The sequence below is a fragment of the Botryllus schlosseri genome, chromosome 15, assembly GCF_051294905.1.
Source record: "Botryllus schlosseri isolate E-star chromosome 15, Bs_hap1, whole genome shotgun sequence".
Classification (NCBI taxonomy): Eukaryota; Metazoa; Chordata; class Ascidiacea; order Stolidobranchia; family Styelidae; genus Botryllus; species Botryllus schlosseri.
In genome coordinates this window covers 15,637,493-15,709,581 of record NC_137250.1, presented here as the reverse complement: position 1 = coordinate 15,709,581, position 72,089 = coordinate 15,637,493, and the positions used below count along the sequence as shown (strand labels likewise).

At 41.7% G+C, this 72,089-nt stretch overlaps 3 protein-coding genes across 4 annotated transcripts; 1 reads left to right on the top strand and 2 right to left on the bottom strand.

Moving 5' to 3' along the window:
- Nucleotides 1-3,840: 3,840 nt before the first annotated feature.
- LOC145457931 (uncharacterized) lies at nucleotides 3,841-10,975 on the bottom strand. Its single transcript, XM_080336226.1, has 6 exons — nucleotides 10,817-10,975; nucleotides 10,627-10,754; nucleotides 10,159-10,232; nucleotides 10,029-10,094; nucleotides 5,991-6,071; nucleotides 3,841-4,100 (listed from the first exon to the last, which is right to left on the bottom strand). The coding sequence occupies exons 1-6, from the start codon at nucleotides 10,922-10,924 to the stop codon at nucleotides 3,964-3,966; spliced, it is 594 nt and encodes a 197-aa protein (XP_080192352.1). The 5' UTR covers nucleotides 10,925-10,975; the 3' UTR covers nucleotides 3,841-3,963.
- A 21,139-nt stretch (nucleotides 10,976-32,114) lies between these two features.
- LOC145458073 (uncharacterized) lies at nucleotides 32,115-38,028 on the top strand. The gene is made up of 4 exons (XM_080336382.1): nucleotides 32,115-32,182; nucleotides 32,251-32,316; nucleotides 36,722-36,802; nucleotides 36,923-38,028. Exons 1-4 carry the CDS (start codon nucleotides 32,143-32,145, stop codon nucleotides 37,057-37,059), a joined length of 324 nt encoding a protein of 107 aa, XP_080192508.1. The 5' UTR covers nucleotides 32,115-32,142; the 3' UTR covers nucleotides 37,060-38,028.
- Nucleotides 38,029-41,449: 3,421 nt separating this feature from the next.
- On the bottom strand, nucleotides 41,450-69,250 carry LOC145458072 (gonadotropin-releasing hormone receptor-like). Of its 2 annotated transcripts, XM_080336380.1 has the most exons (9): nucleotides 67,411-69,250; nucleotides 63,402-63,594; nucleotides 56,795-56,901; nucleotides 53,743-53,865; nucleotides 51,333-51,540; nucleotides 48,784-48,953; nucleotides 47,584-47,726; nucleotides 46,020-46,199; nucleotides 41,450-43,346 (listed from the first exon to the last, which is right to left on the bottom strand). In XM_080336380.1, exons 1-9 carry the CDS (start codon nucleotides 67,591-67,593, stop codon nucleotides 42,974-42,976), a joined length of 1,680 nt encoding a protein of 559 aa, XP_080192506.1. In that variant the 5' UTR covers nucleotides 67,594-69,250; the 3' UTR covers nucleotides 41,450-42,973. The 2 variants fall into 2 exon arrangements, with proteins under 2 accessions (XP_080192506.1, XP_080192507.1); XM_080336381.1 differs by lacking the exon at nucleotides 46,020-46,199 and having other exon boundaries at nucleotides 67,411-69,245.
- Between the last annotated feature and the right edge of the window lie 2,839 nt (nucleotides 69,251-72,089).

Sequence of the window (72,089 nt, the reverse complement as noted above, 5' to 3'; positions counted from 1 at the left end):
CCCGTCTTCGTTGCTAGGAATATAGGAAAACCTCACAGCTTGGGGGCGTGATGATACCAAAGAGGGATGGTGAAAATCCCTGAAAGGTTCTGGTTCGTGTAAACGCGAATCGTTTTGAAAAGTTCTATGTGAACGCGAACGTGAACACGGAAGTATGACGTCAAGTCACGTCATATTGCTACTTCCAACCCTACATTTCCGTCAAGTAATATCTAATGTACATCGTACACCAGGGGCGGGCAACGTACGGCCCGCGACGGGATTTTGTCCAGCCCGCGGTCAGTTTGCCGTCTCACATGATAATGTGGCCCGCGGCCCCATTCTGCCGAGATTCCCCACTTGCTTAAACGTCAAATTTTTATGACTGAATGTTATTGTATAGCCTACGTGTGTGGGCAGCGTGCGAGAGTACTCAACCCTGATGACTTAATACAGTGGTTCCCAACCGGGGGGGAATTCCCCCCTTGGGTGGAATTTTGAAATTTTTAGGGGGGAATCTGCTTTTGGCATTGTATCGGAAGATACACTGGGTTACAAGGTTTTTCGATTTTTATGGTATGGAACTGTTAAGTAGGAATTAGTTCTTAAGAATTGTATGTTTCTTTGGCGGATTTCAAGCTAGGTGTATGTTTAAATGCCTTCCGTAGATATTACACCCCCTGATAAATGGAGGCTCACGAGACGATTTCGTTGGGCCCGCGACAGCCTCTCGACCAAGTTACTACTAAGCAGGAAAACGTCAATCCGAATTCAGCAAGAAGGCCGCTAGTGAAATTGTTTAACTTTTTAAGCCAAAATATGAGCTAACGTGAAAAACATACCAAATTCATCGATTCAATTCAAGTCCATAGCAAGCCGACTTGTTGATTTATTTTTCGTCAGCGGCTACATGACCGGTCCGCATTCGACATAGTTCGGACATATCTGAATATGTTTGGCCATTAATTGCTCAGTCAACAAATGGTTGCGCGTTAAAAAGCACATATTTTTAGTCACAGGCAACTTTTTCATAGGGGGGAATTTTAGCTCAAATATCGGCCAAAGGGGGCACGAGACGAAAAAGGTTGGGAACCACTGACTTAATATATTGGTAAATTTAGGGTACCGGGCTTATCGAACGCCTTGAAATCTTATTACGGATTGCACCATAGTGTCCCATATGGTGTGGACACAAGCAAATTTCACGGCTCAGTGAAATTGGTGTACGTCACACTTTCCATTTGGCTAAAGGCAATTTGGCGGTAATTTTTGACCGTCTTGTCGAGCATTAAATTTGATAAAACTGGTATCAATTGAAAGTTACCGCGGTACTGATTGCGGAAATATAAATTTTTTTGTGCTCGTGGCCCTGGAACCCCCCGAAATCCGCCTCGAATGTTGCATTGTAACGGAGTTTGGTATTGTGACGCAACCATGCTGTCTGAGTAGCTCAGGAGCAAGTGCGCACGAGAGTGAGAGTGTGAATGCTCAATCGGTTGCGCAACCTAATTTCTTTAATTAATGAGTTAAAGACATCATGCGAGTGGATGCATCATGACATCGTCAAACTGACGGGTTATTATATTGCAGCTAGTAGGTAACTTTGACGTGCCCCAATTTTATGTGGAATATTTTAAAATGTACTGAAGATCGATCAGATATTAGAGCATTTGGGCGGTGTGGCCTAATCCCGGTTTTGATATAGTCGTGATAAGTATAAGCTATTGTTATTGACAAAGTCAAATTAAATCAACGTTAGATTTGGCCTTCGATTATTATTGGAACATATCAATAACAACTTAAATATAATCATTATAAAGCCATAGTAATAGCATTTGTTTCTTAACCTTAGCGATCGTACCCTCGTGCTTCCAATAAGATTTCTCGTAGCCCCTGTCTATTTTAAACAAAATTGTTGTGATTTCAGTGATTTTTATAGCAGTTTCAGGATGAGCTTCAAGTTCTTATTTCTAAAAAGGATGTGTCACTTGAATATATGTTGATTACTTGAAATTCCAAAATGCCGTCGCGGGCCGCACAAAATGCTCTCGCGGGCCGCGTGTTTGAGACCTCTGATTTAGAGCATACAACCTACTTTTGAACATGATGTGTGGACCAGAACCATACGTAGGCGGTATTAAATAAACCAAGCATGCGTTTATTTTGAGACCTGTTTATTTATGTACCGTGATCACGTAGCCTGCGTAAAGCGTGATGCAGATTTAAAATAAAGCCAATTTAGCAAAATCGCAACAAATCAAGTCGCAAGTCACTGCTTCCATATAGCAGAGTCCAAAATTCGCTTGTTGCCGTTGTTACATTATGAATTAGCCTACACGAGCAGTCAGACGAATTGTTACGTCATACGTTTCCAAAATCCTTATTCGTTAAACAAGTCAATCAGTGCACTGCACATGATTAGCGGTCGTCGTCGCCCATAAATGTCAGAATGCCCCAGAATATAGTTTAAACTTTTGGCTCGGTCCGCCAGCATATTCTCTGCTTTACATTCGACCCGCGGAAGAAATAATTGCCTAACCCTGGTCTCATATGTCGTTACCTAAAGATAAAAATTGCAACCTGATGTCCGCATTAAGCAGTCTGTTTTGCGTGCAATTGTGGCATTTGTTCCGTTCCTGAGCATTTTGGCCGAATAAAGAGGGTGTAGGGTTATCTCGTGTCCGAATTGAGTGGAGTCCACTGCGTATTTATTACTTACGCTTGAGCAGATCGGCGTCTCCCGTAGCTGTTCCCTGGCCAAACGTTCTTGAGGTAACTGAACGTCAAAACATCATGTTTCGCGTCTCGCAGCTACTTTCTGCAGACTCGGGTATAGCGGGTAAATCTCTAGCGACGCATGTTGAAATTGTAATAATATACACGAGTGCAACACAAATAGTCGAATAAATAGGATCGCCGCTATTTCGCACCATTCTTCGAAACGCTGACCCCTCGTAACCTTGATCCAGCGTTGGGGTGCCGCGAACTATTTATCCATTGATAGGGTGCCACAAGGTCAAAAAGGCCGAGAAACGCTATGGTAGCCGTTCGGTCGTTGATCTTATGTAACTCTCAGTAGAGGGTGGCTATTAGTCTTCAGCAGGGGTTACCAAACTTTTGAAAGCAAGCATTGATGACCCCTGGATTATGGACCTACTGAATCGTGAGACGTTAGAGATTCAGCGGATATTGCATCTAATTCAGGCGACAAGGCCTTTAGAACCCAACAAAACTATGACTTAAGCAAACATTGTCTGATGTTGTGGTCTGTAATTAAAGTTGAAGGTGTGGAAACATTATCGCCAGGGGCAGCAGCCATATTTCTCAGTAAAGTAACTATCGAACTGCAGCTATTGACCAAAAGATATCTTTGAAGAGGTGTACAACATAATGAAGCATTTTTGCGGTCGGCGGTCATCATCGTCAGACCATCCATTCCGTACCAATGATCTATTAACAGTTTATCCGGCGACGATTTCGAGTGATTACGACCATTCCACATCGTATACGTCGACTATATTGGATTCAAACAGACCGTAGGCTTATACTACATAATTTTACGAAAGTACGTACATAATTATGACATAATTGTACAACTTTTTACCGTTTAAACATGTATTTTGAAACATCATTTGTTTTGAATGCATCCCTATCGGGAGCAGCCATATTTCTCAGAAAGCAACTATATTCGAACTGCAGCTAAAAGAGCGGTCCGTTTGTAGGCTATTCCTCTCTATTTCCATTATCGAATATTCATTGTTCTGAAGGTAAAAGCAATATGCTGACTGAAAACAAATGCGTCCGTAAGCGGCAAGAATATTACCCATTAACGATAAAATTAAAGAATTAGGAATGTATCAGTCGCATTATAATTTTAGTTTATGTAGGTTTACGTAAATAATGATTCATACTGAGTAACTTTTACATGCAAATCAAAGATTTTCATCGCTACGTTATTTAGGATGATTATAGCGCCTTCAGCTGTTAAATTCCATTCATTTCATCACATCGAGACTGTCGAAGGGGTACAGATATTCCATGCTTCAAGAGATCATTATGAACATATACAAGGTCTGCTGCCGTTAACGTCTTTTCTTTTCTGAAGATCCAGACGACCCATTCTGGAAAATGATTACGATACTTGGATAGCGAAAAATTGCAGTACCTGCACATAAGCAGCAGGCACAATAAGTTTATTGTTATAATATCGTAATTTTCGTCAGTCCTAACAGTTTCTGGCCCTATTTTCCAGGTGTCAAGACTGATAGACGAAAAGCCAATAATGTGGTGACTTCACTATTCTTCGAAGTCACAATGAAGTGTCGGCCTCGGCCATCCTATTCTCTAGTCTAGACTTGGTTCGGGTCAATACGCGATTTGACTCGAGTCGGGTCGAGTCATTTTACACATTTGAAATAATGACTCGAGTCTAGTCGAGTCACCAAAAATCGTGACTAGAGTCTTTACAACCCTGCGCTCATGCTCTCATGGTATGGATATGCGATCGTGTATATCTATAGGGTTGCATTTAAAAGAAATGGTTGTTTAAAACGTCAATATGCACATCAGCATTGTGACATTATGTGGCCCGAGTCGTCGCTAGGTATCGTGGACAATGTACATTAATATAGGCCAGAGGTCTCAAACACGCGGCCCGCGGGCCGCATGCGGCCCGCCAGAGCATTTTGTGCGGCCCGCGACGACATTTTAGATTTTTATTAATTTGGAAATATTTTAATGTCACATATCTTTTCAGGTTATAAAGTCAAAATCCCCTCTTAAATTGCCCCGAAAGCCTGAAACTATTCATCAAACTTCACTATCACATCAATTGCAAATGCTACCATACAGTGGAAGATTCACTATTTCGCCACATTTTCAATTCATGATGACAAAAGCTGACTCTTAGACGATTCCTGACTGAAATTTGTGAGTTGGACTGGGCCGCGACGTTTCTTAGAATTACTCAAACTCGGGCTAACTCGATGGCAAAATGAAAATGACTCGAGTGGACTCGTAGTGACTCGGAATGCCGTGAATTTGTTAGAACCATGGACGCAACAAACTAATCGCTTATCAGGGGAATAGTAATAGATCAGAAGGTCGCAGCTTGGTATTTCGCTAACCAAGCAAGTAGTTATGGCAACCATTGGCAATCTGTCAGTTACATCTTTGATCGCTAAACCCGGTTATTAGGGCCACTTACAGATACCGAGTACCGTAGTGGTACGCTCCAACGATGTAACAACAATGGGCCGTTGGGCGTTCCGACATTTCAATCACTAGGACACATTCATTAATATATTTATATTATATTTATATATTTTTTCTGCTCCTATATTTGAAGATATTTGGCCATGAGATCAATAGCCTACTTATCAGAAGTATACACGAATCCTGGATTGGAATTACAATGCTCAACTTAAGAATGTTTTGATATCAGATCAGTCTCTACTATCAGTCTGTTGGATTCAAAATATTCATAGTAGCTGAAAATTATAACCTGATAGCTTTTATGATGGCATCATACATTTGTCCGCCCATATGGTGTCTATATATATAGTTAATACATATCAAGTACAACAACAATTCTATTCAAATAGTTATAAATGTGATGATTCTTTTCGTGCCAGGCCTAAATTGATGCAAACGTAAATCACATTTTGACGATGTGTGTTTACTGTCAGTCTGCTGGATCGGCTCACTTTCAATAGGAAAATTCATTCCCGCCAAATAAGGCCTAATTGGAGAGACATAGAATACCCCTATAAATGCTGCGGCCCGCGGCGTCATCAAAACTGGAAAAATGGCCCGCAAGCACATTTGAGTTTGAGACCTCTGATAGGCTATCACTTCACTGAAATGTAGGGCTGGAATAAGCAATATGGCGTCACGTGACGCCATGAGGTTCACGTTCGCGTTTACATGAACCCGAACCTTTCAGAGGTTCACGCCATCTCTAGGTAGAGCCACACCTATGTATTCATAAACAATATATATGTAATACATACCCGAGCCGTCACATTGAACGTACGCTAGATAGTGATCCGGATCACCAATCAATGTTAATTCCTGATTAGCAATGACGTCACCTGAGAAGGTTATAGGCAGTGGGCACACGGTTGTACACTGTGTCCATAGTATTCATAATAAGTAATATATAGACGTACCCTTGAACTATAATGCCTGTAAGATTCGAATTAGATTACGAATATGATTATTATTATTTATTGTGATGATGAGACAATGTGGCGCTTACGCCCGTATCGGTCTGATGCGCCACTGCAAAAGTTTCGTACTGCAAGTCCCAAGTCATTTACCTAGAAATGGCTTGAATTATCGCATTGCTGGCCAGAATCGACCTCAACAAGAGGTCATAGAAGAGCGGTTCATAAAGCATGGGTCTCCCCCCAAACATGGGTCGCGACGGCACCAGAGCGATCTTTCAATATGTATATAATAATTGTTGAATTTCTTGAAAGAAAAAACAAATCCTCGCGCGACAGTTTGTACCTCTCCGAGGTCACTGTGTTGGTTACTATAGCCCAGGGGGGCGTGAAAGCATTTGAAGGGGGCGCGAAGCTGCGGTTAACCGAAAAAAAAATTCGCGCTAGGCGCGATTTACCTCCAATTCATAGTTATTGCTCTGTGTATACATATTCCAAAATTCTTTCGTCAACAGTCATAACCTTCCATGCCATTCAACTATCCTTTGGGATTGAGAGCATTCTAATTTCATTATGTGATATGACGATAAGGGGAGCGCGAAATTTTTCACTGTCATAAAGGGGGGCGTGCCTTAAAAAGTTTGAGAACCACTGCTGTAGCCGATAAGCGAGACGTGCAGACAAGTTGTTACTACAACATGACTTGATAATGAGACACAGGTATTTTGAGGCCAACCCCGTCCATGACGGGACACATGAAGACATTACGTTCTGACCAGCATACGGCTGCCAAAGTGCGGTACCAAAAAGATCGGCGCTGATAAAGCCTTGGCTAATGGCTATAATTGACCGTCGCTGGTTAGAAAACAAACTTCGATATCGATATTGCGGTCGTCGAATTGGTCGTCAACGAATAATCCAGTCCTTACAATCTGAGTAGAAACAGTGATACAAATGCTGGGCACAAAGGAAATTAATGCAATTTGAAATCGCGTCCATCAGACACGCTTCATAGGGCTGCGTTTCGTGCAAGTGTTGTCTACGCGTTCTCTATGTCATACATGCCACTAAAATTGTAGCATGCTAATATTAAAAATGCATTTGTTTTTGGTGTGTGTGGCCTAGGTCGCGAGATACCACTAAAACTCAGATTTGGGTCGCGCTTAAAATAGTTTAAGAGTCACTGAGATAGAAGTTGTGGATGCGCGAGAAGGTTAGGCTATATATGTGGTGAATTCTACGTGCGCGATGGAAGTTCGCGCACAAATCAATTAAATGCGCTCGATGAAAATCATATTTGGGTATGCGAGGAGGAAGTCATCCACATTCTCCGGCATAGATCGTACAATGACGCATCGAAGCAGACGATTCTAAATAAATGTCCTTTCAGGATGCAATGGCCGGAGCGGAGATGAAATATTATCGTTTGATACAAGCGAGATAGATGCATTGAGGGTTACTTCGTTTATAGCGTTTATTGGAAACGTTTGTAGTGGCTCCCCGTTTGTTTATCTCGGTACTTGGTATGCAATACAGTCTGGAGGTAATTGCGTACTTCGTTCTGAGCATCAGTATAGCTAATGCCAGGTCCTTCCTGGCTATCAAAGCGGCGGCGGAACGTGCGAGGTCATCTGTAACCTCATTGCCTGGAATGCCTCTGGAAGCCAGGCGAAGGCGACGCTTGGAGGGTCTGCGATGTTCTTGACAGTTCTCCGTCAACGTGGCGTTTTTTATCATATGTTTTGTTTTAATTTTCTTAACTTTTTGCGTTTTTGTTTCGCTTTTTTGTTTCATGCACTCGCTGAGCCCGATGTTAACATGTTTTCAAGATCAAGTCCCAGGCACCCAGTTCCTAATTTTAACATGAATGTATTCCAAACAAAGCAACTCATATTATATAACGTTCATATGAGGTTGTGGATCACAACACTAGATAGTATCAATCGTTATGATACGATGAAGATATATTCTGACCATTTAATTTTGTAGCTCTCAAATACAAGTATATTCAGTTATTCATTTCGTGAACAAGCTTCAAAACACATTTTATTCATTTTACTCTCAAAAGTGATATACAGTGCCTCCTTCTTCGATTTCCACACGCTGTGCGCTGCAGGATAGAATACCTAGTTCGAAACATTTTGTTGAAAATAACCCTAGCAAGCGTGACGGCAGTGTTCTAACGGGAAATTGGTGATCTAAAAGTACGCGCAATTCATTTTACATGAATTGTAATAACTCACTACATTTATGAAAACATATGTGCATGTCGCGACCAACAATTTCGGGATTTGACATATTTTGTGGAATGTTAATTTGCTCTGAATACTGCTTAAGGATATGTCCTACTACTACATCATATACTGCGAAGCCATTTTTCTGCAGCGACCCCCATATCCCCCTCATCCCAGCGCCCCCTTCAAAATCGCTAGCGCCCCTTGGGGAGCGCTGGAGGCAAGGTTAAGAACCACTGGTTTAAATGATGAGGAGAAACATTTGCTCATGAAATCACAGAAGGAATGTAACTTATACATATTCTACATGTTTTCTGAAGCATAAACTTGCGTGTCATTCGCGATAGCTAAGTGTCGGTCCATTTTAATGCGGATCTCGTACACCCTGTACACCCTATCCGAGTGGTACACCCTTTTAAAATTTTGGTGCACTCTAGGGTGTACCATACACCCGGTTGAAGAGCCCTGTAATCTATAGTATTTTTAAAATCTTTTTTTGCCGTTCGGAAGTCGACGACAATGTGTTTTGATGTTTCTGTATTGTTTCCACATTGTCTACAATTTGTTAGAGCTTTTTGTTCTGACTTTAGGTCGAGTATACCATTTTATTTTATTTTCGTGCCAACGAGATAGCCTTTGTTTGCTATTCTATAACTCGTTGTTTTCTCTTTGTTTGTGATCGCCCCCACCCCCGTGCATGTACATTTTATCGCGGTGTAGTATGTTCATCCAGTTCCCTTGAACTTTGGTTTCTTTGTATGTTTCATCTTAACCTTTATATCTTGGTATATTTGCTTTAGTGTGATTTCGGCCCATTTTCAAGCTTTTTTGTTGATGTTTATTCATATTTTCTAATCTGCCTTGAGTGTCGTTCTGTGTGGCATGCTGTTGGTAAACAAAGCTTGGTTCCATCTTTTAATTGTTAGTCCCAAGTTGTATTATAGGTCGTGGTGATGACACAGCTCTATACGGGCCCTTCCAGCAGGGTGAGTATTTTTATATTTTCGATTTTGCTTCTCCTTCTCAGGAAAGCGTTCTGGTTAAGTTAGTTTAAATATATAAAAAATCTAATGGTGACATATCTATCGGTTCCACTGCCATGATTGAATATCCACGACAAGACATTAACAATAGCTAGCATCTCCACATGAAAAAACAAGTATAAGCTCGGGCATATCTGGCTGAAACGGACAGAGTGTCAAGACATGTAAATCGCAAGAGCCTTCATTGTAGCCGTCTTAGAAACACATGTATAGCTTCGTCGTGACAGTGAAGAAGAGATAATCCTTGAAGCACACGCTCGAATTTTATGAAAGGGGGATTTTGACGTGGATCCAATGTTGATATGTAAATCACATTAAAGTCATTGGTTATCGGATTCGATCATTTCTAGAATCAGACGTACGAGTCCCGCCGGGGAGCCGGAACAGAGAATTGAAGAAACAGGATCTGAGTCGGGCCAGAGAATTTATCGATCCGAACGCCCACTGATGGACACTTATACCATCGAATGCACTTTCGTTATTTACACACCTGCCACAAGACAGAGAAGTCTGGACAACGCTGAACAAACTTGGCTACTGCGTTTGCATTTGGGTTGAAATAGGTGTAGGTAATTTTGACTTTGAATCATTAGTAATATACTCACTTTCTGACTTCGATTTTGCGTCATCCTTTCCGATATCATGGTAAAGATGAGCGAGTTCCATGGAGTCTGTATAGATCGCGACGCATTTCGCGGTATTCGTAAGTGATGGACTTGTATTATTTCCACCTACCTTCGATTTTCACATGCTTAAAATGACCATCGTATGTTTTCGAGAAGTGACTAGAGAACACAACTTCCGCGCCGCTAAAATGAGTGACAATTCAGGAGAAAGTGAAATTCGGCGCAGTATTGGAATACCGTATACTAATTGACATCTTGATTTTACGTACAGGCCCATCGAAATCTCATTGATAAACGATTGAATAGCTCACAATCAAATTCATTATCTAAATTATCCACCGATGGACGCGTCGTGCTTGATGCCTCCTTTCTGCACGCTATTAATATTATTGCCCTGTTATTTATGTTTCAAGGCGGCTACATATACTCAAAATCATTCCGAATACTTATGTTACTACATGCAATTCTTCCGGATGAAGCCATACTATATCTACACTGAATGTCAGCTTATTGCGAAGTTCGGTATGCCGATTATGACGATAAACCGACCGAATCAACATGTCGTAGCAATACCAACTTTTCATAGTAGTACGTTATCCGAAAGTTGAGTAAGTCAGTTGTTGAAGTTGGCTGGGCTGTTACGCAAATATGCTCCATCGAAATTGTGTCAAACGACGTCAACGATTCGTACAAAGTGGAGTTGTCCTGAAAAATGTTTTAACATAACTCTGCTACCGCGATTACGTACATACGCTTTTGGAATATACCTTACTCCAGTCCGTTTGAGATGCTTTTGGTAACGCATTCACATCACATCTTGAACTTGTCGCAGCGGTGACACCGACAGCCAACAGAACGAGGTACAAACGCATCATTTCTCGCCAGCAGTATATACGTTGTGCGTTTTGAGTCGGGACAAACCTATTTATATAGCTTTTCGTAAACTGACGAAATATTTTATCATCTATCATGGCTGTTGCGATCTATATTCTCTGAAGATTCGTGTCGATGATATTTCTCGTAACGGGTTGAGTATATGATATAACCTGCAAAACATGCTCGGATCAGTATGCAATATGCACAGAGAGAAAGAAAATACAGTGGACGTGGTTCATGCGAATGCAATGTACTATACCAGTGGTCGGGAAACTATGGCTCGCGAGCTATATATGGCTCTTTTGGGTATAAAGTATGGCTCTTTGCGAAAATTCTTATTTTGTGCATAATTTATCAATATTGCAGCAACTTGTTATTAAATCTTCAGCACGACCAGTATAATTATTCTTGTGGCAGTATAAAAATGTCTTTGAGAGGTGAATACAGTGGCGTATTCAGGGTTAGGGGCTCGGACCCCGTTTCAAATCCTCAAAACTAAGTTGCTGTCTCGCCTGCGCCACGAAATCTCGGATTGCACGATGCGTTGATTGCTCAATGAGAATAGCAGACAAGGCGACGCCTGTATGACAATGCACTTTTCAAATACACATTGTCTTCCTGATCTGCGACGAGGAAGAATGAACTCCGTGGAAGTGACATTCACAATTACAAATTCAAATTACAAACAACGCCATAGTGATCAACGTTCTTGATTGACAACGTAGCTTTGTAGTTGCTGTTCAAATGTAGGCGTGTGACACAACGTTGTGTTACCGCGGAATACTTTGAGAATTGAAAATTCGAATCGGAATCGGTGCGGCTATTACATTCAATTATTACACTGGTCAACAGAACGAAAAAAAAATTGGGCAGAACATCTAGGAGTCGTTTCTGGGGTTTTCGAGGTTACTGATTACGAATATCACATCAGTGATTAGAGATTGGCTCTTGTACCTCTAAAAAGTCCAAAATTACTGTATTTACCATTGAATATTTCACTTGGCAAGAAGAAAATCGTAGTTTCTTCGAATTTTATACTGCACTTCAATAGATAATAATTGACTATGAAGAACCCTCATGTCGTCCCCATGGATTATCTCCAAAACAAGAGCCAATTTGAAAAAAAAGTTAGGTCATTTTCGGAATCAGCGCCCATCAGAACCACCAAAACCATTCTTACTTTGTATGCCTAAAAATATGTGTTGACTAGTGTTATCAGTTATTGTACATTCTATGATATTTACGATAAGTTGCGCTATGCTAATCCCGGCCGTGCCTCAGCAATACATCACCTCCCCTTTCACGCTATATTTTCGAACAATAAGTAGGTAAGTTGCGTTATTTTGGTAGTAAAAATGTTCAAAATCTAGTCAACAGGTAAGGCACTGCCTCACGTGCCTCCCCTGAAACTGCGTCACTGACGCATCACACATTACAGTGGGTATGCATGCTGCTGTGTAGTGACCATCATGTTTGGCTCCGCCTACTTATGTCCCCATGGGTCCTCGCATTTAAGAATATCATCAAGACGAACGTACGATCTCGTATAACTGACGAAAGTCGACGAATTTGCGCTACGATTACGTCACAATTTTTCAATTGTGACGTATTAGTTGATTAAAACGTATGGCTCTTTGGAAGTTAAGATGGAAAATATGGGGTCGATATGGCTCTTCGGACAAAAAAGGTTCCCGACCACTGTACTATACACTTGGCGTTGCAGCATGATGGAAGGGTACTCAATTGTCAAAATTGTAGCGTTAGGCCAAAACGTTGTCAAAATTGTTTTCAAAGTCAAAATGTTTTTGCAGCCTGCATTTCGTTTGCACTGTCGATGAATCATAACCTATATAAAGGCTATGGATGAACTTAGCATTTGACATTCTACAGCTTGTAGCCAGACATGGGGTAATCGCGATTAGTAATCGTAATCGATTACGACGATTACAGCATTTTCAAGTAATCGTAATCGCAATCGATTACATTTGAAAAAATTCCGAAGTAATCGTAATCGACTACTTCACATATCTAATCGATTTCTTTGCCCTTGAACGATTGCATTTTATTTGCACAGGGACTAAGACATAAACTGAACATTCGTCAACAAGAAGATATTATACCAGATTTATTGATAGCACAAACGCCTGATTTTTGAACGCCACTGCTCATTATTACGTCAGAAGTATTAGCTTTGCTCGTCATTGCGTAAGAAGTATCCACCCTCCAAAGCCACAGATATGAAATAGGCATTCGATGCTCATCGTAGTGCGATTGTAAGAACACCTGTCATGCTGTGCTGTATATCAGGTTATCAGTACACTCCAGACGCCACTACCTTGCAGCAGGATAATAATCACCACTCTGCCTAGTTTCAAATAGTAACTTATAAGCAGTGGCGGCTAGTCCTATAGGGCAACTGGGGCATTGCCCCACCTAAAATTCTGTTCAATACCAATGATTTACCATTTATAGATGCTCAGCAATCAATATATACCGAAATCACGGCGAAAATCGCATTCTTTTTGTGCTTTCGCTCGTAAATGTCCATATATAACGAAATCTCTACGAAAATAGAATTATCTTCTGCGTTTTGGCTTTGTAAATGCCTAGCCGGGGCTTGCCCCGGTAGTGCTCATAACAAGCTTTCACTGTCTGTTCTCTTAAAGCCGCTCACAATAAAGAGACGGTGAATTACTCTCTCTTATTCATCAAACTGCCGAGCAACCGGGGCAACTTGGCGAGTCGCCCTGCCAGTGTGATGTAACAATACTATATATACCTGAGTTCTGTTACCGTCCTATGCGTTGAGTTGACCTTTGCTGGTATAAGTCGATTTTGACGGTGTTTCGCAACATGATAATTCTTAAAACTTGGTATGTTAGGTCGTGATGGTGGTATTTTACACTGCTCCAAGTTTCAGGGTTGCTATACTTAAAGTTTACGGTAGTAATTTCGTTTCCAAAGTTGACTGAGTGCCGATCCACCATGTATCGCAGATAGATTTTACTCAAAAGCGGGTATTGGTCTCCATTGATTTTGACGATGTTCCATACCGAGATCGGTCTTGACATTTGGCATAATAAGTCTTAATGTTGGTATCGAACGCTGTACCAAGTTTTAAGTTTATCACTGAACTCTGTGGCTGGTAATTTCGTTTCCGAAGTCGAGTGAGAGCTGACTCGCCATTTATCGCTAACAGATTTTACGCAAAACCGGTATTGGTCTCTAATGATTTTAACGATGCTCCATACCTAGATCGGTCATGAGCTTTTGGACGGTATGTCTTGATTTTAGTATCGAACGCTGTGCCAAGTCCCGAGGTTGACACTCAATGATTAGGGCAGTAATTTCGTTGTCGAGGTCGGGTATGGTAGAAATGTACGCTTATCTGACATAGGCCTAACTACTAGGGATGGTGTGAACGTGAGGTTCACGTTCGCGTTCTGTGTGTGAACCTCGGAAATTTAGAGGTTCACGTTCACAAACGAACCTTGGTAGGTTCTGCACTGTGAACCTTTTTCATGGATTACCATTTTTTCGCGTCATTATAACATCTTTGGTTGAAATTCTTTGCATTCCTACTTTGCACCACTCTATATGCACGGCGCTGGAAGGATTAAAAAATCCACATCAAACGGGAATGCACCTTGCCAATCTCAAAAATTTGCTCGAAATATCCAGCTTTCCGTTTGTGAATATTTCGTTGTGAGCTTGACCCGCACTCACACAACATCAAGAGCGAAATACACTACATGTAGGTAGTCAGCGAATAATTCTTACTGCACCAATCAAAGAAATTGCCATCGTTGTCTGATGTAAAAAAATCTAGCAGGCGTACGGGGTCAATCTTGATTTCATATGTTATTGTATCATAAAAACCAAATCTGTGCGATGGGGGTGTCGGCTACTTCTGATTAACTTGTTAATGTAATAATATCGGTATCGGTTTAACACTCTGCTCAATATCAACGTAGCAATACTCAGATGCAGAATACATTGTCCGGTCTGGCCTATACCGTAAGCTTATATTCCCTTGCAAGTCCTCGTCGAAATTGTTGGCAAAGTAACGGAAGATATTGATTATACTTCAGGATTGTGGCATTATGTGGCCCAAGTCGTCGCTAGGTATAGTATGGTATAGATAGGCTAATGTAGGGTTGGAATTAGCAATATGACGTCACGTGACGTCATGAAGTTCACGTTCGTGTTCACACAGAACCTTTCGAAAAGGTTCGCGTTCACACGAACCTGAACCTTTCGGAGGTTCACACCATCCCTACTAACTACCGCATTGCGAATTTCACGCAAAAGCCGGTGTTGGTCCGTGCTAATTTTAACTGTGTTTCATACTGAGATAGGTGATGAGATGATGATCTCATGAAACAGTTTACTAAGATTCTCGGTTTGCATTCAAATAATTACCGTATTTTATATTCTATAAAGTCAATTTCACCGTGAAATTGTGGCCTTCAAGCCATTTGCTTACAACCCCCTGTTAAGCGCGATAGCTGGTTCGTTTTCGATGACGGCTAACTGCTAACAGCTATCACTTGATCAGCCTATTCCTCAATATTTTTCACGCAAAATGCGTTTTTTTTCAAGACTCGGCCCTTATCAGCCTGGAAATTGTCCACTGATCTATAGTCGTACGCGGGAGGAAAGCGCAGTCTTACTTTTTCCCAACGTATTTCGATAAAAATGAATGGCTGACGTATAAGCGAGGATAAGGATGCCTTGTTATACACTTTTACACTGCTGGTGCCAGGGGCAGTGTCTCTAGTTCGACAGAAATTGGGTATCGTGATCTGAAGCATGTGGTCTACTTCAAACGGTGTCTCGATATTACCCGATGGTCGACATTACTCGGCTCGAGTTGACTTGCTTATATTTCAATACATCTTTTTCGAAGTATAGTAACCACTAGTGAACTTTTAAAATTCCTATAGTTGAAAAATCGCTTACTATCAACTTTGCTGCGGTAATTAGGCGCGATGCGTTAGATGTGCTTACTATTCTCAACGCTTTCATTATGGGTATTCCAGATTTCAATGAACTCGTCATTGAACATTTTGCAACTATGAAATCACGCCGCGCGCAATAGGCCTACTGATACAAACGTTAAAATATGCAGGTATGAACTACTGCACTTCATATTTTCTTTCGTATAATTTGAAATACGTAAGTCTTGTTAACTATGCCTAATGTCTATACTAGGGTTACCATATTTGACTAAAAAAAAGGTCAACTTTCTCGCCCAGAACCCGAAATAGCGTTTCTTCCTCCACATTGCCGGGTGGTTGACTAAAAAAAAAGGTCAACTTTTCGCCAAGCCAGAGCGTCACCGCTGTGCTAATTTACGGCATATCACTCGCATTTTGCTCTAAATATGACCTAAATTTTCAAAAAAGAGGACAAAATCTCAAAAAAGAGGACAAAAGGGCGTCCTCCGAGGACACTTTCAAAAAAGTCAAAAAAGAGAACAAATCCTCTTAAAAGAGGACGTATGGTAACCCTGGTCTATACCCCATACAAACTGTATGTGACCACCACGAAGTCACATTTTCACGTCTGAATACACTATTGTGACGTCATTTAGACAATTAAAATTGCTTACACCCCTTGCCCCCCCACCCGATATTGTCACGAGCCGCCACTGCTTATAAGTACTGATGTCTGCATGGTTATGCTTAGTTAGACCGTTGTTGCTTGGCGGACAAAGATTTGAAATTTTGTGCTCGTCAAATGAAAGAAACACTGCGATTTCCACAATGAATTTGCTGATATATATCATAACCGAGCCGTCATTCACCGTTTCTCGTAACGGCAACTTGCAGTATCTGTATTAAGTGGAAGACAAAATTTCATGTTCACCTTATCTTTTTCTCCTATGACTCTACTTGAAACGGTCTCCAATCGTAATTACTTGATTCTTTACTCAGCATTTGGAACTGCCGCCATAGCCATCCGCTAATACCACACGTTAGCTTGGGTTATAGGTAGGGCTGGGCAAAATCGAGTACCTGAGTGATTCGATTCTGAATCACGTAATATTCTTCGAGTCGAGTCGAGTAATCGAGTATCCTTCATTATGACGTCACAACAAAATGTAATATGTCAAAGTTCCAATATGTACCTTTTGTGCCACCATAAAGAATATTGTTATGTTCGTGCATTTACGTTCGGTGTCGTACAACTCTTTCTTTCTATAGGATTAGTAATTACCGCCAATCATTATTTCCTCGTGTGTCGTGCTTGTATTTATATCCTGTGTTCTGTTGTCTCGTGGTCTTTTCATTTAACTGTACTCTGGATCGTGTCGCTGCCTTAAAGTCATACTGCTGTAAAATATACTGATTCCTTATTGCAACCTCGTCGCATTGAGTTATTGTTCAAACAAGATCAAGAACATAACAATTGGTGTCAGAAGTCGGATTCATAGTTATTTCTGCGACGAAGATAAAGCATGGAAGAAGGTATACTGAAGCTGCTCGAAAAGCAGCAGGCAATGATGGCGAGTCTACATGAAACGATGGAACAGCAAAAAGCACAGCATAAAGAAGAAATGGCGCAATTAGCGCAGAGGTTGAGTCCCGGTACGTCAACATCTGAAGCTACCGCTCCCAAGTTTGATTCGTTTGTAAAATCGAAGGAGAAATGGGACCAGTATCTGCAACGATTCAACCATCACCTAGCAATTTACGGCATTTCCAACATGGAGAAGAAAAGAGCGTGTCTACTCTCATGGGTTGGACCTGAAACGTACTCGCTCCTACGTGATTTGTTCGGTGCTGCTGATGTCAGTGCGTAATCCTTCGACGCGTTGACTGAGAAGTTGTCCACACACTTCAAGGACTCAATTCATGTGCAAGCTGCCAGGTACGAATTTTACAATTGCAAAATGCAGCCGGGACAATCGTACGCCGATTGGATCGCTACTCTACGCGGAATCTCCAAGGATTGCAACTTCACATGCTCAAGAGAAGGCTGTGATCAGAGCTACGTTGATGAGCTAATGCGCGATCTCATCATTAAGGAAACGCCGCACGCGGATGTGAGACGGCATTGTCTAACACAAACCAATCCATCCCTCGACGACGTTCTCAAAGTAGCCGCAACATACGTGAGAACACTGGAAACTGATAGGGTTATCCAGGGCGAGAGTAGCAGTAAAGACACTTCTATCGTCAACAAGATGACGGGAAGTTATCAGAAGGGGAAAAAACCTTCCAAATCAATCCAAGGCAACTTTCCGGAAAGACTGAAATCCTGCAGCCGCTGTTTCATCGATCACCAGAGAAAAGACTGTCAATATCGACATTCAGTATGTCAGAAATGTGGTCGTAAAGGTCATATCAAACCTGTGTGCATGTCCAAACCTAGTATCACGCAACAGGTCACATCCGTCAATTTCTGCTCAGTGCCACTCCTCTCCTTCGACATCGATCAACTATATCGACGCGTAGGAAACCACCTCTGGATCAACTCCAGCATCAACGGCATTCCGTTGCCGACTCAGTGGGACACTGGTGCACCCTCCGCCATGGTGGGATTGACTGGGTACAGAACTTTGGGCTCTCCGAAACTCTCAGCATACCATTGCTCTTTCGTAGCGTATGGCGACAAGCCATTGAAAGTGAAAGGTATTTGCACTGTAACCGTGCAGGTGGGTTCTGAAGTTCGAGTTGGCTTAAAATTGGTGGTTCTCGACGAACACCGTGGGCAAAACATTTTTGGTCTCGATTGGAGCGACGCTTTCTCCATGACCGCTAAGGGAACGTCTGCTTTGGATGCAATTTCCTCGCAGATGGTCGAATCGCAATCATGTAATACTATTGACATTTGTGATTCAAACGACAAATTGGTATCTTTTCAGTCCAAATTTCCCTCCGTTTTCTCTAATGTATTAGGACGATGCACCAAGACAAAGGTGACAATTCACTTGAAACCTAATGCCAAGCCCGTATTTAACAAGCCACGCCCTTTGCCTTTCGCAAGACAAATCGCTGTTCAAACCGAATTGGATAGATTAGTCAATCAAGGTATCCTCGAACCAATCAATTACAGTGATTGGGCAGCACCAATTGTTGCCGTCACTAAGTCTAATGGATCAGTACGCATTTGTGGTGACTTTAAAGCATTGAATCAACAAATTCAGGTAGATCAACATCCCCTGCCCTCCTTGGATGAAATTCTTCACAAGTTACAGGGTGGTTGTATTTTCTCGAAAATTGATCTTGCCGATGCTTATTTTCAGCTAGAATTAGATGATGATGCGAAGAATTTGTGTGTCATCAACACGCAATTCGGTCTATTCCGTTATCGACGCATGTGTTTCGGAGTCGCATCTAGTCCCGCAAATTTTCAACGCTGTATTGATGCCATGATCGCCGGCTTACCCGGTGTTGCTAGTTTTATCGATGACACGATCGTTACTGGCATTGATGAACGCGATCATTTTCGCAACTTATCGCTACTCTTTGAGCGCCTCACCGAATACGGTTTCACCGTCAACTTCGCTAAATGTGAATTTTTCAAAAGTAGTATCGAGTACCTTGGTCACATAATTGACAAGGACGGCAAACGCCCGTCTCACAAATCCGTTGAAGCAATCAAACAGTTGCCCAAACCTCAGGATGTTCGCCAGCTACAGGCATTCCTGGGCAAAGTCAATTATTATCGCGCGTTTATTCCTAATTTCACGAATAAAGCCGCTGCCTTGTACCGTCTTCTGCAAAAAGACGCGGAATTCATTTGGAATACGGATTGTGACTCAGCTTTTCGCATTCTCAAAAACGACGTAATCGACGCTACGCAGTTAGCTCATTATGATGTAAACAAGCAGCTCATTTTGTCAACTGATGCTTCTCAATTCGGAATCGGCGCTGTCCTCTCAATCGAGCACAATGGCGAAGAGAGACCAATCGCGCACGCATCGAAAACACTTTCCGATTCGCAAAAATCCTACTCTCAAATCGAGAAGGAAGCTCTGTCAATCATTTACGGAGTCACTAAATTTCGTCAATTCTTGTATGGTAGAAAATTTACGCTCGTAACGGACCACAAACCGCTTTTAGCTATTTTCTCGCCCGACAAGAAAATTCCCGTGATTACAGCGCAACGCTTACAGCGATGGGCACTAACGCTCATGGCTTACCAATACGATATTCGCTATAAACCGACTAATCAGCACGGAAACGCCGACGGTTTATCTCGCCTACCAAAGGGTCCAGACCCTGAGTTTGACGAACTGGAAATTCGTGAAAACGCGGAGATCGTTCACGCTATTAATATGGCATCCGATGGCTTACCGTTAACTCGCAATGAAATTCGCGACGCGACGCTGAAGGACAAAACCATGAAACTTGTAAAATTATCTGTCACTCATGGTAATTGGAATCCAAAGACGCACATTGATGATTTTTCTTGGTTTTCGACTCGCAAACATTCGCTTTCTCTGCACGAAGACATAGTCATGCTCAATATTGATGGTTTTCAGCGCGTAGTAATTCCGCAGTCACTTCGTTCGTGAGTCTTATCATTGTTGCACGAAGGGCATTGGGGTATCGCGAAAATGAAGCAGATGGCTCGACGTTACATCGCATGGCCTTCCATTAATCGCGACATTGAAAATCTCGTTAAGAGTTGCGACGCTTGCCGTAAGGTAATGAAAGCGCCTGATCGTCAGTATCGCGAATGGCCCAAAACTTCCGAAAGCTTTGATCGAATTCACTTGGATTTCGCAGGTCCAATAAACAACAAAATGTTTCTTGTCATAGTCGATGCGCATTCGAAATATACTTTCGTTAAAGTAATGAATGTCGGATCTACCACAACCTTGTGTGTAGTCAACGCTTTGCGGGAAGTCTTTTCTATTGAAGGCTTGCCCGTAACAATTGTCACGGATGGCGGACCGCAATTCACATCGAATGAATTCGATACGTTTTGCTCTAATTTGGCAATCAGCCATATCGTTTCACCGTCTTTTCACCCTGCCTCAAACGGGGAAGCAGAGCGTTTCGTCCAGACTTTAAAAGCTGGATTAATAAAAAATTGCGACGGGGGAAAAGATCTCAACTTCGCGCTCCAAACACTTCTCGCTACATACCGATGTGCACCGCACCCGGGCATAGACTGGAAAACGCCTGCCGAGATTTTACATGGTCGACAGCCGCGCAATTTGTTAAGTTTGTGCTCGCCCTTCGACAAATCGAAACCCGTTACGCCTAGACAATCAGTCACTCATTTCGAGATTGGTTCCTCGGTTTACGCTCGCAGTTACCGAAGCGGACCAAAGTGGGTTGCTGGCGTGGTGACGGAAATACTGGGGCGTGTTGTGTACATTGTTAAAACGGATCATGGGTATTGGAGAAGGCACAAAAACCAACTCCAACCACGCTTGATTTCAGCTGGCAATAATACAGCCACACAGGAAGTTGCTCAGCCTCAGCAGTCGCAAGCTGAGCAACCATTGGTTAGGAATAGGGCACAACGTCCTGCAGCTAGTCCTGCTCGATCGTCGGGCAGACGTTATCCTCTTAGAAATAGGAAACCCACCGATTTCTATAGACCGTAAATGTGGGCAACCCTCTAACTTACAGGGGAGGACTGTTATGTTCGTGCATTTACGTTCGGTGTCGTACAACTCTTTCTTTCTATAGGATTAGTAATTACCGCCAATCATTATTTCCTCGTGTGTCGTGCTTGTATTTATATCCTGTGTTCTGTTGTCTCGTGGTCTTTTCATTTAACTGTACTCTGGATCGTGTCGCTGCCTTAAAGTCATACTGCTGTAAAATATACTGATTCCTTATTGCAACCTCGTCGCATTGAGTTATTGTTCAAACAAGATCAAGAACATAACAAATATAATGCCTGTTATCTAGCAATTTAAAAATACTTTTGATATTTCTTCGACCCTACCGATTCCATTGCACTTTGTTACAATGTTATAGGAGGGTCATGACTTCAGAAATGTTTTTCCAGTAACGGTTGGAGCTTTGTATTATATGTTTTGATACGCCCAATCAAGGTTTCAAGGCTCTCACAGTGGAAAATAGCATCCAAACAATATCTATCGCTGATAAAATAACTTTCAGTTGCGAGGGACGTATAATTTCATTACTCGAAAAAATCGTCTTTTGCTACTCGACTCGAATCATTAAAATAATTACTCGATTCAGATTCGAGTACTCGAATCATTGTGCCCAGCCCTAGTTGTAGGTGTAGCTAGAACCATAGGACCAAAACAGCAAGTCGTACCCCAACTCCAAACGTTAGTCTTGGGCCCCATACGGTGTTCAATTTTCAGGTTGATGACTGGATTTCGTCAGAATATTGGTATTTACAATATATTACTATTCAATTTTAATCCTTTCAACCTCCGGTGGTCAGATTTACTGGTGGAGCTGGGGGCACGTAATCCCTAGTAATAACATGTGATATGTTGTTATAATTGCTTTATTGTATATGTTGATAATTCGTGACCTTCCATCTGTTATATAATCAAAATATAGTGTAGTCAGCTAGTCACCCAAACGCAGCAGACTAAACTTCCGTGAGACGCACACACAAATTGTCATGTCTTCATTCCTCTGTGGGTGCCCCCGGTGGCATTTGTATTGTGGGACTGAGATTGAAACGTCAGGACTATCCGTTACGTCCATCCAGCGCGGCCATTGACAATGGACACATACTGAAAGCTTCGGCCTAGGACTTACTTTGGTGGCACACTTCGCGGAGTCGCATGTTGACCGAATTTGCATATATCTTTGGATGAGGCGCCGAAATGCCTACTCCTATAACTTGGACATGCTTTTATTCTTGAGGGAGAGACGAATGCATTTCAAAATCAAGTTATTTAGAGACAATAATTTGCAAAGCTCGAAGAACATTTTCAAGTTATTAAATCTCTCGAAAATACCCTATATAATTTATGTTATGAAATACTTCGGAGTTTCCATCGAGCTCGCTCCCCACCAGGGTTGTAACCAAGTCACAAGTCAATCTCAGTTTATGGTTTTGACTAGAATCAAGTCGAGTCATTTTCAATTCACCAACGAGTCAAATCCTAGTCCAAGTCAGCTAGTACGGGGCCGAGTCGGAGTCATTATATGTTCACTGTTCAGTTTTCAGTACAATTCGGTTCAACCCACTTTTTCAACTCTGCTAGAGTAATATAGATGGCTCGCATTCATAATATAGTAATTTTCCTCAGTCTTAACACTTTCTGGCCCTATTTGTCTAGTATCAGGACTGATAGACGAATTATCAATAATGTGTTAACTTTACTTCTCTTCGAAGTCTTGGCCACCCGAGTCTCGAGTGGTACGACTTGGTTTGAGTCATGCAAAATGACTCGAGTACAAGTCGAGTCAATGCAAAAATTGACTCGAGTCGAGTCATTTTACGCATTTGAAAAAATGACTCGACTCGAGTCACCAAAATCGCGACCCAAGTCATTACAACCCTGCTCCCCAGTCCCCACCCTATTAGGGAGTTTGGGGTGACGGCAGTTACGGACATGGCAAGAAAGCAAATGAGTGGGTGCGATAAATCGTCATCTATAAAGCTGGGCATTCGGTAGGCCTATATTAGGACGTAACACGCAAATGATATATCATCTATAAATAAAGTAGTTATCTCATTACCCCTTTTCATCACAATCATTATATTTTCTACCAATATCTTCTAAGATTAGTTTTAAGAAGCAAAATAAATGTAATCGTGAGTAATCGTGATTACTTTTCCAATGTAATCGTAATCGTAATCGACTACTTCCTTATTTTGCTGTAATCGTAATCGTAATCGTAATCGCGTGATTCAGAAGTAATTGTAATCGTAATCGATTACATTCATGAAGTAATCACCCCATGTCTGCTTGTAGCCCACTTTACAGGCCTGCCGTTTTAAACGGCTCATTGTCTACTCATTGTAAATCATAAACGGTCAAATTAAACAAATAGCTTGACATGGTTTATGCTCGACGTACCGCAATATCCCAACTGAAACAAAACTGCGGGGGCATCGCTTCTTATATCAAGAAGCGCATGATATAAAATTGTGATGTAGAGTGTAGACAACATTGTCAGAATGAAGCGATACGGTGTGTCATCAGCAGTGTACGCGCAACTTCAGTGTTGCCAGCCAGCAACTGCTGCTGTTGAACGTTCTCTCTGCGTTCTTGGCAAGCTATACTTAGTAAGGACAGACACTTTCTACCCGAGAATGTAGAAAAGCATATTTCGTTGTACTATAACATATTTCAATTATTTCTACAATAATGCGTGACTGAATAATATGACGGGATTTCGTTAAAATAAAGTTCTTTCGATGTAAAAATCCGTCACATTTCAAGTCAAAAAGTTTTTTTCAGGCCAAATTACTTCGTAGGGACAGACAGTTCCAACGAGAAACGAAGATAAGTATTACAATTCTAGCATTATGTGGGAAAACACATAATTCATATATACATGACGTCAAAATTAGGTCAACCTTAACTGTTTTAAGGTCACAAAAAATGTCAAAATTTTGAGTTTTAGGTCCAAGTCTTCCGTTTTTTAGTTAAAAAAATCGCCCTATTTTTGACATACCCGATAAGGTCGTAAAATCACTATATCTATGTACGGTTTGTGTCTCTGGTCTCTATACTTTAAACTCAAAGTCTTACAAAAAGCCTGTAGGTGGGCCGTGCTATAAGTCGGCAGTTACGGAAAATAATGAACAATATCGGCCTGGTGTAAATGACTATAGTAGTCGACAAACACCATGAATAACACAAAAAAACAAACATTGCCGAGATTGGACACCACCGAGAATGGATATTACCAATAATGGACACCACTGAGAATGGACATTACCGAGAATGGACGATGCCGAGAATCTACCATACTAAGGCGGACGATGTCGTGAAAACTAAACCTGAGAATATACTAATACCACGGCATTGTCATACACATACACACGAACCGCTTGATAAGGGGAGCTTTATACCAATATGTTTTATCGCCCCTAACTGCTAGAGGTCAGTAGTAAAGACGTATTTCTGCATTTCCGTTGTACTCAAGTATAGGTCTATATCAGGGGTGGGCAATTATTTTCCTCCACGGGCCAAATGATAAGTAGAACATACGTTGGCGGGCCGAGTGAAATTTTTTAGATATATTCTCCAATGTATTTTTATTTTATTTCTAAAATACATTGTTAATGAATGCTGTACAGTAAATGTGTTGATGTTGAGTAATGAGAAAGTGACGGTTAATTAGAAATATATATATTTGCCGTCATGAATCGATGTATAACATCATACATTCTAACTCTCTTTTAGCCCTTATCCACGCTTTTCTGTTAATACTCTAAAACAGTGGTTCTCAAACTTTTTGGCCTACCTCTCTTTATGATAGTGACAAATTTCGCGCCTCGCCTCATATAATTATAACCCAAAATATGAAAGAGTGCAACCAGAATGCTAGCAACCCGAACGGATAGTTTGATGGCATTGAGGGTTATGGCTGTTGATGAGAGAATTCTCAAACATTTTTGTTGGACAATACACAAAGCAAAAATTATAAGCTGGGTGAAATCGTGCGGAGCGCGAGAAAATATTTGGAACTTTGGCTTCGCGCCTTCTTTCTGATGCTTTCACGTCCCCAGTTGGAAAAATGTATGACATGAAATGTTATTATGACATGCTCGGCAATTACTAAAAGGAAGAGTTTACCCCTGACTCCAGCTAAAGTGTTTCTTTGAATTTCAGTTTTCGGCTTTTCGGGTGATAGATATGGATGAGTCATAATAGTAATCGAAAGCATTGATTGACTTGTATTACGAATTAGGGATTTGGAAACGTACCACGTTAATATTTGAAGCACAAACCGTATCATGCGTAATGAGGCAATGGAAACAGAGAAGGTTTGAACTAAACCCTATGGAAAGAGTTATTTCAAGTGACATTAATTGCTACTCATACCTTGCCACATTGCCTTTATTTTGAATCTGGAGTACGCATTCGAGGTACGTAAGCAGCGTAATCGTGGCATATTAATGAACAGACTTCAAAGTAAACGAATTTGCTGTTCAGTTGATACAGCCTAGGCTTTTATTCATTCAAAAGGCAAGTTTTTTGTTTTAAATTCCAAATAACCTTTCGCGGTCCCCATTTGACCCGCTGGCTTTGCCCAGGTCTGGTTTAAATACTAGTTCCCTTACTCACGACATCTTGTTTGTATATATTAATTCTACTTGAACAGTTATTTTGATGCTGAAATACTAATTTCTTAATGTGTGGATTTTGCATGCACTACTTGGACGTATTGCTATACGAAGTTGAAAGAAATCATAAGCATGCTCAATGGAACGCAACCCAATTCAGAATTTGATTAACATCTAGCGACCCAAGTGTCACAGATCGAAAAAAGTCTAATGCTTGTATATGGTGCGTTTTATGGGCATGTATGGTATACGCAAGGTGCGGACAACGAGTTGTTCGCTAGGTACTTCTCCGAGACACGATTCATTACAAAAATGCCGTAGATTCACTGAGGTTGTTGTCACTGAAATTTCTTTTTATTTACAGCAGGACTATTTTTTATTCTGCACGTCAATAGCTTCCATCCGTTTTATAGTCACGAACTCATTGCAGGTAATTACACGTTCACAGGCCTCTGAATCATCGTAATTTGCGATTGATTTTACAAAACAAAGCACTGAACATGGAACATCAATGTGCGCCCTTAGCATGCGAATAGGGCCTACGTATGTTTTTATTGTGCGACCTATAACGTTTACCCGATATGGCAGTGAATGTTGACCAGCTATAGCTACATAGCGGGATTGTGACATCTGTGACTAAGCTTCAGAGCTCTCTCACTCTCTCTTTCACTCACTCTCTCTCTCTCCCCTCTCCCTCTCCCTCTCCCTCTCTCTCTCTCACTCTCTCTCCCCTCTCCCTCTCCCTCTCTCTCTCACTATCTCTCTCGCTCCCTCTACCCTCCTATTATCCGCGCCAATTGGGTTACTTGAACTGCTGTGCAGTATCTTTGAGAATACGATCCGTAACAACGTGACAGGCAGAGATGGTCAATAATGAAGTACTTCTACTTTTTCGGAGTACTCGGGTAAGTCTTGCTTACTTTCCCTCAATTGATTTTGTTTAGAATATTTCCTCCTATTTAGTCAAAACCTCTTGCTTTTAAAGCTGTTTTAACATGTTTTGCAAATCGCTACTTCTACTTGTAATTGATTAGGAATTTATGGAGTCAGTTCTATCAATGCGTGCGTACCAACGACGACTATAGTTTGATCGCGTCTGGCGACAGGTCGGTCACTACTTCACATGAATGTAGTTTCCATACGTACGTCGTACACTATGGCTGTTCAAAAATAACTTTTCTTCCGGATTCCAGCCATTCATGCACACAGAGAAAGAAAATACAGTGGACGTGATTTAAGTATGCGAATGCAATGTACTGTACACCTGGCGTTGCAGCATGATGGAAGGGTACGCAATATAGGCTGGAATTTCTTTATGACTATAGGGCGAATTTTTTGGGGTGTCGAAAAGAGTCAAAATTTTGTCAAAATTGCTTACAACGTCAATATGTTTTTGCAGCCTGCATTTCGATTGTACCGTCGTCTGTACTGTCGATGAATCATAGCCTATATATAAAGTAGGGATGGTGTGAACCTCTGAAAGGTTCGGGTTCGTGTGAACGCGAACCTTTTTGAAAGGTTCTGTGTGAACACGAACGTGAACCTCGAAACGTCATATTACTAATTCCAACCCTATCTTTCAATGAAGTGATAGCCTATACTAATGTGCACGATACCTAGCGAAGACTCGGGCCACATAATGTCACATTGCTGAAGTACATATTGGCGTTTTAAACGCCGCTAAATGTATCAACCGCGGTTATCAAAGGATATCATAATCTCATATAATCAATACGTTCCGACGCTTTGCCAACAATTTCGACGAGGACTTACCAGGGAATATAAGCTTACGCCTTAACGGTCTTTGACAGACCGGACAATGCGTTCGGAGTCTGAGTATTGCTACATTGATATTGAGCAGAGTGTAAAACGGGTTTCTATACTCGCTACCGATACCATAAACAACAAGTTATATAGCAGTAGCCAGCACCTTAATCGCACTGATTTGGTTTTAATGATACAGTAAAGATATGAAGTCAAGATTGACCCCGTACGCCCGCTCGATTTTTTACATAGGAAAACGATATCAATGTCATTGATTGGTTGAATAAGCATCATTCGCTGACTACGTATATCGCTCGTGATGTTGTATGATTGCGGTTCAAGCTCATAGCAGAGAGTCACTAAATATTCACAAACGGAAAGCTGGATATTTCGAGAAATTTTTTGTAACAAAAAAGCAAGTAAAACTTTTAAGGTTGTCAAGGTGCATGCTCGTTTAGTGTTGATTTTTTATGCTGCCAGCGCCATGCATAGAGTGACCCGCAGTTGAAATGCAATAAATTTGAACCAAAGATCTTATAATGAAGTGCAAATTACAATTTATCAAAAAGGTTCACAGTGCAGAACCTACCAAGGTTCTGTTGTGAGCGCGAACCTCAAAATTTCCGAGGTTCACACACAGAACGCGAACGTGAACCTCACGTTCACACCATCCCTAATATAAAGGCTATGGATGAACTTATCATTTGACATTTTACAGCTTGTAGCCCACTTTGCAGGCCGGCCGTTTTAGACGGCTCATTGTCTGCTTATTGTAACTCATAAACGTTCAAATGAAACAAGTAGCTTGACATGGTTTATGCTCGTGGGACCGCAATATCCGAACTGAAACAAGACTGCGTGGTCAGTGCTTCTTACATCAAGAAGCGCATGATATAAAATTGTGATGTAGACTGTAGACAACATTGTCAGAATGAAGCGACACGGTGGGTCCCCAACAGTGTACGTACAACTTCTGTGCTGCCAGCCATAGCAATTGCTGCTGTTGAACGTTCTCTCTCCATTCTTGGCAAGCTACTTAGTAAGGACAGACACTTTCTACCCGAGACTGTAGAAAAGCATCTTTCGTTGTACTACAACATATTTTAAATATTTCTACCATAATGCGTGACTGAATAATACGGCCGGATTTCGTTAAAATAAAGTTTTTTTCACGTAAAAATCTGTCAGATTTCAAGTCAAAAAGTTTTTTTCAGGTCAAGCTATACTTCGTAAGGACAGACAGTTCCAACCAAAAACGAAGATAAGTAATAAACTTCTAACATTATGTAGGGAAACACCTAATTTACATACATGACGTCAAAATTTGGTCAAAATTAACTTTTTCAAAGTCACAAATATTGTCAAAATTTGGAGTTTTTAGGTCAAAGTCTTCCGTTTTTAGGTGAAAAAATCACCCAATTTTTGACATACCCGATAACTTCGTAAAATTACTATATCTATGTACGGTTTGTGTATCTGATCTCTATACTTTAAACTCAAAGTTTATATGAAATGCGATTCATTCCTTGTATAGGCGGATATATACGTGATATATCGATTCAGGAATCCGAGCCGCTAAGTAGGCCTACTTTATTTTCCATATCTATCAGGCCCGCCGACTGGAGAAGTTTCCCGCCCCTGTATCATCGGCTAATAAACCCTACACTCTTAGGAAAAATAATCTTTATTTCCACCTGTGTAGTGTACCAGCCCTGATATGTGGGTGGGAATATATTCCCATGACAAACGAAACCAGAACTTATATGTAAACCTCTGAATCATTCCGTGTTATAAATCGAGTACTACAATTTAGTCCAAATTATCCATGCACGTAGGCACGTAGAATTTATGACCGCGATTTGGCCGGCTTTGACCCGCGGGCTTTGCCCAGGTCTGGTCTATATACTAGTTCCCTTACTCACGTTATCTTGTTTGTATAGAATAATTCTACTTGGACAGTTATTATGATGCTGAAATACTAATTTCTTAATATGTGGATTTTGCATGCACTACGTGGGCGTATTGCTATACGAAGTTGAAAGGAATCATAAGCACGTTCAAGGGAACGCAACCCAAATCAGAGTTTGATTAACATCTCGCGACCCAAGCCTCACAGATCGAAAAAAGTCTAATGTTTGTATATGGTGCGTTTTTATGGGCATGTATGGTATACGCAAAGTGCAGACAACGAGTTGTTCGCTAGGTAGTTCTCCGAGACACGATTCATTACAAAAATGCCATAGATTCACTGAGGTTATTGTCACTGAAATTTCTTATTTATAGCAGGACTCTTTTGTATTCTGCACGTCAATAGTTTCCATTCATTTTCTAGTCACGAACTCATTGCAGGAAATTACACGTTCACGGACCTCTGAATCATCGTAATTTGCGATTCATTTTACAAAACAAAGCACTGAACATGGAACATCAATGTGCGCCCTTAGCATGCGAATAGGGCCTATGTATGTTTTTGTTGTGCGACGTAACGTTTACCCGATATAGCAGTGAATGTTGACCAGCTAGCTATATAGCGTGATTGTGATATCGATGGCTAAGCTTCAGCTCAGCTCTGTCTCTCTCTCTCCCTCCTTCTCTCTCTCAATCGGGTTACTTGAACTGCTATTTGAGAAAGCGATCCGTAACAACGTGACAAGCAGAGATGGTCGATAACGAAGTACTTCTACTTTTTCGGAGTACTCTGGTAGGTTTTGTTTACTTTCACTCAATTGGTTTTTTTAAAGAATATTTCCTTATATTTAGGCAAAGCCTCTTGATTTTAAAGTCGTTTTGACGTGCTTTCCAAATCGCTACTTCTACTTGTAATTGATTATGAATTTTAGGAGTCACTTCTCTTAATGCATGCGCACCAACGACAACTATAGTTTGATCACATCTGGCGACAGGTCGGTCACTACTTCACATGAATATAGCTTTCATACGTACGTCGTACACTACGGCTGTTCAAAAATAACTTTTTTAACGCTTCACACCAAGTTTGGTTCAATTCTAACAGACATGAGCCGCGGCAAAGCCAAATAAAAATGAAAGATTTTCGTTGATAATTCTCGGATTATCTTTGATTGGTGGATAATTTCGTTGATAATTCTTGGATTATCCACCAATCAAGGATAATCCGAGAATTATCAACGAAAAACTTAAATAGCTCCGCTTCTACTTGTTGAAATTGAGTCAAATTTGTTTCGCATCGTCTCTGAAGACAGCTCAACAATTTCATGGGGTTGACAGAAATGTTGTATTATTTAAAATTTTCCACAATAAGTTGAGAATTTTAATTGGCTCTGCGGCGGCTTATACTTGTTAGAATTGAACCAAATTTGGTGTGCAGCTTTTTTTAGGGGAGTGGGAACCTGATAATTTAATCAGTGAATGGCTGGAATCCAGAAAAAAAGGATATTTTTATCAGCCCTAACGTACACACGTAGTGTAATAAGGTAGGGTTACCATACGTCCACTTTTAAGACGATTAGTCCTCTTTTTTTACTTTTTTGAAAGTGTCCTTGGAGGACGCGGGAATGTCCTCTTTTTATAGAATGTTGGTTAGATATGGGGCAAGACGGGACTGAGTAACAGTAAATCAGCACTGAAGGAACGGTAAGGCACCTATTGCGGGAGCTGGGCCGGAAAGTTGACCTTTTTTTAAGTCAACCCACCACGAAGTGGGAAACATTTACCCTTTTTTCGGAATTTTTCTCCGGTATTGCAATTCTGAAAATTTTGAAAAAGTGTCCTCTATTCAGATTTCCAAAATATGGATTACATCAAAAATTTCTAAAGCTCCAGTACCGTAAAGGAAAACTGGTTATTTTGACAATTTGTCGACCTATAGTACTGTGTTGACTAAAAAAAGGTCATCACCCCGGCTCGACTACCAAATTAACCGTTTTTTTGCGATGGTATATGGTGCTGACTAAAAAAATAAGTTTATCAGTTCGAATTGACTTCCGATTTGCCCGATTTTTCGCGAAACCCTGACGCTCGCTGCGTCGGAGTCGAGTTACTGATGGCATTTTAATACTTTTCTAGAAAAAGTGACAAATTCACAAAAAGAGGACATTTAGGCGTACTCCGATGACACTTTCAATTTATTTAAAAAAAGAGGACTTACAGCTACACGATGTCTTATCTCAATCTTTATTCAGAGGTAGCCTGTTGAAATATCCTATTCATATCATGATTTTTCACTCATTTTAGCGATGAGACAGTTACGTTCGATGTGCACTTGTCGATGACAGACGATGGTCATTTCATACATGGGAAGAAAGCTGGTAGGTTGAAATAAAATAAGAGTGAAGATATGACGTCCGAAAACCGCTAAATGCATAACGATATACAGACAACATGGAGGTCGCTCATACTTACGATGATATGGGGAAGGCCGAGTCGGAAGCGAAATCACAAAGTAAGTATGTAACTAACGGTACAGGAATCGACTGAAAGTCCTACCTACACCCGTTCGAATTCAAATTATTGAAAGTTCCACACTTCAAATGCAGTGGCTAAGTCAATTTATTTAGCCATTCCCAACCTTCTCTGTCTTGTGACAGGTGTAAAACTATTCATACTACAGTCACTCACCAATGTCTTTAATAGGATATACATATAGCAACAGCGAATTCATGTTAACATCCCTCTTTTATTCAATTCGAATCGTACAGGCATTAGTCTGACGCACATTTGTTTTTCTCTAGCAACGGTACGAACTCCTGAAAGGCTCTGGTTCGTGTGAGCGCGAACCTTTTTGATAGTGCGGAGCGAATCCTGTTTTTTAAAGCCCTGGTCCGACTTCGGTCTGACTCCTAGGCCGGATTCTAGAAGTGACCGTGATCCGGTCAAAAAAAAACCGATAATAATTATCTACTCACGGGATGGTATTGAATATTGATTGAAACAATGCAAACGGGACATTAAAAACTCAAAGATCAAACCCAGCCTCAACACGAACCAATGGCGTCATATTGGTAATTCCAACCCTACATTTCAGTAATTTGTATTATATGAATGTACGTGATGCCTATCGACGACTCCGGCTAACATAGTGCCACAATACTGAAGTACGTGCTGACTTTTAAACATCAATGTATCGACTAGCGCAATGGAATGCTATGATAATCCCATAAAATCAATATCTCCAGTCGTTTTGCCAACAATTTCGACGGGATTGCAAGAAAATATAAGCTTACGCTTAGTGGTGGGTTTTGGGGTGGGCGAGGTGGGCGGTCGGTCGCCCTGGGCGCCCCGGGTTGATTTAAGCTCTTTTGAAAGCCACCCTCCTTGGTTTACGCTCTTTTTTAATGAATATTACTTGGCGAAAAAACGCGAACATCCGTGTACTCATGAAAGAAAATGATATCGTACAAATATTTTACATTTTACAACGCTGTATTCTTTATACAACTTTCATTGATTGGTTGAATAAGCATAATTCCCCCACCACCTAGACCAGTGGTTCCCAACGTGGACGATATCGCCCCCCAGAGGGCGATTTGGCGGTCTAGGGGGTCGAAAAAACGAAGGGGGCGATACGGGGGCGAAAACAGACGAAGGGGACGAGAGGGGGAGAAAATAAAGAAGGAGACGATAGGGAGCGATGGCGCGTTAAAACGGCTATATTGGAGTCAAGTCGGAGAAATGACCTCTTTTTCACGAAGTTTAGCTGTAAAAGTGTAATTTCGAGATCGAGCCGAAAAGTTGACCCTTTTTTTAGTCAACTCGCCGGTGATTACAGTTTGTATGCCCATTTTGCGGTTCCCAATATTTGGGGGGGGGGGCAATGATCGGTGTGGAGCTTGAAAAGGGGGCGATGAGTCGAAAAAGGTTGGGAACCATTGACCTACATTCTTAGCGGAAATGGTGTGCATTCACACCCGTGATATACGGGTATAAATATACACCCGTGGTACACGAAATTAGGACCTACCTCAGACTTACACCACTAGATAAATCAAACACAAGGGTTGCCATACGTCCGAAATTTCCCGGACATGTCCGGAATTTCACTGGTCAAAGTACGTCCGGGATGAAATTCTATAATAGCCTATGCCTAAATGTACGGACTTTTGAAGGTTTGAAATAAGATCAAATTCCTATCGTAAATCAACAAACGATATTATTTTAGGGCAGATTTATGTCACTTGAAACTTTTCTCCGCGCTGCATGTGATTTAGTGTCAAATTCATTGATTTTAATATCTGGACTACCGCACTCGCAAAACATGAAATCAAAAATTGATAAAAATAACCATTATTTACTGAAATAAGTTGCAATCGCAATTGTATGAGAGCGGTATATTCCTAGAGTCGGTTAAGACCATACATTCATATGCTTTAGACCAGTGGTTCCCAAACGGTGGGAAATTCCCCACTGGTGGGGAATTTCGGGGTTTCTGGTGGGGAATAGACTCATTTTTGAAAAAAAAATCTTTACAGTGATATTCTCCTTTATTAAATGTCGTTTTGAAATGCCGGCCGAATATTTCGTAGCTCATTTGCAATTCAGCGATTCATATTATCAGTGCCTCCAATTAGCAAGAATCGCCTGAATAGCGACACGTGATCTCCAGAAATGTTTTTATTCATTTGTACACCATCATCGGTCACGAAACGTAGTGATAGCAAAATCCTGATTCGTTGTACTAAGAGCTCATATTGCAGAACATGTATTCAAGGGAGATCGTGCTCGCTGATTGATACCACATACAAATAAAATAACATATTTATGTTATTTCAAGTTCTTTTACTATTGTGCGAAAGTGTAGTTTACGGCGGCTTATATGTATATCGCACGAATGAGTTCGTCAACACCAGGAAGTTTATCTGACCAGTGTATTATTCGGCATTTACGTATGTAAATTGATGCTGCCCCGCAACATTTGGAAAATTTACAAACTCTTCCTATATTTCTGTTGGCCGCGCGCCGGGGTGGATACATATATTTAGGAAGGTGCGTTTACGGTTACCACTCCACCGCTGCGTTAATTTGATTGTGTGTTGATCAATTCCGGGGATCTTAACAATCACCAATAGCACGTACTATTTACTAAGTCAATTCTTGCAAAATTTTATTGGAGGTAGCACTTTAAAGGGTACATATGGATATAGAGATTTTAGGTGGGGAATGAAGTCTCGGAATAAATCGGAAGTGGGGAATTAGGATAAAAAGGTTGGGAACCACTGCTTTAGACAAAGATAGTGGCTCCAAACCTGGGGTTCGCGAATATGTTGATCGTAATCAGCTTCCAAAATGGGCCGTGCGTAAGTCTGGGCAAAGGTGCTGACTGCTGACCGCTTTTCAACAATTAGCATATCAGATTTCGAGCTGGGCCACAGAACATTTTCAAATTAGAAATGGAATCGCGACCATAAAAGGTTGAAAACCACTGGATGTGCAACCTGCTGGGGCAGGCCGACAGACATTTAGGCCCATAATTAGTCTGTGCCATGACATATCATAACTTTACGATATCTAATTACGTTCCCTGCATTTTCGAACTCATCTTCCTCCACCAACTCCACCGATAGCTATGGTCATGTGGCCAGAGAGAGGATCAAAATTCAATAGTGATACAAGAAAAGAAACAGATGAATATGGTAAGCCCCCAGAAGTTGCGTCGATTACCATATGGTAGGCTCAAGTTTAGCGCTTATTTGGACGGGAGGGGACTTAAAAATGTTTCTGCGGTCCTGGTTACAACACATTGCCACGTAAATGCACCGACCAAACATTATAGCGGCTCCTGATCTGGATCGCGACCACCTCTGGTCGATAGGCAAAGCTTTGCCAGTGTGACGTCATATTGACAGACAATGTGCCACACCTCATTTAAAAATCCACTAGTGGGCGCTAAAGGGTGTCCGGAATTTGCTCCACAAAAATATGGTAACCCTATTTTAATCCAAATCATGCTTGCTCGTAGGAACGTGTAGGAAGTATGTATGCACGTACAGGCCACGTAGGATTTATAACCCCGATATCATTATTGTTATGTTCTATATTCTCACTAAAACTGGTAAATACACACATAGTCCGGGGAGAAACCTTCGCCCTAAGGAAAATGGCGAGATTGTTATTCCTATACAAAACATCAGTGGCTCTAAAACGGGGGGCACGCCTCCCTTGCGGGCGCGAAGCCGTAGTTCATTGAAAAAAAAATTCGCGCCCTGTTCGATTTACCTGCAGCTTAAGGTTTTTGCTATGTATATTGTCCCAATTTCCAATTTTAGAATTCTCTCATCAACAGTCGTAACCTTCAATGTCATCAAACTATCTGTTGGGATTGCAAGCATTCTAATAGCTCTTTTCAATATTTTGTGATATCACGATGAGGAGGAGCGAAGGGTGTACCCTGTGCAGTGTACAACTGTACATGTAATGTATTTCGTTCCCGGTGTTGTGTGATTGCGGGCCAAGCTCACAGCAGAGAGTCACTAAATATTCAAAAACTGAAAGCTGAATATTTCGAGAAAACCTTTGTAACAAAGCAAGCAAAATTTTAGGAATTGGCAAGGTGCATGCTCGTTTAGTGTTGTATTTTCCTATGCTGCCAGCACCATGCAGAGAGTGGTCCAAATTTGAAATGCAAATAATTTCACCCAAAGATGTGATAATGACGTATAAAAGTCATACTAAATAAAATAAAAAAAAGGTTCACAGTCCAGAACTTACCAAAGTTCGTTTGTGAACGCGAACCTCCAAATTTCTGAGGTTCACACACAGAACGCGAACGTGAACCTTACGTTCACACCATCCCTATACTGAATAGTGTGTATACAGTATTTATAACCCATTGCGTGCCTATATTTTCTCAGGCAAAGCCGTTGCTACTCGGGAATTTACTTTGCTTGGTGACCCGGACCATTACCTTGCCTTCGTTCAATGTGTTGATTCAGGTATGCATATCTACACATTGGTGCATATAAAGTATACTTACTATAAACCTATTTTTCCTATACTGTTTATGTGCAGGTACTGCAATTTTTCGCTAGCTAAACATCGTGATCATTTTCCAGAATGGGTCGTCTGGGCCTTCAGAAACGAAAAGACATTAACGGCAGCAGGCCTGCTATATATTCATAATGATCTCTTGAAGCATGGAATATCTTTGCCCCTTCGACAGAGTCAATGTGATGAAGTGAACGGAATTTAACAGCTGAAGCCGCTATATTCATCTTGAATAACGCAGTGATAAGAATCTTAGATTTGCATGTATTATAATTGCTCAGTATGAACTGCTCTTTACGTGAACCTATAGAAACTAACATTATATTGCGAATGATACATTCTGAAATCTTTTATTGTAACGTTAATGGGTAATAATCTTGCTGCTTTCGACCGCATGTGTTTTAATCAGCATTGCTTTTACTTTCAGGCCGACAAACATTTAATAATGATAATAGAGAGGTGACTGGAACAGAACCGGTAGCGTACAACCGGACCACAGCACATTTAGAGAAACTTAATTACAGACCGCAACATATTTTGAGAATTTATTTATTGAAGTCACGGTTTTGTTGGCCTCTCATCCAGGGGTGGGCAATTATTTTTCCAGGTGGGCCAAATCATAAGCAAAAAATAGGTTGGCGAGGCGAGCATAAAGTATTCTGTAGCGTATTAAATTTCTAACTAGACAAAAGTTAGCTACACTTTTAACACATGCTGCACAGTTGATGTCTTAAAATAAGGCAATGCGTAAGTAAGAATTAATTTACAAAAATACTATTCATTCAATCAGTGTGATTATTCAACTGCGAAACGTGAAACATTCTTAACTCATTTCAATGAAATTTACCCCCAGACGAGGGTGGCAGGATAGTGCAGTGGTATAAGCCACTGCTGTAACACCAATGGGTTGCGGATTCGAGTCCGACTTCAAAATTTCTACCTAAATGTTGAAGGTTTGTCTATAGGCGCACATCTCATCCGTTAAAGTTGTGTCTTATAAAAAGCCGAGAAGTGTGCCGTTCCACAAGTCGGCAGCCACGGAATAGAAATGAAGAAAATTGTCCTGGTGCAAATGACCATAGTAGTCGACAAAAACCACGAATACCACAAAACAAACAAACAAACTCGGGTTCGTATAAGCAACTTGATTTACAGGTAAATAGCAGAATCAGAAAATGGCTTCACCTTCCAAGGGACACTGGCAATGTTCCCTCTAAGCTGCGCGCATGCGTGACCGCGCACAGAAAAACGTGTGCCGCGGACAAGAAAGCCGAAGTGATGAATTTTTTCTAGGGACCGCGCAGCGAGTTGGTGAGTTAGACATTCCTTATAGAGTCAAGTAGGCCTATTTCCAATAAAAAGTTATGGTTGCATGAAAAATCGGGAAAATACTTGCAAAATGTTGCAGGAAAAAATGCAGAAAAGTTGCAGAAAGTCGCAATATAAGATTGCTCCAAGCGGCTTAAAATACTATACTACATCACTTCTGAGTATTTAGGAAGCTGCCGGAAGCTGTAAATAAATGTAAAAGCTGCAAAAACTTGCTTTAGTAATCAGCAAAACTGTGAAGTTGAATCGAAAGCAGTCTAAAAACACAACTTCTTGATAAGCAGCTCAAGTGGGCAAACATAGTGAATACTAAAAATACTTCGTTAACGACCCCTCGGAATCCATAAGGAAAACTATAGGCCCGGGGTCACCAACGTGGTGCCCGCGAACCCCAGGTAGCCTGCTAGGACGAGATGTAGCCCGCGAGCCTATTTTAAAAATAGATCGAATAGCAGCATTTACCAATATTCGTCAGATTATTACCAGAGAGCTTTTAAATACGTTGATTTTTGTTTAAATCACACTAACATGTTACTTATAGATGACAATAGGGCCTACATATACATAAACACTTAAAATGACGATATCAAATATCCTGAATTATAAATAATAATATAGCCTACCAACATGTAATAGAGTCACAAGATATCGAAAACGTAGTATATGACGCACTGCCTATACAGGCAACATGACGGAATGTCATCCACGGTCTTCTTGAAATAGCGGGAAGTTCCGTTATGGTAGCTCGAAGTCCAGAACAATGCCAGAGTAGTAAACAACATTACTATTTGGTAGCGGATATTCAATATCTGTATGCCCATTACGTATTGCATCCTTTGACACAGCTTGTTTCTCTTACACTCAATACAGTCTAGCTAGAATAGGGTTACCATATTTTTGACGAGCAAATTCCGGAAGCTCTTTCGCGCCAACTGGCGGATTTCAAGATGAGGTATGAGCACATTGTCATATCAATATGACGTCACACTAACAAAGCTTTGCCTATCGGCTAGAGGGGGTCGCGATCCGGTTCAGGAGTATGTGATTGTGTGTTGTAAGTTGTAACCTGTGCCGAAGCCCCATTTTTTCAGTCCCTCCCGCCCAAATAAACACTGCTCTTTGGCCCACCGTAGGGTAATCGATGAAACTTATGGGGGCTTGCTATGCATCTGGTTTCTATATGCATCTGCTCGTTAAATGATTTTGATGAATTCTGTCAATAATATTGTTTTTTTTTCATATTACTGTATAATTTTGATCCTCTCTCCGCCCAAATGATCAGCGAGTTAGCGGTAGAGCTGGTAGAGGATGATGATTTCGAAGATGCAGGGACCGTAATTGTACGTAGCCTTCATTAAATCGTTGAGTCATGTTCATTTCACACCGATAAGATTATTTTTCAACCTGATGCCGGTACGCACTGCTCACCAATGAGCTATATAAATACCGTACATCCGGTGGTTTCCAACCTTTTATGGTGGCGACTCGTGACTTCATTTCTAATTTGAAAATGTTCCATGGCCCAGCTCAAAATCGGATTACTAATAAAAGGTCGGCCTCTATGCTCAGACTTACTCACGGCCTGTTTTGAATGCTGATTACGTTCAAAATCTTTGCGAAAACCAGAATAAAGGCAAACGACCCCTGGTCTAGAACCTCTATCTTTGAATAAAGCATCCAAACGGCCTAAACCGACTCTACGAATATAGCGTTCTCCTATAATTGCGATTACCTTTAGACTTGTTTCTGTAAATAATGATTGTTTTTATTTATTTATGATCGCGGTGTTTGCGAAGGTGGTAGTCCTACTATTAAAATCAATATATGTGATACTAAATCGCGCGCAGCGCGAAGAAAAATTCCATGAAGCATAAATTTACCCAAAAATAATATTGTTTATGTTGATTTACGAAAAAAATATGAGCTTACTTCAAGCCTTCAAAATTCCGGACATTTAGGCATCATTTAAAAATTCCTCCCGGACGCAGTTTAACAGGGAAATTCCGGACGTATGGCAACCCTTGTCTAGAAACATGTTTTTTTTTAACTTTCTGTTATCGTTGCTGCTGCTGTTGGTGCCTTGTTGACAAGGAAAAGTACAACGGTGTATGCGCAGCAGCTATGAAGGTTGCAAGCATGTTTGGTTCAACTTACCGTTGTGAATCAGTGTTTTCGGACATGAACTTCATCAAAATCAAACACATAATATGCCTCACTGATGCACATGGAACACTCATTCAGAGTTGCAGTGTAAAGGTATATACCAGAGTTATAGGGTCACCATATTTTGGAATCGGGAAGGGGGGACACTTTGACCAAATCAGAAAAGTTAGTTGATCAAGCCTCAAAGCAGCCGATTTCGCTATTTTTGCTGATAAATTTGGTGAGTTGACTAAAAAAAGGTCATCACGTCCGTTCGACTCCCGATTTACACACTTTTTATTTCAATTTAGTGGTGTTGACTAAAAATAAAGGTCGTCACTTTCGATCGAACTAGAATTTCCCGCTCTAGCGTCCGTCTCTACAAACAAGGTGCGAAGTAGGCCTAATTCATGATTTCTTAAAAGAATCTTGCCTATATTTGTTTCATTTGACCGTTTATGATTCACAATGAGCAGACAATGGGCCGTCTACAACGGTTGGCCAATGAAGTTTGTTACAAGTTGTAAAAGGTCAAATGATAAGTTCACCTACAGTGAAACATCTACGATACAAACGAAGTGCAGGTTGAATAGTATTTTGACTTTGTAAACAATTTTGACAATTTTTTGACCAAACGCTACAATTTTGACAAAATTTTGACATGTCAAAATAACATCTCCCTCGTCATCAGTCATTTTTCGCTAGTCTCGAAGATGCATCTTGCACATTCAAATATAGCCAGCTCTGATTAAAAGCTAAAAGCATCTGGACCCGTCGATCAAACCTACTTTTTGAAACAAGTGAACTTGAGAGTACGTTTCAGACCTTCCAGTTGAAATAATTTTGAAATACTTTTAACCGTATAATCGAGTAGAAATTGATCTCGGTACTTCTGCTTGAGTAGCAACGCTGATTACTTTTGGCCATCTCTGCTAGTATTACAGAAGAAAGTGTTATCGTGTAACGTCCTTTTATGACCCGAGTGTTTCAACTTCATTCTGATATTTTGACATTATTTCGTAGGCGCACAATGTCATTGACCGTGGTGCAAAAGGCCGTCAGTCGGTAAGCACCAAATCTTTTTTTAATAAACAACAACAGCGAAGAAAACAAACGCAGCAACATTTGCTTATAGCAACCAATGAGTTCATTTATTTGCAACGAAAAAACACAGTTTAAAAAGGTAGGTACCAGCATTCATTAGGAAACGAAAAATATGTCGCATATTAATATTTCAACTATACTGTCCAACAATGGAAGAGTCGCAAAAAAAAACAATATATTTAAATACCAATAAAAAAACAAACGGTAGTTTCAGTTTAACTTGATTGGAACGTATGTATAGAGGATAAGGAAACGCACTTTATATGATACCTCAGACATGGGGTGCAAACATACACCTTCAACACCGCAAAGCGCAACCTTCAAGCGTCGCTGATTGTCGTGTCCGGAATGTGAAGAAGTCCATATCGTTAAAATAGCCGTCAGCAATCCCCGTGACCGGCAACGCGCAGGACGTACTCACGCCGAGTAGTCGACGAGAGATATCCAGAGGTGGTCAGTATGACGAAGTACTTCTGCTTTTTCGGGGCAGTAGGTTTACCTACATACACTACTGGAATTTTACTACTGTCACTTCTACTTGACAGAGTACACTCTTAGCGAAAAGAGTGTGCAGTCACACCAAGAAGGTGGCACACGACACCACAACCTAACTCATAATTATAACGCGGTAATAAATCATACTTGACTACGTGCATACCTTCCTACGACCCTAGGTGCAAGCATCATTTCCAACAAAATGTTGTGTTTGATTTATACCGTCGTGCTAGTCTCAAGCAGGTTCTGGCTTGGTGTACCACGGGTGTATATTCACAACTGTGCATCACGGGTGGTACACGGGCGTGAATGAGCTGTTTTCGCTAATCGTATGCTTTCTTTTCAGAGTTTTGTATCATGTAGAGCAGAGAGTAGTTTGGTGATACGCTTGCATTACGTTCACGAGTGAAATTGGCTCAAGAACCGCGCAAAATAACCGCTGTATCACGCTGTCAGGAGTTATTTTCAAAAACGCATCATACACTGGTGCCGCTTGTCATTTTGCGTTAGTCGCGAAGATGCGTACTGCGATCTCCGAAAGTAGCCACCGCAGATCAACTGCTTAAAGTATGCGACTCATAGACGAAACTTGGTCGGGTAATCTGCAGTCCATCGTTTTACATTTCCCCTGCAAGTAGCCTTCGAAACCGCTACTTCAACTCAAGTACCACCGATGACTACATCGACCACCTCCGAAAATATCTCTTGACCACTTGCTTCAGTAATGAGCGTGGCGGACAATTCATATTATTTGTGTTCGTATTTGTGGGGAGGGAGAAATTGTACAATGATTCTACGTCACATGCCAGTCGCGACGTGAAAAACTACGATTACGTCACAACATCCGAATCAGAAATTCCAGGGTGGAAGCGCCTTTTTTCTGCTGGTGGAGTCAGAAATGGCGGACGATGACATGGTGCTGTTGGGTATGGGTACCCATCTCCATCTCCAGCATTGAGGTGTATCAGGGTAGGAGTATCCGCGCTTGACATGGCCAGCTACCGATACTCGTCGTTGAAGGAAAGATTCCGCACGAAATCATCTCAGCGTTACACGCTCGACGACTCTATTATTGGATCTTCCTTACCCGACGCAAACTTCTCCTTATTATTATTCAACCCGACATTGGCGTTACTGGAAACCGACTCATCCGGCAGCCGGAAAGACACTTGCGAAGTCCTCGCTGTCCCGTTCGGCTTATTGGGCGCGCCGCCAGATATTTCCGGGCACGGGCCGCCGTTCAGCAGTCCGGAATGTTCGTCGTCTTCCGCGTCCCGCGCGCGTTTCGCTTGCGTCCGCGTCTCGTCCCGGCGGTGGTCGCCGGCCGTGGCGTGGCCGTTTTGCGTCACCAGGCGCGCGTTGCTGCGCTGCGATTCGCGTCGCCTGTCGCGGTCCGAGATGCAAATCGGATGTAAGCCAGGGCTGAAATTGTCGAACGCGTGTTTGAGATCGCGGTAATGTTTGGCGGCCGTCAATTCGGCCGTGGGCGGGTATTTGTAGACCTGGTATTCTCAGGTAGCCAGACAAAGGATGTTTCGGAGAAGTAACGTGCAGGCTAGGGATGAGGTTTGATTAAATTGATATTAAATCGGACGTATGGTGCCATGTTAGATCACGGATTGGATCAAATTACGTAGGGTCTAGGTCTAGTGTACCCAAAGGTTTTGAGATAAAAATGTTGAAGTAGAAGTAGTATACAAGCAAAACTACTTGAGTGAACGTATACAATCTACTTCAACATTACGGAAAACTAGAAGACTAACCTTATTCGTGAGCTCTAGCCTTTAGGGGAGATAAAGATTTGCATGCTGAGCTTGATAAAGGGAGGCAAGTCAAAAACGTTCGTGAACCACAACCGCTGGTCTAGAATTTGATAGGTTTAGGACATGGGGTAGACACTTCGCTGGAATTGACCTTCGGGAGTTATCACAGGATTACCGTCGCTTTCGGTTGGTTCTTTCGTTGGTCTTAATACAACCAAATACTCTAATGAAGGTTGAAGCAATTTCTTAAATAGAACTTAGGTTACTTCGCTTTCGGTTGATTCTCTCATCGTTATTTCTATAACGTTCCATTTCAATTTGATACAACCAATACAATACTGCAACGATGCTTGCAGCGATTGTTCGATAAGCATTTGACCTAGCGATTAGGTTACGCTCAATCAGCTTCGACTATAATGCGAAGTAAGACGATATCCTCTAACTGTAAACGTCCAATGTCCGATTTCACAGTGGTTCGAAAAATTCGGGTATCAAGTGGACAATACCAGCAAGGCTTTTGCGGTGGAAGTACTTTATATCAAGAGGCTGGAATTGACATGAAATATATCCCGTGTTACTGTCACGTTCCAAGTTAGATATCTGCTAATTCAGCAGACTAATTATGACCATGCGAATCCAGTCCAAAGAAAGCGTCGACACATATTTCCTGACACTGAATCGCGAGGCACCCGTGCCTCTGTTAGACTTGATCGCTACTGTCGATGCAATTTTCTATAGGAAGTTTCGATACGCCCTTCCAGTGCGAGTCTATTTATACCAATATCACCATGCCCGTTACACGCAATTTAAAGGGCGATATCCCTGGGCGCATTATCGATCACAGCAAAGCACTGAATTATACGTATCAGTGAGTTGTGTTGATTGCAAAATGATCATACCAAAGGAATATGTCGATCTCTCAAATGTCAAAGACATACAGACATGCAATATGTTTGGTAAACATACACGGGGAGGTTGGTGCAATGCGTGGATACGATACGGCCGGTTAGTCTACTAAGTACATACCTCGATGCACGTAGTACGGAACAAATCGAAATAATACTCTCGAATCAATATTGTAGGCGGATAAACTAAATCGCTGATACAGATGTACACTAGGCTGTTCAAAAAAAAACTTTTCCATCAGATTTCACTGGCTACTAGATAAAATTGTTAGGTTAATTAAAAATAAACGCTGCACACCAACTTTGGCTCAATTCCATCCAGTAGAGGCGAGATTCAGGCAGTGAAAAGTTTTGAATTTATCATTGAAAAATAAAAAAATAAAATTTCAAAATTTTTCTGCCAACCCCATAAAATTGTTAGGCTGTCAGTAGAGATGATGCATACCCAATTTGGCTCAATTACAATCCCTAGAAGCGAATTTATAGCAGTAGAAATATTTGTAATTCCATGATTTTATAATCAATAAAGAGTTAGTCACCGTAAATACTATTTTATTCGAATCCAAATTTTTCTACTGCAATAATTTCACTTCTAGTGGTTGGAATTGAGCCAATTTTGGTGTGCAACATCTGTACTGACAGCCTAATGCTGTCTATGGGGTCGGCAGGAAAATTCTGGAATTTCATTTACTTCATTTTTCAATGATAAATTCAAAACTTTCCACTCCACGAATCCCGCTTCTACTGGCTGAAATTGAGCCATAGTTGGTGTGCGGCGTTTTTTTAATCAACCTAACAATTTTATCAAGTAGCCAGTAAAATCTGAAGAATAAGTGTTTTTTGTAACAGCTCTAATGTAAAGTACACTGTATAGTACAGCGCGCATGTGCCTTAAAGCCTTGCGAGCTCGCAGCAGATGATTAGCTTTTTTAAGTCGCAAATTCAATCATTACACGTCGCAATTTCAATATTCCCACAATGTGGGCGCGCCTGGCATGCATCGAAACTGCCTAGTAACTTCACTTCAAGCAGATGTTACTTGAAATTGGACTTTGGGATAAGGTACAAGCGCACCATCGACTGTTATTATCACGGCACTGAATCTTAAATCCGGACCTGCCAACCGACCCTGGTTAAACGGCCGAAATAGATTCGAATGCGGACACGGATTCGTCCAATTGCTAGCACTTACTCAGACGACAGCACGAGAAAGGATAAGCCAAAGCAGCCAGTTGTACCGGAACGGGACAGATGATAAGCGCAACGAATCAACAGATGAAAGACAAGTTACTGATGATTGACGTAACAGCGATCGTAGTTAGTACGCATGCGCAGAACAGGACCCGCACGCGCGAAGAGGGTTAGCGCCGGCGTAGCGGTGAACTCACGCCACAACGAACAACAGGCGACGAAAACAATGTGGTTACGCTGTGCTGTCTTGAGTGCTTCCCAGCGGCACAAGTTCTGCCGCGCAGCGACCTCCCGCGTCATCTGTGTTCCAAGAGGACCTCGCCCCTAGCTGGCAATCGGAAGCGCGCAGAAAAGTCGTGTTGGTGACCAGGGCGTCGCCGCTGCTTTTACTACATTTTCCCTGCCGGTCCTCGGTGCTGTTAGGATTGTTGCCACGTTGATAGTCCGTTCCGTATTGCAAATCGAATCAAGACATACAGACACACTGTCGACACCAGATTCATTACACACTCAAGAATCTCAAAGACGAAGTGCGTCAGAATGCTTGATGTGCTCAGTGCTTGTGTTCGCCAGTCGCGACCAAACCTCATTCGCCCACGACCATAGATAACCAACCTATGGCTAGATGTGAAACACGTGACTGCATGGTTCGCCAACCGCAAATATTGGTCGCTTCGAGAAAAAAATATGGCGATCTAATAGCCTGTCACACGGGTGCAGAATTTTCTAAAAACAGTCTTACGAAAGCTACTGTTGAATAATTAAAATTGAAGTATACCCGAATATTTTCGACAGACACTCGCCAGGGCTAATCGTCAGCAACTACTGCCACACTGAGTCCGAAAATCTAAATTATAATCTGATTGTGGCTCTGCAACTACACCAAAACCGCGCTTAAAAATAGGAACAATGCCTATTCCCGACTTGAAAGTGAAATTTGATGTGCCTACTCACAGATGGCTCGCAACTTATAATATTACCATGACTTGTTTACGAAGCGACCAGAAATGGAATAGATAGAAATAGAAACAGCGAAGTCACGTGTTTCGCATCTAACCTAGGGTTACTTATCTAGAATTTGACCGTTCTCAACGCGGCGTTACGCCGCTCATGTAGTTGAACGCCCGCATTGCTTTACATCGACACGATGCCATCATTACCCGTGCGATGCATGATAATAAATTCACAAATTGGTGTCTTTTCTATCAACACCATACCCTGCCCTAACACTGTGATCAGCCGCGAATGACAGCTATTGCTTGGAGAGACGGCTGAACTATATCCAACCACGAGAGATGTAAAGGACTATGCGGAACCAAGTAAAGGTGAGCGCCAGCCGCAAGACGAAAGTATGTAGAGTATGCTCGGGAAACTCGGCAAGTATTCTTGACGGTGAGTGAGAGAAATTAGGCCAAAATAAATGCGTAGGGCAAAATAACAAGACTCGCCGAAAAAAACATAAAATCAAGCAAGCAAATTAAAGAAATGGCATACCTAGTCATGTGTATCACATTGTGCACGATGGGAACATTGAGAGCGTAAACGCAAAAACTGTACTCAGTGTTCCACGTGGCCATGGCCATAAAGTCAAGAAAAGTATTTTGCATCGTAGTGTATGGAATGGAAATTAAAAAATATCATTAAGCGGACAAAACTGTGGTTATTGTTTCCCGTTGACATGACTATGAATTCGAAAAAGGTATACGGTATCGTCGTGTCGGGAGTGGAAAGTAAAATATCATAAACAGGAATACAGGAAAGCTATACGACTACAAAATGATCACGACCGGCGGGACTTACTCGGTTCTGCCGCAAGTGAGAATGTGCCGCACGTAGCGGACGACGTTTCGGAACGTTTCGCGGACGTCTCTCATGAGAATTCCGTATATGAAAGGGTGGATAGCGGGGTGGCAGTACAGAAGAAGGAATAGGGCCGTGGTGAACTGTAAAAAAAGCGGAATGTTAACGGCGTTGAGCAAGATCTACGGGATGCTGTCAGAAGTGAAGTACAATAGGGGTGTTCAAAAATGACCTTTTCTTTCAAATTGTACTGGTTACTTGATAAAATATTTAGGTTACCTAAAAAACGCTGCACACCAATTTTGGCTCAATTACAACCTATTGTGGCATTGCTATAAGAGAACCGGCTACCCCATGAACCGGCTACCCCATGAAATTGTTAGATTGTCTAAAAAATCAATGCACAACGAATGTCACACAATTCGAACTGGTTGAAACGAAGTTATTGATGTTGAAAATTTGAAATTTCAAGTCACAGTAACCAGAACCAGAACCATAATAAATAAATTGAAGAATTTTCCGCCGGAAATACTACTTTATTCAAATCTAAATTCGTAAACTACAATAACTCCGCTACCACTGGTTGGAATTGAGTCAAATTTGGTGAGCATCGTTTCTATAGGCAACCTGACAATTTCATGAGGTGAACAGAAAATGTTGAAAAAATGTTTGTTTATTTTCATATATTAAATAAATAACTTTACTCTCTTGTAGCAATGCGGCTATTGGTTGGAATTGAACCAAATTTGGTGTGCACCTTTAATTAGGTTACCTAAAAATTTCATCAAGTAGCCAGTACAATTTGAGAAAACAAAGTCATTTTTGAACACCCCTAGTGTACAAACTACGGGGTTTTCAAAGTGAGCAACTACTCGCATCTCAAAACTCGCAAGTAGAACTAGAAATAACGACCGGTTTTTACTCACGGAAGGTCAAGCCTGTGAATGACCCCAAAACATAACTGGGATGTTAATCATTCAAGATTCGAAATTCGACTTGGATTTCGAAACTTCATTAAATCAAATCTGCCTCTAATGTGTCGATTAGACATGTATCAACGGGGATTTGGCTGCTAATAGAACTATACGCCTGCACGAAACCGCATCCGGCACAAACTCTAAAACACGAATCTCCGCTTCCCTACCGTGTTCCCAGCCATACCGCCCGCGACATCAGTTCACGCACACCGATCCGACTCACCTTCGTGTCCACAGCGGCTCCCGCGGCTTCGTTAAACCAATAATAAACCGCGTAGGCGTAGTACGGGCCCCAAAACACCAAAAACGTCAACGTCACGAGTGACGTCATGATGAGCGTCTTCTTTCTGGCCCCGCGAATGCTGTTGGAAGAATCCCGTCTCCCGAGCCTATCTGTAATAGAGCGTTCAATGGTGAGGTGAATCAGGTACAAGGCAAGGTAATATCCTTAACCATAAATATCGCTTATAGATGGATACACACTAAGCAATGTTATCAGATACTGTGATATCGAAATACAAGATCTACCGTTCGGCAACTGCTGAGTGTCGAATTATGAAACCTGTCTGCGCAACGCCTGCGGTTATACGCGATTCCCGTCATTTTAATATAGTATCACTACACCAGAATGCGCTAATTCGAGTGTTGAAAATATTGACAGATTTCCACAAGCCACGTTGCCAGCGATATTCCGACAACGAAGACTACGGCGGAGTTTCCGCAATATGGTGGAATCGCATCGGCCTATACGTGGCTTCAGAAATATGATGCATGATTCATGAAGCATCGCGGCCACTGGAACACCATTATTTACGTGGCCATGACCGAACTCGGAATCAAGTTCGTGTCTGCACGCTAAATGGTTCAGTTAGTTTCAAACGCGACAAGAACCTTTTGCGTGTTTTCCGCCGTTTTTTTTGTGTCCGCGATTTGCATTCAATAGTTTCTGGGTGAGTGCGTAGAGTATGTCCGATATTTAACCTTAATTTCCACGGCACGATCGTAATTACACCAGCTGCTTATTTTGACCAAAATTGCGACCAGACACTCTACTACAGTCTACAATTTACGGGATTTTAAAAATGCGCAACCATAACTAGAACTAGACCAACAACCTTTAAAAATCCGCAACTAACCATCCCGAAGCACCTCATTGGTTATATCGAAATCAGATCAGCTTTCACCACGAGCATCAGTACAAGTTTGAGACGAGAGAGGGATCTCAACCCCATAACCCACCCCCTTTGCTACGCCATTGTTAGTATAGTGATGGCTCTGAGCTAGCAATCGCCGCAAGAACACTGAGCAACGGAACGCCGGTATCACGATTCACGCCTTGCGACGACACGTGTTTTGCGGTTGTCGGCAAAATTGTTCAACTGTTCGGTGACTAATTTTTTCTAAATTCTAATTAGTACTATACCTATTCAGATTACTAGTACGCCATGCCATCTTTATGGCAGTTAAGTGACACTAACATCGTGACGCACATGCAACGTCATCTTTAACATAATATATTCTTATTTCGGATGTCGTTCGATGTTACATCGATCCATGATCCATAATGCACACAAGCCGTGTTGTCATCAGCTCGCTACGTCACTGATAGCGCCAGGGATTCTCGCAGCATTAATATGAGTCCGCATAAATCACCGGATGACGACGGGACAGAGTCCCGTGTGACGTGACAATCTGTTTTGGATCGCGGAACGACATCAGTAATTAACAAAATTGCGGACAACGAACTGACACGCGCAATGTGACATTTATTACCGATATTTGTGGTGCGGATATGAAGCAACGCGATAAACACAACAAGCGACCGTCCGACACGCTAATAACAGAAAAAGACGCGGTGGCTTAACACCACATGTGGCAGAGTTGCTAATACAGAAGTAACACAAAGGCCGCGCATTTCTACTCAATTACAAGTGAAAGTCGAAAATAAAAGATCTCAGAGGTACTAATGTTCAATTCAAAGAGTAGATTTGTTCGAGATATCACATAGGCGGCTACTCAGGGTTGTAACCAAGTCACAATGTTCCGAGTCACAAGTCAATCTCACTTTTCTAGTTTTGACTCGAGTCCAGTCGAGTCATTTTCAATTCACCACAGAGTCAAGGCCTAGTCCAAGGTAGTGAGTAGCGGGTCGATTCTGAGTCATAGTATTTTGTTCACTGCTCGGTTTTGAGTTCAATCCGGTTCAACCCACTTTTTTAAACTATGCTCTTGTGATATAGAATGGCCTGTATTCATAATATCGTAATTTTCCTCAGTCCTAACAGTTTCTGGCACTATTTTACAGGTATCAGGACTGATAGACGAAATACCAATAATGATGGTGACTTTATTTTTCTTCGAAGTTACAACGAAATGTCGGTGTTAGCCGACAACCCTGCGACTACTTAAAAATAGCGCAAGATGTATCTTAGCGACTGAAACAAAATGACCAAGGACACTACAAAGAGGTGGAATATTCTAACTAATATATACTCAGCTACCGCAGTACACGGACTATTGCACGCGGATGTTATGACAATTTCACTCGCTTTTCAAAATCCAAGAAGAGATGACGTAAAAGTGACCTGACGCCACAGCTACATTCCGCGAAGATATATTAGTTGCAGTTAGAATACGGTGGCTTTCTAATGAAAATGGCTGCTCTCAAATAATTTTCGACACATTCCAGTTTAAATTGGGACAACATCATATTTAGAGCGAAGCATCCCTTTAACGCCCCACTCACGATAGAAACCACGAAGCCAAGCCTACCTATGTCTCTCTTCAGCATGTTATTGATCTCACAGGCTACCAGCGAGTACAGGATGAGGCACAGCAGCATTGGCGCCACGAAGCTCATCACCATGGTGAAAAAGTAATAGGGTCTCATCTGCGCGCGGGTCAGCACCAGGAAGTCGATGCACTGCTTCAGCCGCTGGTCGGGACAGTAGGCCGCGTCGTTGAGGTTGAACATGTAGGCCTGTAACGGGCGGGCGGGTTAAAGATAGAGCTGGGCATTGGGCATGAATCCTCAAATCCAACTCGAGTATCCATTACCAGTTAATTCGGCACTTCGCGCAACAAATCCTAACCTACGCCGACACTAATTCCATCCCCAACTCTAAAATATAACCCCGAACCCGAATACGTTCATACATATGATATATACCAGGGGTGGGCAGACCTGCTTCAAGCGTGAGCCGCACACCAAAAACCTCAGCTTTGAAGGAGCCACAAAACAAAAATTTTAAAAATGCAAATATATGACGTCACAATGAGATGTAGACTATCGAATGAAGTGTATTATTGTGTGGTGACAGGGGCGTCTCCACCTGGGTTGCAAGGGTTCTGAAATCAGGCTGATATGACGCAGTCCTTCAAGTGCCGATGAGAATGTAAGTAAGATTTCAACGCAGTAATCTCTAAGACATTTTCTTACCTAAACTCTGCAATTATTGCTAGCCTTTACAATGCAAATGGCAGAGCCGCATTCACCATTGCTAGCCAGGATATGATTGCGACCTACGCTGCCAGCGCTGGCGCAATTAATTGTCAAGTTGATTGTTGAACACAATGATTTATCATTAATTAATGACCACATGACCAGGCATCCGTTATTGCGGGTGAAACGTTTCTGTAAACTCGATTCAAGAGTTCAATTGCAAACTTCTAACTAGGGGTCTTCAAAAATGACTTTTTTTTTCTCAAATCGTAATGGCTACGTGATAAAATTGTTAGGTTACCTAATTTAAGCCTACACACCGAATTTGGTTTTGAGACAGTGTCGATGAGGTGGAATGTTTGCATTGTCACCCTGAGTGATCATTTCTTTGCGTCGGCTCGGGCATCAGAGGATTTTCAAGAATTAACGGTGATGCGTTTTGGCCGATTGTCGTCAATTCCTACTTTTTCAGAAGTTGTTCTAATACAGACGTTGAAACCGGAAGGCAATGTCACACGCCGCAATTGAACTTGGATGAGCGCGCAGTTTAGTTGCGGACGTTGAGTGCAGTGATGGAAAACTTTCGCTTTTCCGCTATGTGGCGTCATAATTGACGTAATGCCACACCGGAAAATCCATTCGTTCGCAGAAATTACGTCCTATTCTTATGTGCGTGAGCATTAGCGCGAACACCCCACCAACTGCGTCAGAACTAATCGTACCGTGCAAGATTTACCGCATGAGCACACCGGGGCCTACGATAACTTAGTAGGCCTCGAGCACACTAATAACGCGCAGGGGCTCGGGGTAGTTTTAGGCTTTATAAATTGGAAATTTTCGGCTTGTCTCGCAATTGGGATTATGAGTTAGGAATGGTGCGAACCCCTAGAGTAAAAAGGTTCGTGTTTGTGCGAACACGAACTCCTATGAAAGCTCTCCGTTAACGTCACGTGATGTCCCAATGGTAATTCAAACACAATTCGTTTTTGCCTTCCTGTCCGCGTCTGTTGCGTGAGTTACAGACCTGTAGAAACTAGCCGTTTAGTTAGTTGACGGTCACCGTGAACTGACTAACGTATTTTTAGTAGTTCTAGATGTAGTTGCGGATTTTACAAATGGCGTACTTCTAGTTCTAGTTATAGTTGCAACCTCCGTAGTTTAGAAACGATTTTATGACACAAGACAACTTGCGGTTGCTGCAGCCTAGGGTTGCATTTAAAACAAAAAACAATTTAAGACAAACGTGTTTGAAACAACATGTTCTTCATTGTTTTTAGGCCTTGACGTCACGAATATTCAATTGTGACGTCATAGTGGATTGACATTGACAATTGAAAATATAGGGTAAATATACCTCCTTTGACGAAATATCTGCACTATTGCTTTTGAACCGACTTTTTTTTAGGGTTCCAACCGTCCCATATCGATATAAGTCGGCTATATCGGGTGGTATTCGTCCGTAGGCTCATACATGTTTTTTTGGAAAATATTCACACAGTTACGCCATAATTTTACAACTTCAAAAAGACACAGTTTTTTTTTAAATAGGCCTTTGTTTAAAGCACTGTTTAAAACACGTTTGTTTGAATACAACCCTACGTCGGCCATTTGGTAACCCCGCTATAACGTCGGATGATAAAACGTCCACGAACCGCAATACCCATCTATTGCGATATCACGAAGTTACATCACCGCCGATTATACATCACAAGGGGATCATCACGAAACGCCTATACTTACCGCGGGTAACGCGCATAATATGCTAATAGCCCACGCGCCCACGACCAAATATTTCGTTCGCTTTCGCTGCTTCGAGCTCGACATTGGCTTCACTATGCCGCAGTACCGGTCCAATGCCATCACCTGGAATAAACGCAAGTAGTGAATGCTCACGTCCAAGTTATTATCGAAGAAAATATACATAAGTGATGTAGAACTGCATTCTTTGTGGCAGGGTTGTATTGACTCGAGTCTTGATTTTTTGGCGACTCGACTGGACTCGAGTCAATTTGCGTATCGACCCGACTTGTACTAGAGTCATTGTGCATGACTCGAATCAAGTCATATGACTCAAGACTAAGACGGCCAAGACAGTCATTTCATCGCAACTTCGAAGAATATTAACAGCACCACATTATTGGTTGGTCACCTGTCAGTCCTGATGCGTGGACAATAGGGCCAGAAACTGTTAGGACGGGGGGAAATAACGATGTTATGAATGCGAGCCATTCTATGTCACTCAGGCAGAGTTGGTAAAAAGTGCTTTGAACCGGATTGAACTCAAAACTGAACAGTGAACGCAATGACTTGGATACGACCCTCTACTCACTGACTTGGACTCGGACTTTAGTCGGTGGTGAATTGAAAATGACTCGATTTGACTCGAGCCAAAACTATAAACGTGAGATTGGCTTGTGACTCGGGACCTTGTGACTTGGTTACAACACTGTCACGGTCGTAAAATGACGTTGACAGCTCAGACATGTATTTTTATATCGGCAACAAAGAAAATGACGCGAGTTACAGGTCATGCAAAATAGTTTCGTACATCTGGATTCTGGACCGTGACTATTCCCCATCGCTTTGTGAGCATTGTGAGTGTCGGTCGCTAAACTTGACAAAAATGTGCTTCCGTGAATATTCGTGGCCTTGTGCGAAATGTTTTTGATGTTATAAGTTACGACCAACCGAGGTTACGAGGGTCCACTCGACGTATAGTAGAATTGATACTCAATTGGGATCGTGATGTATTAAGCTATGAACAGTAAAGATTGAACGTAAAGTGCACATATCGGTTGCGTGGAAATATGGTGTCGGTCAATATTTTACAAAATAAGCCATTACCCTAAAGTAGTGGTTCTCAACCTTTTTTTCTTCGCGGATCCCTTTGGACTGCCACGGACCCCAGCAGTTTTAGTTCAAATTTTGATCAATTTTCGTGCAACCGTCATCTGTCTTGTGTAAATATTAATTGTAGGTTGCTGATAAAACAGCAACAAAATGACCATTCTTATTATCATCATATCATTACCATCATATTATTATGTAGAAATTAGGAAGACTTTTAGTATTTCAAAGCGAATTCGGTAGCTGTATTACTTGGTATACGCGGTCGTGTCCTGTACATCCGAGCCGTCGATTTGGTATGAATGAGTGCCGAAAATGCCTAGATAAATGGTGGCGGATGTAGCAACGTTTTAGACGACACCTTTGGGTGTGATCGCAACAAATATGGAACCGGAATTGAGAAGCAGATCTTTAAACAACAAGTAACGTTCAGCCTAGTCATTTCTATCTGGCAGCTCATCTCGAAGTTTTTCTGGGACAGCGACTTATCACAGGAAAATGGATTTTCACAAACATTTTTCCCAAAACGCCATCAAAACATCCCTAAACAGCAATATGTTTTTAGCAGTAGGCTATTGGCAATTTGGCAATTAAAATGAGTTTGCACAGTAGAATATTTCATCTCAGACGACCGTTCTGTTTATGTGAGTTCTGAAGTTTTAGCAGTTATGAAGCGAAACTACATCGCGATTTCTCCAATTTAAGAAAATACAATTCAGGTTATCTACCATTTTCCAAATTTGGAGGCTTCGCAGACACCCTGAAATTGCTTCGCGGACACCCGGTTGAGAACCGCTGTCCTAAAGTGTATTATCATTTTGGCAAGTTGGCTTGACCACGTGATACCATTTTTTCGCCAAAGCCACGGCACATTGCGTAAGAGTTTGAACCCTCCATTATGCCATGAGGTGACAAACGGTACACTCACCCACTATTAGAAAGAATCTTTGCATTAAACATATTCGAAATACTTACGTAATAAGCCGTGGAAAATTATCGGCCCATAGGCCGCCGACACCACAAGACACATCTTATCTGTTCGGCTTGAATTTCAACAACAGCTGATACCGAAATTATGAAAACGTAACCCGATATTACACGAGTAATTGAAGATACCAAAATGCACCGAAATACCGCCGAAGCCAGTATTCAAGACGAATGCACATGAACGTCGCCGCAAGAAAAAACATATTTAACAAGAATACGCTTGGCGAGCGTCCATGTCACTCGATCGCGGTAAAGATAAAGTTGACGAGGGAACCTGCTATAACTGACGGGACTACGTCTTCGCCTTGTAATCCGAACTCGACAAGAAAATTCACTATTGTGTGGTCACGTACTGCACCTCGCGATTTCTATGTAATCTTGTACAATGGTCTCGCATTACTGTGTGTAAGCCTGGTGTCATAGCTGTACGGTCCGGCCACAACAGGACATTCGTGGAAAATATATGTTTGGGTGTTAGGGCCGATTTACATTGTGAGTGGGAGGTATGTGCGCACGGATCTACAGTGTCAATTACATCAGTGTTCTGCTCCATTCTTTCGAATTTTTCACATCGCTGAACTGCTTTTATCTTATTGCAAGTGACGTGCATAGTATATGTACTATACCAGGGACGCGCAACATTCAGCCCGAGTTCAAAGAACTTGCTGACAACTTTGATAGACCGCAGATGTCTCATTGACTTCAACAGCTATTAAAGTACATTTCTTTAATAAATTCATTGACTACTATTTTTGGTGTTAATGTTTTACGCTTAAAATTAATATTAAATACGATTCATTTCCTACATAGGTGGATAAATACGCGATTGATGTATCGATTCAGGAATCCGGCCCGCCCAGTACTTTATTTCCCATATCCAGCCCGCCGGCTGAAGAAGTTGCTCGTCCCTGCGCTATACGATGCGCTAGAAATTTAGGCCTAACCTATCAAGACTCACCACAAGCATACACGAGCTAACGTACATTCCGATCTGCTTGCAAGTTTGGCAGACTTTGCATAGTACCGCGCCTCCGTGCCATTGCATTGTGGTGTTCCAAATCGCATCTGAAAAGAAATGCCCGGCAGTGAAATACCATGTCCGGCAATGCGGTCGACCGCATACTAAAATACTTGACGTTTATGAATAACACACCGACCCATAAGAGTCTGATACTAACTTCCTATGTAAACAAGTCCTTGTGGCAACTGTGACCATAACAAGCTGTGACCTGCGTTCAGGAGCGAACTGCGGAAAGAAATAATGATTCGATGAAGAGATCACTATAAGATCAATTAAGAGATCATCAAACTCGGCAATAGTGTACTATATGATATCAACTTGCTAACATATCAGCCATAGCACAAACAAGCAGACATGTAGCTGATACAACACCTGCTGATTTGCTCAAGCGTATCTATTGATGTGAAAATTCGGTCAGTTTAAGCAAATATGGATTGGAAAAGAGAGCATATCTATATAGATTGCAAACAACATATTGAGTGTGGAACGACTATGACATCACACACCTTGCTACTCGCGGTTCGCAGATCGTAATGAAATCATTAGATCGCATTAATTTACTAATTTGTGAATGTTTGAATGTGAATACGCAGTGGGTAATAATACAGTGGGAATGCTGAATATGACTACCTCGTTTTAAGCAGCATATAAGGAATATTGCGTCAACCGCGAGTTGTGTCAAGGAAGTAGATGGCCCTAATGCGGTTGACGAGGTGAGATTAGGACGCCAACTCACAATCGTGAAGCGACAAATTGTTCCATTTTCATTTTCATGAGTAAGCACCAAACATCCGCTGAACGGTCCATGATGATACAAATCTCGTTTAATCTGATAGGCTGTATAATTTTGACTTCATGCACGTTATTAAACAATGACCATTTCAATACAATGCGTGTCGAACATGCCAAGCGTTCATGATGTCGGTTTTGTTAGCGAAATCCCGGCCCGTTATAATCCTAAACGCAAGATTTAGCGCTTCGCATCGTATATAACTCGCTTGCCATTAATAAATGACTCGCTAGCTAGCTACGGTCGAACGGATGTGCTAAGTGCGATATTAAACTGCATTGTTTTATTGAATAGCTGAATAACCGCGAATGAATGAGAAGGCGCGATAGAGTCTGTTTACGCCTCCGCGATACGCGTTCGCGAAAGTTCTCATATTTATCGTGTTTGCGTACAGCAGGACACGCGCTGATCGGGGCACGAATCCGAGTTCTTTGCGAATCCGAAATAGGTCGAAATGGGGAAGTAGTGAGCGAGACCACAATCTGATCAGGAAAATTCTTGAAGTACAATGCATTCATGTCGACAGTCCCGCATCCCAAGCGCTTCGAAGACAGAGAGTGCAGTAATGTCCCGAGAGAGACCCCTAGCTCACACAATCGCCCAAACCAAGTTTTACAGATCGATATAAGTCAAGATTTTGGCAAGGGCCAAAACGCTAAACTTGCCAAATCGCGTCTATGGCTCTAATAACCGAGCATGTTTCTTGTGCGTGGAATCGCGAGTTCACAAAACGCCAAAAACAGGCGATTTGGCTCCGATTACAGATATCCGTCACATGTATATCCCATGATGGAGCAATACGAATCATCTGATCGGTTAATATTGTCTAACGTCAAAAACACGCAGCTTGATGTTGGGATGATGGCGCCGGAATACATTTGCCAGAGAGAAGACGAATAATTTGTCTTTATTACCGAGAATTGAGATTTGGAAAGAACTTTAAAACCAGTCGCTACTATTAGGGTTAGGTCGGGTATCCAAAATCTCCGTGGACGAATCGGGCTCGTGAGCAGGGCGTTGCTAAGTCGAGTATCGATCATTATGACGTCATAACAGTGTGAATTATGTTGAAAGTTGTGTACCTTTTATGCAGCCGCATAGAACACAATGCCAGTTCTACATAACGTTAAATATAATTTTGCATTTTATGACCATAGTTATCTTACTACACTTTGTAACAATGTTGTGGGTTGATCGCGACTTCACAGATACGTTATCGCAACTAACGTGCATACTGCATAGCTTTGTACTGCAGCTGCATGTTTTGTATGTTGCGATCATGCCAATGGAGGTGTCAATTAGGGATGGTGTGAACCTCTGAAAGGTTCGGGTTCGTGTGAACGCGAACCTTTTTGAAAGGTTCTGTGTGAACACGAACGTGAACCTCATGACGTCACGTATTGCTAATTCCAACGCTACATTTCAGTGAAGTGAGAGCCTATATTGTTGAACACGATACCTAGCGACGACTTGTGCCACACAATGCCACAATGCCACAATGCTGAAGTACATATTTACGTTTTAGAGGTCGTCAAATGTATCAACTGCGGCAATCAAATGATATAATAATCCCATAAAATCAATATCCTCCGTCGCTTTCCCGACAATTTTGAAAAGTGCTTTGCATGGGAATATAAGCTTCCGCCTTTACGGTCCAGGCCAGACCGGACAATTATTTCGGCGTCTGAGTATTGCCCCGTTGATACTGAGCAAGAGTGTAAAGCGGGTTTCTATACTTGCTACCGATATTACCCCGTTAACAAGTTATACAGCCGTAGTCAATACAATACAATAAACATGCAATAAACATATGAATTCAAGATTGACGCAGTACGCCTGCTAGATTTCTTACACACAATGACATCAATTTCATTGATTGGTTGAATAAGCATCACTCGCGGACTACCTACCTACATGTAGTTTATTTCGGTACTGATGTTGTGTGATTGCGGGTCAAGCTCGCAGCTGACAGTCATTGAATATTCGGACATACGTTTGTATGAAGCAATTAAATTTTTTGAGATTGTCAAGGTGCATATAGTGGCCCGCAGTTGAAATGCAATAAATTTCCACCAAATATGTTATAATGAAGTGAAAATTATAACATATGAAAAAGGTTCACAGTGCAGAACCTACTATGGTTCGTTTGTGAACGTGAACCTCTAAATTTCTGAGGTTCACACACAGAACGCGAACGTGAACCTCACGTTCACACCATCCCTAGTGTCAATTCTCCCACAGTGGAAAATAGAATCGAGGAAATACATCTACCGATGGTACTTAGTATATCCGATAGAAAGTAACAAACCAAACCCAATGTGTCGGTTTTGTGTCAGTTGTATGGAAGCAGTAGCGCAAAACCACCGTTTTCAGTTGACGACCCGGCGAGTTACTGACACACTTGCGTTTTGTGGCATTTCCAGCAATTTGTGACGGTAATAACCTCAAAACATCGGTCGGTATTACAAGATAACGAGCTATTTCATCGGAAATGCCGCAGAAACTAGTTGGAAACTTGTACGTTAACTACAGGCCGTTTCCTACATATCATGATGACCAACCGAAAACAAGAAGTTAATACAGCGAATCAGCCCTATTTCGGTAAATGCGTGTGATTCTTGGTGAGAATGGACTGCTCATAATGGCAAAGAGTGGTTGGAATACCTCGCTATTTTGGTTTTTCATCTCAATATAACCATTAAATATTCTGCATGACTCGGACGCGGATATTATAAATATCTAAACAGCTTAGCAGTCAGTAGTTGAAAATATAGAACGAATAACATATAACAATAACATATATAACATATAACAAATAACATACTCATTACTCAGACTTGTACAACAAACTTTCCTGTTGAAGCCATTCTGGTAAAATATTACTTTCGGCAACTGTATTACCCGGGTCAGAGTTTTCGATCTCAATGACTTTTCCGTTTCAAAAATTCAACTAAGTGGATTACGTAAGTTACTTTTCCCAGAAGTGACAGAACCACACGCATATTGATCATGAATGATAACCGAGCGCAATGACTGTGTATTGTTTTGTCCGTATTTAGGTCCATTGCAAAAAGTACGATTTCAAGGTCACAAAATGTAGAGTTACGTCTTGGCTTCCGCAATGTCATAATTAGCGCTATGCAATTACATCGACGATTGCGGACTAAACGTATTGAGTGAAAATCCTCGCTTTATATTAAACAATATCATGCCAGGAGTATGCATTCAAAATGGATGTTGCGCAATTTTCCGGCGGAATAAAGACTTGAATATTGATGCACGGATGGCCTACTATACTGTACTGTCGATGGCACGCTAAGGTGCACAGTACAGAACAAGCAATGCTGATCAGCTAGGACTAGGAACTCAGCTAGGAACTTTTAGCTACATTTCACAGCAAACGGTATCTCTGACCACAACTGAGCTCGTGCGTATAGGATAGTCAGATTAGTGATACATCAAAGCGAGCCAATGATCGCGACCTTCGGCATATCCTGGAGGTACCAGTGAATGTTGCATTAGAAATGTAATAACTATTATTACTATGAAAGTGATGCATCAATATTGTATTATTAATAAGTACGGAATACAATTGTGATATACGGCACTTGGTGAATTCGACATGTTGAATTCCTCACTTGGTGTGTATGCAATAATGTATCAGGGTTAGAGTAAGGGTAAGGGGTTAGGTTAGGCGCCGCCTATAGCCGAATTCACTGCTAGCAATCCTGGTAATATAGGATTAATTTCACGATCTCGACATTGATGCGAATGATTTTCGAAGCATTGAGAATTTTTCAAGCCACGAAAGAAACAACGATTCTTTAAAACAAGGTAAAATCGCGAGCAACAGGATATGACGGTTCGGGGTCAATTGTCGCTCTACGTCAAACAATATTGGCGTAACGCATTGTCAAATATTTTGAAAACAAAATCGGAAACGCGGCGGGGAGATCAAGTTCATTCAACTAAAGGGCTTTACGGGCAAACTATGGGATTCGCAGCAATAAAATAAAAGCACTCAAGCCTGCGGGATCAGCTGGGATCAGACACAGCCCGATGCGTTCGATCGATTCTCAATCGGAATGCGAGTAATCGAATCATCCGCCTTCTCCGTGGGACTTTCAACGGGATAGTTAGCAAAACATAAACGTAAGGGGCGTTTGAACAAATGAAGTCAACCGCACTAAACACAAGCAGCCAGCGTCAAATAACTAGCTCGCTTGTAGCAGAGTGTTCGGCGAGGAGACCCGGTGAAATCCGGACATTCCATTAACATTGTAACCGGGTTTTCTGTTCGGTTACCTGTGACATTTGACAATTTAATATGAGAGGTGGTCAGCAAAGAAGTACATGTATTCTTTAAGAGTGCCCGAGTATGATTTACATACTTTCACTACATACTCAAGCGGTTATGATTTTGGACCAGTGGTTATCAACCTTTTTGACCTGTATGCAACTCAAATTTAATATTGGAAAATTAATATGCTGTCTTACTGATGTTACATATTTATGCGTGGTTCTATTGAACTTTCTGCAGGACGAACCTCGCGAAATCCATAACTTGATTGTTCGGTTTGCATTGAAAGACATGCATCCTTGCTGCTGTTTGCTATAGTTCCAAGCTACTTTTGAATTGATTCGCACTTGGACCATTGTTACGTACGCTCAAAGTAGACCAAGACGACACCATGTATAGGAAAATACGTTTCAAGTACTAAATCAATTTAAAATTTATTATATATTTCTTTAATTAATGTACAAGCGTCCAACTTCGGAATTGAAATATAAAATTCTAACGTGTCTGGCGGACTGACAGAAACCTTGCGATGGACCGGCGGTTGAGTACCACTGTTTTAGACAGATTGTACTTCTATAATTTTCATTTTCTAGTCACTTGACAATACACAATACACATTGATAGATCCATCGGGGCAGAATCTATTCGGACTTGACCGGAGTTCAGGCCTCGGAAAACGCCCGACTTGGTACTACAGTTCGATTGAAATCAATTAGTTTTGGATTCCTCTGTCTTTTTACGATTATACCGAAATAGCAGGCGAGTCATCACTGATAAAAATCGATGAATCACCAAACAGCTCAAACTATAATTGGAAACTTCCAACCATCTTCCAACACGAGAAATGCGGAGCACGTGCTACCCCAGATGCATATCACGATAAATATTGAAGAAATTGAAAACACATCGACCGTACTACCGTATGTAGATTCAGTTCCATTGAACGGAACTCGTCCAGCGGACGGAATTAAGCACGAGAACGGATACATAAGCCTAATGAGCTTGAACTTAAACCCGCCAGACCTCTTCCTAAGTATACTTTTACATGATAATATTGTGTCGTTTCTAGCGTGACCCAGCAACCAGCATACATTATCGCTAAACCTATCCTTATGAAGTATTATACAAAGAGTTTCCTATCTACAATTTCTGTTCAGATGTTCTGAAATAATTCAGCTAAGATTCAAAGGTAACGTATCACCGGAATAGACGCTTTTTATGCTGCAAACTCACGGGTCAGGTCGATTGATAGTTAATTATATATCAATTAGCTATTATAATCGACGCGGTGAACAGTGCGTCGGACGGTATCGCTTCCCATTATATATTTGCTGAATAGGTAGGGTCATTTCAAACACGGGATGGTATCGGTTGCGATCACCATATGAATAATATTTTGTTCTGCGATGTCAAGAATTAAGAAACCTCAATATCGACAAGATCTCTCGTCTTACCTTGCGGCGAGACAAGGAATGTAAACGCCAAATCGGCGATGGCGAAATGGAGCATAATGAGATGGACATGGGACGTTCTGGCCTTGCCGTACACACAGTATATCACGAACGCGTTGCCAAGAGCGCTGATGAGGAACAGCGTCCACGTCACAATGACCCGTACAAGTTGAGTGTCGTCGAAGGCGAAATATTTCTAAAAACAACAATCTGCGATCAGTCCGCCGTGACAGGTCATCAAATACGCCTCTGTCATCACTGGATTAGAACGAATCGGATTTCCCTAGATTAAAATCTATACACTTTGTATGTCATGGAACGTAATGACACGCACTGTGTTGTATAGCGAGCGGTGGAAAATCATACAAGGCCAACATGAAAAATAGTGATTTGGCCGTCAAAGCTTTTAGGGTCCGGATAAATTCCAAAGTATTATATCAGGATTCTGTTGCGAATCCCAATTCTGCCCCGTCACCCATAAGGTCCCATATTTATACGGCCCAGATGCCGCTGAAGCTCCAGGGTCCAGAATATTAATTCTTGAATTTGAAAGGAAAACAGTCGAGTCACTTCGAAGGATACAGATCTCAGAATCGCGCCCAAAGACTATCAGAAACATGTCGAAATACTGCAGCGCATAGTCTGGCTGGGTGGCAAATTCTCTCCCTCCGAAATTTCACGGATCAGGCGGTTTTATTTTGTAATTGTGATAGATATCGTACCAAAGGCTGAAAGGCACAATGGCAATCAGCCAGACTTGGACAACTAGATAATTCTAGTTGTCTAATTTCACTAAATTAGAGTGAAATGCCGGTAATCTAATTTTAATCTAATTTGGAAAAGCTGAAAATTTTCTAGTTGTCCAAGTCTGCAATCAGCAAAAACCATTGAAGGCTCGGGACGACAATCATATAGTTTTAAGATATCTAGGCTATACGCGTACTAGCACGAATATAACTTTCGTGATACCACCGTTTTGCGTCACGAAAATCATTGCGTCATCCCAATTGTATCTTCTGCACACGACCGCCTTTGCGATGTCTGGGTCGCAACCCCGAAATTAAGCTGCCAAGGTCACCACTGAACGTGGACAATTGACTGCGTCGTGCCATAAGATAACAGTAGACAATCACTAAAGGGGAGGACACATTGCCTAGCGAATAGGCCCGCGAGATCGTATCGTAGTGACGCCGCGAGTTCCTACAATATAAATAATCAAATTCCAACCGACGAATAACACTGGAGATCAGTCAACCAGTGTACGCGCTTAAGAGTAATCATACCGTGACCTTCGATTAAGTACGACATTATCCCACACAAATCGCTGTGTAATCCAACAAAGAACCGAGAACTGATATTCACACAACTAGGATATCGAATCCGGATAACAGATCTATACGTGCATATCGCTTACATTGACGGATTTGATAAATTCATTCGGCATTTGTAATGAAGAAACGGTCTTCGGTGACATAAAACTCACGGCTAAAGCTAGTTTGGATGATCAGGCCATATACTGCCAGAAGGTGTTGGAATCTGTGGGTTGGGTAATTATAAGCGACACGAATGCTGTTTGATTGTCGACAATATGCACATCTTTCGACTCCTAGCATGTTAATGGACATAACGAAATTACAGGCTCGGCGTGAAATGTTACTTCACGAATATTCGTTCATTTAAAGTAGTATGGGATATTGATGATATCGCACGGCAACACACAAGCCCTGAAACAATAGACAAAGTTGGCGTCAATGATACAAAGAGGGTCAATATTGACTTGACCAAGAGGTATTTTATATCAGGATAATCGAATCATCGAGAGTTGTGTTGACATTGGTTCATTCCTACGAACTCAACAACGGGACCTTGTAACATACAGCCAGTATTACATGCTCAAGATTTACGGCTCATCAAAACCCGTACTGGGTACATTTTCACGGCGTTGAACGCACATTGCATAGATCGGGGAATTGAATCGAATTAACGCCGGACTAAAGCCGTTATAGAACGGCACATGCTTCCGGATACCATCGAGACTGTTTTGACTGTGGAATGGACGACGCAACGGCTTGGTGCCTGTCATCGATGATTTTGATTAGTGCCACACGAAACCATACTTTGATCAATGATCATGAACCGAAGTAGACTTGTAACGGGAAGGATACGTTTGAAATGATAGGAAATGGCAGGAGGACCATTCCCGATCATGCGAATGCATGAAACCTTACAAATTTGAACATCGACCCTCCAGAACTTAGTTGTGATCAAAATATGATTTCATCAAATCATCAAGGTAATATGACGCATCATATTTCTCATGCCCATAGCATCATCGCTGACATAACGCCCCCTCGCAGACAGACATTGTGGATATTTATTTGATTAACTGAATTCCGAAATCGGGACGCCGAACATAGCCGAAACTCAAATATTCAAGTATAACACGAGACGGGCACCAAAATCAGCGTTCAAAACACCCGAGACGTACCTAACCAAACAAATACATAATCAAGCAGAAATTCAGCCTCCCGGACGGACAGCTAGTAAACAAGACAATATAACTATGTCATGGGCGATGCGACAAGGCATAACGGAGATATGACTATGACTATCCTAGTCGAATCTCGTGATGAAATCCAAAAACTTCATAGAAAGACGATGACGATTGGTCAGTGGGAGAGACAGCTCAAATAAATCACCTCGCAGAACATCTTAATCAATGACATCAACAATAGGGCTGGCCAGAGCGACGAGTACTTGAATCCGAATCGAGCATTAATTGTAATAATGTCGAGTAGTTAGAGTTGAATTTTTTCAAGTACTGAAATTATACCACACTTTTCACTTTCAATTATTATATCAATTGGAATTGTAGTTCCGATACTTTTTCCAGGAGTGGAACCTCTGTAAACCCGATTAGTCGTATTGCAGAATGCAAAGCACGTAGTACAAAGCTATAAGCCTGGACGAAATATACTATAAACATTTAAGCGGTGCAGACTGGCATTATCTTTGTGACGTCATCGACACACGTATGATATCCATTAACGAGCATTAGGGCGAGTATTTGTTGCACTGAAATCGAGAGAAAGGTGCATTTAATTTTTTTTAAAGTTGCAGTAAATAGTTGCATTCGTAATTTTTGTTGAATTATTAGGGTATGAAATGCTCGAAAGGTGCCGTTGTATAACTTAGTTCCTGCAAAGCTGTCAAATTTGTTACATCGTGATATACCGGTCTGACGAAACCACCCAAATTTACATTTTTCCCAGCACACAGCAAGAAAATTACGCAATGCGGGAATAATTTTCCCAAAAACGCCAAACAGCATAGCTATAACCCCCTCATCCTACAGCAAGTCGAAAAGCACACCCCAAACCCCATAGGTCTGCAAACTTGACCAAAGGCATTACAGAAAAACTCAATCTTCGCGAATTGAACAAAATCAATAGCCTGAAAAATGTAATTTTCGGCGGTCTCGCCTGGGCGTTCGGGAAATGGGAAACTATTTCAAATGCAAACGACAGAATTAATGAAGCGATCTATTTACATATTGTTCGGGCATGGTCGTGCTTGGCAGGGGTGGTTGAACTTCTTGCTTACAAGCCATTGTGTCATAGATAACAGTGAGATGCAGCTAACCCATCGTAAAGCACTTAGTTGTGAAAATCAAATAGAATAAAACCATACTAGAAATAATTTATAGCATGTTTTTAAATCACTCCTTTACATTTTTACGCAATATTTGATAAAAGTTCCAGTGAAAATTGGGATGAAAAACAGAGAAAAGTTGCACAAAGTTGCACTATAAAATCCCTCCACACAGCTTAAAACATCATAGTACATAGATTCTGAGTATCTAGGAAGCTGTCGGGAGCTGTAAAAATAAGTTGCAAAAGTTGCGAAAACTTGCCCTAATGATCATTGATCACTGCCACATCGAGCTTTGAAAAAGACCACATTTTATGCGTAGGTCCGATCGAGACTATCTTACATCACTAGACTTACGTACCAAATAATCTTGGCAAAGTGAATCCATCCCACGCTCAATCTCGCATTCCGATTTGTTCGCATATTCAGGCGCCTTAGTAAAAAGAATCCCCTTGGTTTCGTTGTAATATAACCAATTGTCCGTATTGTTCAAGGGTATGCAGGTCGTTTCGTTCGCTGGGACAGTGGAGTTGATCGCAGACATATCGCTTGACTTTGGAGCCAGATGTTGCCCGCTTCTTCAGTGCGATGCTGTTGTAATCCTCGACCAGGTGCGACGGACAGACAGCGGCGTTGCGCCACAAGCTAATGAAATATTAGGTTACCTGGCTATTCTCCAAAACTGCAAAAAATCACGTAGCGGTTAAAACCATGCGTCTCTGTGTGACATAGGTTTTCTCAGTAATGCGTCAGGTACCGCGTTCGATGCAGGATTTCTCAGTACCGCGTTCAATGCAGTAAGTACTGTCCCAACGTAACAAAATATACAAAACACCAGATTAGACCCATTGAACAAGATGTTTGCGGAGCTCAAGTCAACATCCTAATCTATACACGCTGCATGCTAGTACAATAATACGCGACACGAATTGCTACATTGTCTTTCTTCTGTCAGGCAGATTATCATGCATAGCACCGTCTCCCGAGTCTAGATGCAACACACCGCATTATTTCGCCGAACGCATTCCAACAAGTCTTCAGTTACAAATAGACCGAAATATGCGAGATATGCGACAGCGCCATTCGACACAGCTATCTTCAATCATGGTGATTTCAATTTTGCAGTTTACATCACTGTCAAGACTTGACCAATGGTATATCGCCTTCATATCTCAATAACGCCGACTTTGCATTTCCTCCGAAGCTTCACTTTCACCCACTGTGAAATCGTGCAAGCCGTGTGCTGTGCTGGTGTTTTATGAAGGACCCATAATCAAGCTTCAGTGAGCTAGATGCAGCGGCTCGCCTGATAAAATCAAATCATCCGTGGTATTTTCGACACGCAAAATTTGCAGCGATTGAACCCTTCGTCGTCGTGCAGACATAGGAACTACCTTTGACCGATCGGCGATGCCACCACGGTGATTACAACTGCGGGTCTTTTTGATATACTCCCATGGGGTAAACGAAGTACAAATAGCCGTTTCCATCACCTAACAGCATATCTGGTCGCAAAGGTCAAATGCATGTAATTGGATGGCTCAGATCAGTCGGCATTTGCACGGCAAGTAATAGGGATGACATGTAAATTGCATTGATGATTGATTGATTTAATTTGGATGGGAAAATTATATGAAAGGGGTGGATGTTGGTGGCTGACTGATCAGCTGGCGATTGGGATACAAGCATAAACGATTGCTGTTAACACAGGTCACTGCCATGTCAGTATTTTTATCCGACGGTCAAGCGCCGAGGTGCAACAATCATTCGCTCCTACAAACTCTTTGAGATCACGGCTTACGGCACTGTCATATTCGAGATTACAATTATAATTCGGATTTAACGAGCGTGCGACACGACTATCACGGATTATGAGGTCATAACATATCACTACGTCACAATGGTTTCGGGATCTAATGCAAGGTGAAGGCACGAACGTGAACGTTTTTCTTCATTCTAACCCAGTGGTTCCCAACCTTTTCGACTCATCGCCCCTTTTCAAGCTCAACGCCGATCATCGCCCCCCAGATTTTGTGAACCGAAAAATCGGTATACAATCTGTAATCATCGGCAGGTTGACTAAAAAAAAGGTCAACTTTTCGGGTCGCTGTCGAATTTTACACTTTTGCAATTAAATTTCCGTGGGTTGACTAAAAAAAACACGGGTCTTTTCTCCGACTTGACTCCAATTTAGCCGTTTTAACGCGTCATCGCCCCCCTATCGCCCCCTTTGCTATTTTCGCCCCTTGTCGCCCTCTTTGTCCATTTTCGCCCCCCCCCCCCATCGCCCCCTTCGTCATTTTCGCCCCCCTAGGCTGCCAAATCGCTCACGTTGGGAACCACTGTCTAACCCGTGGAACTAACTAACGCACCGTGACTTAATAACTATATTTCGCCTTGTCCACGGTCGCAAATGCGACACGAAAAGACGAGCAAACGGCTGCCCGTAAGTCACGCGTTTGCGAATGTCAAAATTTGTCGCATCGAGTCACAAGAATTACAATCCCCTGCTCTTGTTCGGTTGCCTGGCAAACAGCAGTCTGGTGTGCAGCGGTAGAAGGCATATGATTTTTAACAGGTGGCGTATCAACAGAACAATGTTGACGACAGTTCCACGCCGGCAAAATGCTCCCAGCTCCTTAGTTCTGGTAGCTCCACTTAACGTAAGTAGGAAAAGCAAAAGTAAATACGCAAAAACGCGGCTGATCTATGATCATTTATCATTACCTTAAACAGGGCCGTGCAAAACATTTCTATTAACTTGAGCAGAAATAGCAAATACTAGTACATACGCAAATAACTGGAATAGTCACAATTTAGACGGAACAGCTTCAAATGCATGTCAAAAGCACAGGTTTCATAAATTCACCTTTGTTTCATGCCATGTCGCTACTATTTACGCGGGACTTCATTGTTTACTAATTTGCACAACACCGTCATATGGTACACAACAGCTAAAACGCGCAATGCACTCCCAATTACGCGGGTAAATGATAAAACCCTGTGGAATTTATTGTGCGCTGAAGTTTCCTACCGCCCAGAACACAAAGCCGGATATCCCACCGATCAAGCGCCGATTGGATTGCTTCAGACCCGATTGACTATCGATAGCTGCTGTGTTGCTGCCCGAATTTCACGCAGCGACGCAGAGGTATGACTCAATGACGTAGTGCTTGCAATTTGCGGCATCATCGAGCTTACTATTGACATACTTCACGCTGTCGTGCGCCGCATTCCACCTATCGCGTGCGGTTTACTCATAGCCAGAGGTCATAAAGGCAGCTTGGCGTGGACACGAGTACAATGTGCTGGCATAAATTTGAAACTGCAATATCCTGTACAGCGTGCACGCAAACCATGGAAACCATGCAACAGCCGATATGATACATTCGATCGCCCAATCACACGAGCGGACGAATAGCAATGAGCTTGGTCGCAACAGGAAAACTTTTTTTCGGACTGGAGCTTCACTGATATCGGGATATTAACAAGCACGTTTATCATACTTCACCACGCAATTAATCCTATTACTATATCTTGGCAGTTAGCACCCATGACAGCACAGACTCTCATACAGTTCATGAGGGTCCAAACAACAGGCTCCCACATCCGTAGCGATCCACGAGTTTGTGGCGACGTGGACAAATCGAATACAGTATACCAAACCATCTGTGCAACTATAGCATCGCATCGTTGGTCATCTGTCTTGATTGAGGCACTTCTATTAAAGTAAGGTGTAGTATAGTATTCGAAGCATAACGCAGATTCCTTACTCAAACTCCAAACTCAGAAGTATCTAATACGATGCGACTAATGCTATTCAGAGATATCCCAGGCATGCCGTACGGCCAGCGCTTGTAAGGCTGAAGATATTTATAATCGACAGAAAGCTGAGATCGCGATCGCCAGTTGCCATTAGTCGCATGATGATCGATGAATTTGCGAATGAGGAGTGGACTGATTAGCTTTTGAATTCGTGTCGCAATATCGCCGTATTTGAATGGCGATTAGTTACGGTTCTTTATCAATTTCTACAGATTTCGATTTGGGCGCAGGATCTTGTAAGGAAATATACGACTTGTTGGCAAGTATTCTGGTCGTGTATGAAATGGAAGCGAATCTGAGATCACCATACGCAAAATTGTATTTCGGCCTCGCAAACAGCGTTTTCTAGCATCAGCGCACTGTTACTTGGACCGGAGGGTGTGGAAAATCAGTCGGTTCAATATTATCCACCGTACGTAGGCGTAGCTACAAAGGAAATCTTGAGGACCAAATAGAAATTGTGACGAAGAGGGTTAATAAATATGTAAAATCATGAAATAGTTGTGTAGTGAAGCACACTAAATAGGTACATCAGCCGAACATCGGTCGGAATAGCTTGAAAACACGATCAATAAATATGTTGAGAAAAACGATCTGATGCTCTACTTGATGCTGAAAGTAACAACTGAATTTTCATCTCTAAAATTCAGGGCTAGCGGTCTACGATAGGACTCAATACCAACACCCACATTCCTACACATCCCATGACATATTGGTACCGGTATACCAGTTACTATAACAGACACAATGTGACAGCTTCGTTTCATTCATTCATTTATAGCAGGGGTGGCCAATGGCCAACCTTTTCGCTATTCACGGCCGCATTTCGATTACTTATGTAGCCTACGGTCGCATTCCGGGACATAGTCGCAATGAACTAACTGGACACCAAATACCCATGTTAGACTGTCCAGTCCATGTCCATTTCCGGTGAACTCCCAACTAATCTAGTTTCTCATATCGTCTTAAATACCATACTAGGGATGGGCAGTTGGGCACCCTGCGGCCGTAGAAGGAAACTTGTGCGACCGTGACACGTATTTAAATTAGTATGTGTTGGCGGCCGTCGACAGGCAAATTGAATTTAGAATCAGTGTCTGCGAAAATTCAGCGCGAGTTGTAAAAGATGATGCATATTCGGGTGGGCCAATTGTTATTAGTCACTTTGTTGCATGCTGTTATTACTTGACCTCCCATCAGGATTGTCAGTATAGT

Bases quoted from the DNA above. Each gene is read 5' to 3' on its own strand.
- LOC145457931 (XM_080336226.1), bottom strand. From the start codon at position 10,924: ATGATGCGTTTGTACCTCGTTCTGTTGGCTGTCGGTGTCACCGCTGCG. The intron at 10,233-10,626 runs GTTGGTATTGCT...CACTCATTTTAG, and splicing joins ATAACGTACTACTATGAAAA to CGGCGCGGAAGTTGTGTTCT. The intron at 4,101-5,990 runs GTATGTATTACA...ATCATTTTCCAG, and splicing joins CGTTCAATGTGACGGCTCGG to AATGGGTCGTCTGGATCTTC.
- LOC145458073 (XM_080336382.1), top strand. From the start codon at position 32,143: ATGACAGACGATGGTCATTTCATACATGGGAAGAAAGCTG. The intron at 32,183-32,250 runs GTAGGTTGAAAT...AACGATATACAG, and splicing joins CATACATGGGAAGAAAGCTG to ACAACATGGAGGTCGCTCAT. The intron at 32,317-36,721 runs GTAAGTATGTAA...ATATTTTCTCAG, and splicing joins GTCGGAAGCGAAATCACAAA to GCAAAGCCGTTGCTACTCGG.
- LOC145458072 (XM_080336380.1), bottom strand. From the start codon at position 67,593: ATGTCTGCGATCAACTCCACTGTCCCAGCGAACGAAACGACCTGCATA. The intron at 48,954-51,332 runs GTAGGCTTGGCT...GCTCTATTACAG, and splicing joins CATGCTGAAGAGAGACATAG to ATAGGCTCGGGAGACGGGAT. The intron at 47,727-48,783 runs GTGAGTCGGATC...CTTTTTTTACAG, and splicing joins GAGCCGCTGTGGACACGAAG to TTCACCACGGCCCTATTCCT.